Consider the following 72,089-nt stretch of genomic DNA (forward strand, 5'->3'; position numbering starts at 1 on the left):
ATTGGCCAAGCCATGTTGGTTTCTTAAGAGTAGATTAGAATATCTCAGTGTGTTCAGAAACACCATTAGGAAGGACCTGCCGCCTCACAGATATTCAAGAACACAGGGTTGGGTAGCCCATGGGACCAAGTGATCCATCACAGCTTCCCTGATGCTTTTTCCTCAGTTAGTTCTTCTATTTCCTTTCTGATATGAGTTTCAATTTAGAAGGAAAAGGTTAAATCTCCTAATCCCTCCCTATGCAGAACTAAAGGGATTGGACCCTCTGAACAGAAGGCCTGTAACCTTCTTTGGGTTTATTGAACTGCATGATTACAACCAGGAAAAAAATAAATGTATGGGGTACTTGGGATATGAGTAGTTTGAATGGAAAGTAAGACATGAATGATTAATGGGATTAAGAAAGGAGTACCTACATTTATTTTAAGGTGCCCCTGGCAGCTCACGCGGGCTTTAAAAATCCTCAAGACTTTAAGGATGCACCACCTCTGTGGAAAGTAACACCAGCTTTCCCCGTATTAGTTCAACTCCAAAAGTCCCTAAGTAACTGACAACATGTCTGACTTTTAGGGTGGAAAATATACAAGTGCTGAATCTTTGTCTGGCATTTTAGATACACTGCAAAAAAATATATATATATATATTAAAGTCATAGGATACTCCAGAGCAGCAGCCGTCGTGGAAGCGGCAAAAACCCAAAATGCTATTCCAGCCTTGCTCATAACCAGCAAATGACCATGGGCAAGTTGCTTCCTCTCTACAGTCTTTTCTTACCTGTGTCTATAGTAAGAAGACTGGGTCAGTGGAAAATGAGGTTCCTCTTAGCTCCAACCTCCATCTGACTCTGCTTAATTCATGATATGGTAGACTGAAGAATGATCCTCAGAAATCCTGGTTCTAATCCCAGAACCTGGGAATGTCTCCTTACATGGCAAAAAAAAAAAAAAAAAAAAAATGTCTATGAAGATATGATTATGGATGCCGAGATGTGGAGATTATTCTGAATGAGTGGGCCCTAACTATAATCACAAGGGTCCTCATAAAGGGGAAACTAAAGGGAAATACTGCACAGAAGACTAAAGGCCATGTGGCCACAGAGCCAGAGATGGAAGGGATGTGGCCTCATGCCAAGGAACATACCAGCAGCCACCAGAGGCTGGAAGACAAAAGGAAAAACTCTACCCTGGAGCTTCCAGAGGAAACTAGCCCTGATGTCACCACTATTTGAGGGTATCTGAGCTGGCCACCCCTGGGACTCCCCACTCAATGGGACCCTGATCCTATAGTCACACATTTATTTATTGACTCACCCATTTATTCAGCCAACATTGAGTCCCTGTAGGCCAGGGTCTCTGCAAGCACTGAGGGTGTAAGAATGGACAAAACACATCCCTTCCCTCCTCAGTCTTGGGTGACAAAAACAGACAATACTGCTGAGATAGTAGGAGGAGTGACAGAGATGTGATGAGGTAGAGAAAGGCCTTGCTATTGTTGGTCATCAAAGGGGTATTCTAGGAAGCAGGTGGAGGGTCCTTGGTGCCAAACAAGCAACAGAATGGGAGGTCAGGACATTTGCCCATAGCCATGGAAGGGCAACAAATCTGACCCCAGTCCAGAGACCTCCTCACTGAATCCAGCCTCCACCTACCTCCTATCCAAGGACAGAATTCAAGTTAGCCCACTGGCCAGTGCTTTCTCATAATCCTGCCTCTAGGTTTCAATTAGTGTTTCAAACTGAAGGCCATGACCCATTGGTAGGTTGTAAAATCAATTTAATAGTTCACAACCAGCAGTTTTAAAAGCACAGTGGAATTGAATAGAAAATAGTAGGGAGTGCCTGGGTGGCTAGTCGGTTAGCATCTGCCTTCAACTCAGGTCATGGTCTCAGGATCCTAGGATGGAGCTCTGTGTCGGGCTCCCTGCTCAGTGGGGAGTCTGCTTGTCCCTCTCCCTCTGCCCTTTCCCCTGCTCTTATATTCTTTCTTTCTCTCAAATAAATAAAATCTTTTAAAAAAAATTTTTAAAAAGAAAATATTAAAGTGTGTTGTACATTGCCAGTAGAGATGCTATTTTGGAAAAGTTTAGTTTCAGAAAAGAATATACATACACACACACACACACACATACACACAATCATGAGACCAAATGTATTTGTTACTATGGGTCTTAGATGAAAAGTTTGAGAGCCACTGATTTAACTACTTCAAAATAAGCTACCTTAACCCTTTCTACATCCTGTTATGTAGATGACATCACCCTGGCAGTCCAAAAGACAGAATAACAAATGGGACTGAGCACTTTCAGCTATCAGAAAAGGTAAGATAAGCCCACCAGGCAAAACCCAGTACAAATACTGAACAAGTGCCTTGAATACTCAGGGTCCAGAAATTGTAGATATCCCCATGGAGAAGATGGTATTTGAGCTCGCCTTACACTTGGGCTGGTTTCTAACCAAATGAGCCACAGGAAGAATATTGAGGAAGAGGGTACGGCATAGGTAAAGGCAGATAGGACAATATAGTGTCTTCAAGAGGCAGGAAGTAATTGGATTTGATGGAGCACATGATGAGTCAGGTTAGGTAGGGTTCCTGCAGAAATTAACACTGCAGAGATAGATTGGGACCTGCAGCTGGCCACTGACCCTCTTTGACCATTGGTCTGTTTTGTACCCAACGAAGTTAATGGTACTTAACCAACTCATCTCTCTGATGGCAGAGAACATAAAGAGAGAAGACATGGGAAGATGCATTGAAAAATACGGCCCAATTCACCCACTTACTCAACAGATGTTCCTGCGGCTAGGTGGCCAGGACCCATCTGGGATATGCTGGTGGGTTAGCAGTGCCAGCCCAGTGCTGCATGCAGAAACACAAAGAGCTGATCACCCCTTGTGCCTCAGAAACTCAGAAAGTGTCACAAGGGCAGGATACTTGGTCTGAGTTTGGAGAGGTGAGTTGGAATTTACAAAGAAGGAGACAGGAACTCCAGGTGGAAGGAATGGCACCCGTCAAAGTTATAGAAAGTATCTGATGTGTCCAAAGGGTCCATGTTAGAAGTGTAGACCGTGTTGCTCTGCACAAAGATGCCCGGCTGAAAGCAATGAAGAAATCTAAAATACAGTCAGTTTGGGGCCAACCAAGCTATCAGCCATGGCTTTTCCAATTCACACAGAGGCGCCATCTGCTGGCCAAACTGTGTGCCTGCAGGGCTGGGTCAGCCCAGAAGGAGAGGGTTTTTGTAACTTGCACCAAGGCTCTGTACGGGCTAAAGAAGGGTTGGGTCGGCAGGATTCATGGGGAAGGCAGATGAGTTCTGGAAGGCAAAGGAAATTCACTTGGGCGACACAGTGAATGTAGGCAGCTTCACCATCAATTCTCCTTGGTGTGGACTTTTGGACTCTTCTCCCCATCCCCAAACATGGGTCCCTACTAAGACTCCTAGCTCTAGCTCCAATACTTAACTTTCTCCCTTCTCAGACCACTCCTGACTATTCATTCTCTTTCAGCCACAGTGGGCACCTCCTCCAGACAGTCTTCTCAGGATCCTGTACACAACTAATCACTGCCTTCAATTCAGTCCCTCTATCCCCATGCAGTCTGCACTCACGCATGTCTCCTGCGTGAAAGTGGCATGTGCATCTCTGTATTTCAATCATTCATATTCTCATGTCTGCCCAGCCCATCAATCTCATGGATATAGACCTTCAGGTCTCAGAGCACACTGTCTTCCCCTTTATAGTTGGACAGAACTTATGCAAAAGTTTCTGACTCACCGATAAAGGAAACACATCTTTGGATAAGCAATAGTAGGCCAGGTGCCAAGAGCTGGATATGGAAGAGCTCTTTTCCATATCTTCCAATGCATTCAGACATGCATTGAATGTCTATGTTTCTCCCACCCCACAGTTCACGTGTTAAAACCCTAATCCCCAAGGTGATGCTGTTTGGAGGTGGGATCTTTGGGAGGTAATTAGGTCACAAGAGTGGAATCCTCATGAATGAGATTAGTGCCTCTAGAAGAAGAGACACAAGAGGGATGTATATGAGTACATGGCAAGAAGGCAGCCATATCTGCAAGAGAGTTCTCACCAGGAACCCAACTGTCCAGCACCTTGGTCTAGGACTTTCCAGCCTCCAGAGCTGTGAGAAATAAGTATCTTTTGCTGAAGCTGTCAGTGTGTAGTAATTTATTACAGCAACCCGAGCTGACTAAGGCAGCAGACAAAGCTGGACTTTCTCTACCACATGTTGCTGCCCTTCCCAGGAGAATGTCTAGGCAGAAAGACATGCTTGCTCTCTCTCTCTCTCTTTCTCATTCTCACAAACACACACACAGAAACACAAACACACAACACGGAGCACTGGTCAACACCGCACAAAATCTGGGGGAAGCCTGGCACTGTTGTGGACACAAGAGCTACAAAAATGAATGTGATTTGATCTACTGTGGAGAGCAGATTAAGTAATCATGGTCCTGGCCCTACAGAGCTCACCTAGGAGGCTGCTAGCATCCTCCGCCAATCACCATGCAGAGCAGATTATAAATTAGATGATAAAACTATAAATAACGTAATGTGAGAAGATGGAGAAGAGTTGGGTTACTTTGTGCCACATGATTTAGAAGCTTGAATGGCATGGTAAGGACTAGGGTCTGAGCAGGGACATAATGAGACCAATCCATGTTGACTGATCTACCATTTCAGCTACACTGGAGAGCACGGACTGGAGCTGGAGGACCAGCTAGAAAGACGTCATAATTAAAAATAATAGTTCCTAATCCTGAGGCCTTCTTTGTGTCAGGCCCTATTCTAAGTGCTTTATGTATATAACACATTTGAACCCAGTGGTATACAACAAACGTTAAGGATTGAACTGTATCCATCAAAAAGTCATTATGTTGAAGTCTAAACTCCCAGAACCAGATTCTTTCTCATGGTCCTCGGATGGAACCAACCCCACTGGAACCATGATCTCAGACTTCTGGCCTCTAGAACTGAGACATGATACACTTCTGTTGTTTAAGCCATCTGCTTCATGGTATTTTGTTCCCTAGCCAACAAATACAGTCTATTTGTTATCATCCCACTTTAAAGAAGAAGAAATGGAGACCCAGAGGTCAAAGAAACCCAAGGTCACACCAAACCAGTAAGTAGGAAGGCAGGGAGCCTCCCTCCAAACCCCATACACTCAAATTCCACATGAACCTAGCAGTCAAAAGAGGTTAGGGCCAGGCCAGCAATAGTGAGAGGTGAAAGCGGACAAATCATACAAGAGCCATTTTCAAGAAAGAAATTTCAGTACCTGGTCCCTACTCAGATGTGGCAGGTGAGAAGCAAGCACGTATTGAAAATGGCTCTTTAGTTACTAAGAGTGATTAAATCTAGATATTATTGTAGTTAAAGCATGATTTGGGTGATCATGTGTCTAATATGTCTTCCCAACAACTGAAAACTCCATGAGGTCAAAGGCAATGTTTTTTCCCACAGTGGGTACCTGGATCCTGGGTAAATGCTGGTAAAGATGAGTCATTACCACATGACTTTAGATCCCAGAACACAAAAGTAGAAGGGGTCGAAGGTACATATATGTCTTTCTTCTTGAAAGAATGACAGGCTGAGAGGATCATCCATCTCTGCAGTATACCAAGGCTCTCTTCCCTTCACACCATTCCCCTGGCATGAAAATGTGGCTGTGTAAATCACTGAAAGGTTTATGACTTTCTAGGAAACATGAACTAACCCAGGCAACTTATAAGCAAGAAATCTACCCATCAAATCTTCACCAGCTCCCTTGCAAGGAGGCAGTAAAAAGAATTTCTCCAGCAACAAATTCTTCACATGGTAAATTTAGAAAACAGTACCAGGAGTGGCATGTGCCTGTGGCAACCAGACTGAAATGAAAACCCACACTCATGCCGTTCTCAGCACATGCATGCAATGAACAAAAAGAGGGGAGGACCTACCATTTAGCCAAGGACAGCACTAAGAGTGTCATACACTGGGGCAGGGTTTGGTTGGCCCTCAAACTTTATTCTTCCCTTCTTTCCTCAAATAATCAATGTTTGGTAGGTCACAGGAACACCTGGATACAGACCACATTTCCCAGGCTCCCTTGCAGCTGGATGTAGCCATATGACTTCGTTCTGGCCAATGGGATGTAAGTGGGAGTATGTGAACGTGATAGATAGTTCATGCCCTTTGTCAGTTGTTTTTCAGACAACTGCTGAACATGGTCTCCAGTCTTTCTCCAGTCTTCTGCTGGAACATGGATATGGATGCAATCACACTGGATCATGAGGATAAGGACAAACTTTGCAAACAGTGGGGGAGTGACCAAAAGAAAGTAGATCCCTGAGAACTGTACAGAGAAGAGCTCCAACTGCTATCTGCTTAAGCACTGATATTTGGGATCTCTGTTACTCATAGCAAACTCTAGCACTGTCACATAGATATCAGCTTACTTTTCAAAGAAATGAAGTAGGACTCATATCCCAGTTTATGAATGAAGTAACTAAGGCTACCAGAGTATGAGAGTAACTCACCCGAAATCATGTTGCTTAGAACGTATGAATTCAGGTCTGTCTGGGTCCAAAGTCTTTGTCCTCTCTCCTATATTAATGCTGCCTCCACACCTGAGAATCCCTAGGACAGGGTGAGCATTGCGAATGCATACAGTTGTGTTGCTTTGGGCAATTTCCCAACGTGGTTCACACTTCAGATCAATAAGGCCTCAGGCTGGCTCCCTACAAAGGTCAGGTGCCTTAGCTTTAATCCAGGCAGCCAGGAGCCTCACAGATGTATGCTTGTGGTAACAAAGGGAAACCGGGCTTGGAGAGCATGGGTGCATCTGTAAGAGCCAGCAAAGTAGACCCAGGCCCTCTTCCTACTCCCATCAGCTTAGAAAGAGTGCTGCCCCTGTGCCTGAATATGCATTGACCAGGCATGACCATATGTCATATTCACCCTACTTTGTAAATGCTGCATGACTCGGGTGTTTTCTTTTCAAGGGACACACTGACTGAGTAGTTCCCTGTCAGGGGGAATGGAAAGCAACAGAGGCTCTGGCCAGAAAGCAGGGCTGGATCAGAGCTGGGGCCATAGGGAGTATAATACAAGGGGTTTCTAGATACAAACCCTATGAAATTTGGGACTCTTTAAAAATAACATATGAAATCCAGTGCTGAAAACTGGTGGGTTCAAGGGAAGAAAACCCTTCAAAGGCATGCATAGAGGGTACCTTAAACACAGCTACCCTTTAGACAGCCCAGGCCTATGGAGACATCAGGAATTCTTTAAGGGCGAAGAAAGGTTGTTTGTTTATTTGTTTGTTGAACTGGATGTTTTTTTATGTTTTGGGCTGGTCAGTTTGTGGAATTTTTTTTCTTATCTCTAGTACCAAATGGAGTCATTGCACTAACTAGTGAGTTAGAAATGTAAACATTTTCAAGACCCAGACCTTGTTTCTGGGGAAATAGGCATAGACCCTAGAGCAACCACTCTTCTCTTCTTGCATCCTCGACAGGCATTGCTAATCAATCATCGCATGCTTTCCCACAGGCTCCCAGTGGAGCCTCAGATCTCTCAGTACAGCTCTGGCTGCCACTGCCAATCATGTGGAGTCCCATTCTCAGTGAAATACCTTCTCCACCCCTGCTGTTTGAGAGATTGTGAGTCTCTCTCAGTCCTGTTTCCAACACTGAACAGGAGACCTTGCATGAAGTAGGCCCTGGGGACATATTTAAGGAGGCAAGGAAGAGAGGGAGGGGACAGAAGGAGCCATTTTAAGAGCCAGGGGATTCAGCTGACTGTGACAGAGGTTGGATGTCATCCTTGACCAGACTCAGAACCCAAGCCCCTTTTGTATGCATCCTATTATACCTGGCCTCACAATACAGCCAACCAGCAGCTAGTGAGCTCCTTGTATGCTGTGGCGTTTTATGCAGATGTGCTATTAGTTCAGGAGCCAAAGACTGGGTTCCTGACCCAGTACAACTGTTCTCCTGCTGAGTGATCAGAAGCAAGAATTGCCAGCCTCCACCCTCTGACCTGCTTCCTTTGTGCAGCATGAGAGCCTTGGGCCAAAGACTGTTGTTAATCCTTCTCTCTCCAAATCCATAGGGATCCACTGCTCTTGTCCTTCCAGTGGGCCCTTCTGCCCTGACACTCACATTCCTGTTTCAATAGCATCTCTCCTGAGAAGGCTTTCTTGGGTATCCTAGCCCACAGAGGGCACCTTCTGCAGAGCCCCTCAAAACTGATGGCCTCATCCCATGGAAGGGTCTGAAACCATATTTAGCTTCTGTTGTTGGCCATCCCTCTCCTGTGGGTATGTACTCTTTCTCCAACTAATTAGGAAATTTTTTTAAAGTTTTATTTATTTACTTAAGTGACCTCTACTCCCCACATGGGGCTCAAACCCACAGTCCTGAGATCAAGAGTCACCTCATGCTCCTCTGAGCCAGCCAGGCACCCCAAGCTAGGAAATTTCTTGAGAGTGGAGAATGTGTTTTGTATTTCTTCTGTATCTCTCAAAAGAATTAAAACAAAGTTAAGGATAATATGGTGATGATGATGATGATGATTGCTACTCTTTTTGAGCATTTCACACACATATGTTCATCTCCTGATAGCCACCCTGAGAAGTATTACCTTTCTCCCTTTGCAGTGTGGAAGCGGAGGCATAAAGAAGTTGTGGCACTTGCCCAAGGTAGGGAAGAGTTTGGCATCTGGGTGTCTCTGGCTCAGAACCCATGTGTTTAAGGATGCTACTATATGCCAAAGATTGGCAAGATGCTGAGCATTCCGTCCTTGCTGAACATACCACAGCCACACACAAGGTCATTCAAACACCTTCAGTCTGTGACACACATTTATACTTCTGTCTGGTTCATCTCTGTAGTCCCAATGCCTGAGGTCATATTCTGCACACAAACGTCTGAATGGAGTTTCTCTAAAAGAGAGGTCACATCCTCACCCAAGTCTTTCCAGCCACACACTGCTCCAATACCATTCATTCATCCATGGCCGCTGCTGCCCACTCCCAAGCACATTACACGCCATAAGGCTATTAGAACAAGCTAAGGAAGACCCCTCACTTTAAATTACCTACTTGAATGGTATTTATCTAGCACCCTCTCTGAACACAGCCCTGTGTAAGTAATTCATCTTTCACATTCTCTTTTAGCACATTTCAGGACTTCTTAATAAACTCTGGGCAGCTAACTCATTTACATATCTGATGGCACAAAATGCACATTTACACGGCAGCTTCTAGAGATACTTGCCAAAAAAATTCTTCAATTACTCTCTGCTAAGTCATTCCACTTTTCTGCGGAACCAGAGACTCAAGACGAAAATTCTTCCCCTTCTATCACCAATCCTGCTAGCCCATGCTATCTCAGTCCCCAGATTTTCAAGTCTTTCAACGCAGTGTGAATACCAATAGCCCTGGAACCGTGTTAAAATGTGGACCCTGACTCAGTTGGTCTAGAGATAAAGAATCTGTATTTGTCACAAGTTCCCAGGTGGTGCAGATGCTGGAGAAGCAATCCTCTGACCTCCCTGCTTCAGCACAATGCCTCTTCTACTCCCAGCGTACCTTCATATTCCCAGTACTCTAACACACTAAATAAACTGGTCCCGTTACTCCCCCTCTTGCAGCTCTTGGGATCCTATCCATATTTCCTGGCTTGACTCTGGTCTCTGTGATGGGTGATCAGTGATCATCTTGGAGCTCAGCCTGTCTCTCTGCCTCCACTCCCTTCTATACTCCCATCATCCTGCTTATTCTCCCCCCATATGGGAAGCACGTCTCCCTCCTCGGTGAAATTCCTCAGTCAGTTAGTTATCTCTGTTGCTCCAGAGCCTCCCCTGACATCCTTTTTCTCCCTCTAGCACTCCTCAAGCCTGATGAAAAGCCCTTCTCTCTGCCTCTCTCTGTCTACTGATCCAGGCTGGTCTCCCCACCAGACACAGAATTTTTGGGGGCAGGAACGAGCCATATCTTGCTCCTCTCCATATCCTGTGACTCAGCAAATATTTATGGAATGAACAGAGAAGAACCTCTTCAAAGTATTCTTGGACAATTAATAGTATACGACAATTAATAGAATTTCTAGAAGGAATAATAGCTACTAGGTTTTTAATAACAGAAATCATCATTACTACACGTATAAACTAACTTTTTAAGGCTAAGTAGCTGTGTGCTTTTATTAATACATTTCATTCTGTTGTTTGCTTTACAAAGTGCAGGTAAAAATCCTAAAATTGGGTGGCATTCAGCAATTTCTCTTAAGGGTGGAGTGAGCAAATGAAATGCGCTTAGTCCATAACTTGCGTGGGGGATAATGCCCCTTGAAGTGGCTGCAGTACTATTTTAATTCAGCCTTGGAGCCATTATTTCGTGAAGAATGGTTTCCTGAGAGATTATAATGAAAATCACCAGGAATATTTGACATGACAGATAGGTGACAAATAGGTAGATAAGTAGATAGATAGGTAGATCGATAGCTTTCACACATTAAGAATAAAAATACCAACCACTAATAGTAATAGCTATGGTATATTAGGCCATTACTCTATATAGGCATAGAGCTCACTCTTTACATCTGTGTTTTCATGTAATCTCCACACTAACCCTGAGAGATGCTCTCTATCGTCCCAATGGGACATCAGAAGCTCAGAGGGGCTGAGTGACTGATTTATCAACAGGCACGTACTTAGTGTCAGAGGCCTCTTTCCCTGCTCATAACCATGAAGCAAAACTGCCTCTATCACATGTTTACATTGGTCCTATGTGGTTCAAAGACAAGTGTGTCAAGTGGTCATATGGCATGGGACACAGAAAAAGTGGAGCAGAGCCTCCATTCTCTGCGAGTTGCGAGTTTAAATCCAATGTACACCCAACCTACCCATGTTGGTGGGAGAGATACAAAGCCAATTTATCCTGGATAGAAGCCCACTTGTAGTAGGGAGTAGGGGAAAAATCAATCAAAATGAAAACTGAATAATTCCAGCATAGAACCCACAACAGCTCCCTGGGGTTAAGTCACCCAACTTTGCACAGAAGCTGGCAAATGACACAGCTAGAAGGACTGGGGGGAAAGTGGTAAGCGTCTGGGGAGAGACCAATAAGGGCCAGCTCTTGTCCCACACCTTCACACATCATTTCATTCATTCTTCTAGCCATCCCTGTGAGGCACTTCCAGCAGTAAGGCTCAGAAAGACTGAGGAACTGCTGCCCAAGGGTCAGGGCAGCCTTCTGAACTCAGGTATCCATGGTGTTTCCCACAAACATGTGTGGAGTATGCTCTCCGCCCCCCCCCATCCCCCAGTTCCTACAATGCGGTCATTCCTAACGGATTTTTTTTTTAAGTTATCCCAAAACTCACTTGATAGTGACTCTGTCTGAGGTTGCAGCAAACCCCAACTCTGCACAGGAGAAACTTGAAATTTCAGGAAATCAGGGAAAAATTAGTAACTTGAGAGCACTGAGACTTATTGAAGGGGAAGACATTAAGAAAAAACCATCTCACTTTATTATTGGAAACCTGAAGGCATGAAAATATGACCTTTTTCTGCTTCCTCTGCTTTTAAAAAGTGACAAAAGTGTTTCATATTCCTGCAAGCTATATTAGCAGAAGTGCCTCCAAATGTGTGCTGCCTCCAGGGAGCTCAAAGTTTTAATCTCTTTTTTTTTGTTCTTTGGCAAGAAGAAAAGAGATGCTTTTCCAGTAGAAGAGTGTCCATGTGGTTTTGATGTGGGCCGAGCTCTAGCCAAACAAAGTTGTAACCCAGCCAGTTCCTTGAACCGCATCTGCCGTCCAACTCAGAGATGCCCCTTCCCACCTTACTGCTAGGCCTTTCCAAGACATCTGGCAGATACTAAAGAGAACCCTCAGCTGAGAGACCCCAGAGTGCGAGTCCCATCCCTAGGGAGACGAGATCAGAGTGCTGGAAAGTACCTCCTCCAACTCTTTCTTCTCTGAGCCTTCATTTCCATGCCTGTGAAATGGGGAGATTTCTACCTATTTCATGGAGCTTTGTGGGGAGCAAAAAAACACTGCACTAGTTTTAACTAGGATTGACTAACATTAACTAGGCACTTAATAAAAGAAGCTATACATATGAGTGCCATTCTCTATAGTCATATTAAAGGAAGGTCACCCAATGAGGGCCAACTTCAGGGTACTACTTCCTTCCCTGCCATGAAGGTGGCAGCCACTGTCAAGTGACTCCATGTCTACAGGGATTGACACAGCTTTGTCACCCTGGGAAGGAGCTACCCATGCCCCACTGCATCTCTGCGGGAAAGAGTGACGTGATCACGGAGCAGGCGAATGGTAGAGACTTATTCAACAAGAGAAGCCTGAGCCACTTCAACTGGCAATGTCAGACCAGTGCCCAGGCAGCCTACACTGTACCCTCGACTCCTTCTGCAGCAGAACTCACGTGCTGTACAGTGGGCCCTGCACTAGAGCCAAGCAAGGTCTGGAAACCTAGCCCACACTCCATTCAGCAGGCCAGTCCCCTGGCTGGAGGAAGGAAGCACTTCTTTTGAACTTGTATAAAGGTAGGTAGGAGCTAGTGATAGCTATGTGCATAAGTGTTCATAAGACTGACCATCTTGGGGTGTCTGGGTGGCTCAGTGGTCTGCCTTTGGTCGTGATCCCAGGGTCCTGGGATTGAGTCTCACATCAGGCTCCTCACAGGGAGCCTGCTTCTCCCTCTGCCTATGTCTCTGCCCACCCACCCCCCTGAGTCTCTCATGAATAAATAAACTTCAAAAAAAAAAAAAAAAAAAGACTGATCATTTTGGATCGTAAAAAAGAACCTGCCCTTCCTTCCTTCGTTCCTGAGAGAAGTTCTCTCTCTCCCTTCCTTCCTCCACCAATCCTCTTCAAATCTTCTCTATATTCTAGCTCACTAAGCCACAATCCTGACCCAAGGGGTTGGGGGTTCTGATGAGGGCACACGCATAGTTGACCCTGATAGGAAAGATGCTGCTGAAAAAGGGTAGGCACTTGCCCAAAGAGGTAAGAAACTGGTCTCAGACCCTATGACTCACTGTCACTGGGCAGAGCCCAAATGAGAACACTGCATAAGAAGGATAAGGACAAGCAGCTAAATGAAGCAGGGACATTAGAAAGGGGGAGGAAGAAGGAAGAAGAGATGAGAGGAGGGAGGAAACTAAAGGAACAACAGAAAAGGATGAGATGGAAGTAAAAGAATGAAGAGGGGCCCAGCTGGGATGAAACTGGCAACTGTGTTGTGTTGTGTGTGTGTATATACCAGAGGGAGAAACGAGGGGTAGATGCACTCTGCAAGACATTGAGAAGTCACTTTACAGACTGTCAGACCACTGAATCCTGTTGTCAATGTTGTGAGGTGATTTTTATTACTCCCATACAGATTGGGAACTTGGAACCCAGGAAGATGAAACCCAATAAGCCCCAGGTGATACATAATGGAGCGCATGGTGGCTGCAAAGCCCTACAGGAGAGCTAGAGCTGTCCTTTACTGCTGGTGACTCAGCCCTCCAACGTCCAATGTTTTCTCCCTGCAGCAGGCTACCGGTTCAAGGCAGTAACCTGGCGACCGCAAGTCTCGCCTTCAACAACACTGTTGCGGCTCAAGTGCCACAAGTGGGTGAGGTTAAGACCCTTGGCAAGGAGTCAAGCTGCCACTGGCACAGTGTCCAGAAAGCATCTGGGGAGCTGTCTGTCCCTCTCAGCCCAGGTACACTGGGCCACCTAGTTATGTTAATTAAGCCAATCCGATCATAGAAATGAATGGACTCAGGTGATGGGCACAGCACTGAGCCTCAAGTTCCTGGTGAAAATCCAATGAAGGCAGAGCTGAACTTGCCATACACCAGAAAGATCATTAGAAGCAGGAGTAAGGGCCAAGGGGAAGCTGAGAGAGAAAATCATACCTGAACATCCATTCAATGAGCCTCCTTCTTAAGCAATACCTCTTGTGCCAGGCAGGGCCCAGGAAGAATCTGGAAGAGAATTAAATAGAAGCTGGGCATCCACCTCTTCCCTCTTTTACCCTTTTCCTGAGATTTTGGTTGAGAACCATGTGGCAGGTGTAGGAGATGGGGACACCGGCCATCTACAGAGCTGGGGTGCAGAGCTGGGCTGGCGGACCGAGCCCCAGGGTCAAGTCTGGGCTGGGCTCCATCACTGAGCCGTTTGGCCTTTGGCATTGTGCTCGCTGAGCCTCAAGAGGATGAAGTGCCAGACCTGGACCAAAGCCAACTCGCAGGGTCGGCTTCCCTTCAGAAGCCCAAGGAGTTAACGGATCTACAGGAACTTAAAGCTTCTAGCAAGCTTGTCAAAATGAGATTGCGTTTTGCATAACGAAACAGCAAACAGAGAATATCCGTGAGGTTCCCCAAAAGGGTGGGAGGCGGCCCCACTCGTTCTCTCCTGTCTCCCCGGAGTGTGTGGAGCCTCCGTACGTTCCAGGTCACAAAAAGGAGGGCAGCAGGGCCTCTGACCCAGAGAGAATCTTTCACAGGGCCACAGGGGGAGCAGCTTAACAATGATTAGGAGTAGATGGCTTAAGGGAGCATGGAGTGCACTGCCCATTTCGCAGGCAGGAGAGGCAAGTAAAGATGCGTTTTCAATAAAGCGTGATGAAGCCGGGAGGGAGAACGGGCCCTGGAAGGAGCGCGCGGCGACGGCGCAGCAGCAGCAGCAGCAGCAGCAGGAAAGGCTCCCGGAGGCGGGAGGTGCGCGCCGGCGGGGAAGGGGGAAGCCGCCGCGGGGTAGAAGCCGCGGCCCGAGGCGCCCGGCCGGCCCGGCGGCCACGGCCCTCCCGGAGGCGCCGCCATCCTCCCTGGGGCAAGGGGAAGCCCGGGGGGAGCCAGGCGCAGCCTTACAGAGACACCGCAGGCGGCCAGCACGGAAGAGAGAAGCCGGGAGAAGGGGCAGCGGGAAACGCGACTTGGGCTCTAAGCCAACAACGGGCGGCGCCCGGGGCCCGAGCCCCGCGCGGGGAGGTCTGCGGGGCGGCGGCCAGGAGGCGCGCGGACCGGGGCACTGCGGGGCGCCGCCGCCGGGTGGGGCGGGGCTTCGGGCGGCGCGGCGGGCGCGCGCATGCGCCCGGGGGGGGGGGGCGTGCGTGCGCGCGAGTGCGTGTGCGCGTGTGTGCGTGCGCGTGCGCGCAGCGCCAGCCCCGGCCGGCGAGCCTGACAAAGGCGCGGGCGCCCGGCGGCCCCGGGGCGGCGGAGGGGGCGCCGCGAGGCGAGGGGCGGGGGGGGGGCGGGACGCCGCCGGGGCCGCGCGGAGCCCCACACCCGCGGAGACAAAGCGGCCTCTGAAACAAGTGAGAGCCGCGGCCGCGGGACGCTAGATTCGGCGAGCCGGGGTGAACGAAGGGGAGGGGCCAGCCGGGAGGCCCAGCGGCCGCTCTAGGGCGGCTCCTTTGCCCCCGCCCGCCCCCGAGGGACGGTGAGTCCCCGGGCGGATGAGACCTGGCGGCGTGAGCAGCGGCCCGCCCGCGGCGTCGGGCTGGCGCAGGCGGGGCCGCGCAGTGTCGCCCCCGAAACGGCCGCCGGCGCCCCGGGCGCAGACAGCGGGGCCCACTGCCCGCCGCGGAAGGCCCTGCCTTTCCCCCGCAGCTTCCTGCCCGGCCGGGATGGGACTCCTGGCCACTGCTGCCCGACGGTACCGCCCGGCGCACCCCGCACCCCGCCCCCCCCCCGCGGCTCCCGGCAGGCCGCCTCTCAGCGCCCCCCACCCCCACCCCCACCCGAGAAGCCGCAGCACCCCGCGGCCAGGCCCTCTTGCAGTCCCCCATGAATGCAAAGGCGAGAAGCCACCAATACCTGTTTGAGGAGATGGCATTTTAATTAGCACACTCCAGCTGCCATAAACCCCCGGCCCTGTCCCACCTCTCCTCCCCCTCCCACTGCCCTCTCCCAACCTCCCCGCTCACCCCCATCTATGTAAAAAAGCCATAAAGCCTTTCTCCAATCGCCTTCTTGGAGTTTATGCAACCCCCAGAACACAGGTTGATTGGAAAGGTCTCTCTCCTGGATAACAACAATTCAATGTGCCTTGACATTTTAATAGCCTGCCGTCCTGGTGAACACAATCGAGCAAGGCAGCGAAGCAAAAATCATTAGGTAAGCAAGATAATCTAAGCGGAATCTGCTGCCTGCACTCTCACATCTGGGGGCAGGGTGCACAGCTGGGGCGGCCCCACGAAGCTGGGCTCTTCCTGCCCTGCAGCGCCTTTGTATGTGTGCTCGGATATATACACTCGTTCAGTTGCAGATGCACAGCCTTGCGACAGGTTTTAGGAGATAAACACCCTGAGGCAAGGACACTCATTGAAGCCCCGGTATGAAATAGCTCGAGAGTATACGAATTTAAACGGAACCAAAACGCCTGCCATCCCATCTAACAACCACCAAATTAAACCTAACTGCTATCAGCTCAGGCTTCGGTATTGGTGGGGAGCCCTAACACCAACCATTTAGAAACCACTTAGAAACCTATATTTCCAAAATACATTTGTATTTGTTTATATGAAGATCCTGAATCTAATGCCTGCCATGGGTATATGGCTACATATGTTTAAGTTACATATTTATGTGTGTGTGTGTGTGTATATATATATACACACATGCACAATATATACATATACACACAACATAAAAACATTTATGCTTACTGTATGCCAGGTACCATTATAGATGTATCATGTCTGCTAACTCATTGAATCCTTAAAACATAACATAGTACATTATTCTCCCCACTTTATAGACAAGGTAACTGAGGCACAAAGAGTTCAAGCAACTTGTCCAAAGTCATCCTCCAGTAAGTGGTGGGGCCAGGACTTGAACGCAGGAAGTCTGCCTCTTGTATCCAGGCTGTCATCCACTCAGCCATGCTGTCTCGTAAAAAGAAGTCAAGTCACACAAATAATGTTACATGTCTTTAAAAGGTCAGTAATGCTTTCGTGAATGTGTATATTGACACACACAACACACATTTATGTGGATCCTCCAAAGGTGCAAAACAGTGTGACTTCCTTTGGTACAAGCACCTGCCATATTCACAAGTTGAGTATGTTGTGAGTCCCAAGATCAGGTGTTAGTAGTGAGGATATAACAATTAATTAGACACAAATGCCACCCTCAGGTAGCTCATAGCCTATGGGGAAGTCAGATCAGCAAACAGAGGTTGGATCTTGGAGGTGAGAAGCTAGAGACTGACAAAGGGCAGCAGAAGTCAAGAGGATCCCCCCTCTCACCCTGCCTCACACATCCCCTTCCCAAAATCTCCTTGGGAGGCCATATACCTATTCCTATGAGGTTGTTACGCTCAAAATATGTGGAGAGCTCCAACTGGGAATCGCCTTCAAGACCATTTTATAAGCTACCCAAGAAAATGAGTCTTGGTATTTGATAATTACACATAGCATGCACACACACACACACACACCTTTCTTAGGAGATAGGAGTGACATCACAGAGCCTCGAGGACCAACAGATGACAGAAAAGTCTCCTGTTGGATTCCAACCCGCCCCATTCGCCCATGCGCCTCCCTCTCTCCCTGCATGGAAGTCCAGCAGAGATCTGTTTCCCTGGGTGCTGACTTGGCAAGCTATTCGCTTTATGAATATGACCCTCAGAGGGGAGAGCCCCTCTCAGCAGCCCCCGAACTATGTTATCACCATTATTAAAGGAGCTTAAAGAGGAGCTGGGAGGACGAGACACCACTGGAATTGCAGCCTGATTGTGATTGATGTGTTCCTATTAGCGCCTCAGTGTTATCTCTCTGGATGGCAAGAACAGCCAGTGGCTTGTAACACAACAGATTACCTGAGTTCTCAGCCTTAGAAGGATGTTTAAATAAAATATAGTCCCTCTTAGCAAGAGGCTCATTTTCTCCACGAGGCTCCCAGACTATTTCATGTCAGCTCTGATTCGCTGCGGCTCTCCTCAGTAAACATGTCTTATCATTAATAATTCTTTACAAGCACAATCTCCAAGAGTCCTCTCTCTCTCTCTCTCTCTCTCTCTCTCTCTCTCTCTTTCTCTAGGTGGCTGGACTCAGACACATCACGCTCCAGTTTGGGTTCCAAGGTGCTTCTCTCTGGATTTTCACCTGCCTTGCCAAAAATGATTGATTACGCCGGGCCGACTGGGTGTCCGGCAATACCCAACAAATGACTTTGGCCCCTAACAGCAGGCCTTGGCCAGATAGAAATCAATATTTCACCATTAAAATCTATCAAAGAAGAGTTAAGGCACCATCTGTCCCTGCCGCCTCTCTATGGTGTGTGAACATTAAATCCGACACTTGTACTACATGGGTAATCAATATATAGTGGTTCACAGATCATTTGTGGTTCCCTTTTAGCAGTGATGGATGTCTGGAATCGTTGTGATTCATTTTGTCAGACCATTAAACAAGATTCTGTCCAGTTCCTTCCTGATTTCATTTAGAGGATCATTCTTCACAGTTCATAAGAGGGAAACGGTTTTACCAATCTGCTTCTATTTCAATAAGTCACTTTATAGAGATTTTGTGTCCTCCAGACTGTAAAAATTCTGGAGAGATAGTACAAACAGACCTCTAAAACTATTCACTGCATGACATATGCATAAAGTGTGAAGAGAGGAATGTAAATATGTTTACCTCTTTATCTGCAAATGTTGGTTTTAACCCCCTCCTGGCTGGAGTGCTGGCCTGTGGGGCACTCCCAGAACAGTGCCTGCCACAGCAGGAGGAGGGTGCACTGGTGACCAGGGACCGATTCTTAGAGGCAGGGGGAACCTCCTGATCCCTCAGTGCCATGGTTAAAAGCAAATGGGAATGGCTTTTCCAGAGGCTGCATTTCAGACCTCTGTTTCTACAGTCGAGATAATCTTGCTTCTCACCCAAAAGGTTGGCAAATGCCTCTCGGTACTCTGGTGCAGCATGCCAACCCAAGAGAAGAAACAGTGACTGTGCCCTTGAGGGCAGGGTATGGATGAGCGTAAGGACACGCATGATCATAACAGCTGCCATTTGTGGAGCATCAACGTGTGCCAGGCCCAAAATATGCCCCAGTCTCACCCTTGACAATTTTACAAGATAGGTACTCTTCTCCCCACTTTCCAGTGGGGAAACTGAGGCTCGGACAAGTTGAATAACCTGCCTAAGATTACCCTACCCAGGGAACTGGAGGGTCATGACCCAGACCCAGACCTGTCTGACACTCAAGAGCCCACGTGACTGTGGCCAGCTCTTGGGTGTTGGCCATCACTCCACAAATGGTTTTGTTTCAAGCCAAGTGAATTACTTTTAGTCCTCCTGGGCTATATACTTACTCCAACCAATCAGGGTACTGTTAGGAAATAGAACTTTTTTATTATTATTTTAAGTAATTCTGCAACAGGATCACTAACTAATGCACTCCAAAGCGAAACAATTTATTTTAAACCATTTTCCTGTTTTGGATTATTGGGTAATTATATCACTTTGGCTGATATAAGTACAGATAAGCAGATGTTGATTTAAATATTAGTACAAACACATACACATATGTATATATACAGATATGTACACATATATGCACATATATTTGATATAATGATTATAAATCATAATATATATATATATATATATATATTATTTGAAAGACTCTAGAGATGAAGTAGTTTTTCCTTCTTTCCTTTCCTTTTAAAATTTCCTTTAAAGTAACTGAGTCTCGGAAAGAATAAAATCTGACCTGGATTGAGAATCTTACTTCCTGATTTCCAAGTTACAACACTGTACTGAAAGACCGTAAGTGATAGAATGTTATTCAATTACAATTTGGGTGGGGGGTGATATATTTGTTGACGGGACAATTGGGAGAGAGTTGTACTGTGTTGCAGCCGAGCAAGCGGGAAAATCTCCAGGGCATTTTTACTTCCACATAAATTCACTAACCGCAATACCTGCCGCAAGGTAAGCATTCCTTCTGCTAACGGCACAAAGTAAGGCTGGTCGGGCCACTTCAGACCCAAGGCCATCAGGCCAGACCCATGCTAGACAACAACACCCGGGGAAATTCCAGACAGGCACTTTGAGGAGGTGTAGGGCATGACGGAAAGAGGAGCTTGGGGTCAGGCTTCAGAAAGACTAGGCAAGAATCCATCTGTGCTGCTAATTAACTGTGCCACCTCAGACAAGTACCTAACCTCTCCAAGTATCAGTTTCCTCATCTAAGAGTGAGGAAAGCGCTTCACTAGCACTTCACCTCGTGGGGCAATTGCAAGGACTCAGTGACACAATGCAAATTTTTGCACAAGGCTTAGCCCTTGTGAGCTGGCATCCTTTCATCCCTGTCTTCTTCCTTCTCTTCTTCCCCATCGTTACTCCATACATCTGTATTCCACTATATTTTAGCCTGCATAAAAACTTACAATGGCATCTGCCACATAAGAATTATCATCAAATTCTTCTCGATTTTAGAAACATAAGACCTCAGAATTTCAAAAGAGAATTGAGAGGTCTTTGGTACACCTGTTGACTCAGTGCAGGAGCCACTTTCACCACTTGCCTGACGGTTTATTTTCAAGGATGAGGAGCTCAAGATGTCGCAAGGAAGTCTGCCTCACTGCTGGACAGTCTTTTAACAATAAATGTCCTCCCTAACCTGCCTCCATCTAAATCCCATCCATTAGTCCCAGTAATAATTCCAATCCATAACCACCTCATGTTCCGTATAATAATTTAATAGAATGAAAAGAAATGTTCCTTTTAATTTGGGTTAAAACTACTTTTTGAAGTACTTTGATTATTAAACTAAAATCCAAGAGCTTTGTGACTGCCAAGGTGGGCTTTATGCATGTCTTTTGATGTTAGCTCTGAGCACATCCCAGCTCATATTGAGTGAAATGAAAAATTCTTTATTTTATTCATGTTCTTTTATGAATCCTCCTTGCTCCATGTCATTTTCTGGGTTTTCTCTGTCTCTGAAGTTCCATTCTTGAGTGTGTGAAACCCAGAACTGCACAGAACACTTCGGATTCAATGTTATACTTCAGGTTTTCCCATCCATTTCTTCCTTTCTTCTTCCTTCCTCCTAACCACTTTTCCCCCATCTACCTGTCTTTCCATCCACCCATCCTTCCATCACAAATATACTAGTCAAAAGCAGAATGCCAGGGTCTGAACAATGTCCCTTAACAATGGAATGCAATAAACCCTACCCCTAACAGCAACGCCGGCCCCAGAATTGGTTGAAGCTGCTGTTCCCTGCCACCGCCACCACCAATCCCAGATATCAGCATAAGCCCCAGGTGGGCAGGCTAAAATCCATGCCAAGGCCTCAGGGTACGTCATTGTCCTTCAGCTGTTCCTCAAGGTAGGTCATTGTCTCTCAACTCCAAAATCACATAATTAAATTCAATAATTCAATACTGAGCATTTGTAAGAAAGCCACACTGAGCTCTCACAGCCTGTCCAGGTCATTCAAGTCAGAACAGTCATCACGTAGGTCACCAATGCTTTGCTCTGCCCAGTGGCTCAGTCCTATGATTCCTCACGACATACTGAGGTTAATCCTATGGGCCCCACTCAGCTTCCACTCCTTGCTAATGTGTCATGTTCCAAATGTTCCTATCTTGGATGCCCATTTTTGCTGCTGGGTTCTCTCTAGGTGTGCACACCTCTGAATCCAGCATCTCCCACCAAACTTGAGCATATGCTAATTCCTTCTTTTAAGTGTGGCTGTCTTAGGAAGATGGATCTCTGCACTGGTTCTTTTAAAAAGTCAGATCTGGGGATCCCTGGGTGGCTCAGCGGTTTGACTCCTGCTTTCATGCCCAGGGCCTGATCCTGGAGACCCGGGATTGAGTCCCACATCGGGCTCCCTGCATGGAGCCTGCTTCTCCTTCTGCTTGTGTCTCTGCCTCTCTCTCTCTCTGTCTCTCATAAATAATAAATAAAATCTTTTAAAAAAAGAAATGTTAAAAAAGTAAAAAATAAAAAAATAAAAAGTCAGATCTGTACACATCCACTCAGGCAAAATTGCGCAAATGCATCCTTGACCGGGGGTGGGGGGTGAGGGGGTGAAGCCATACTCAGTGAGAGGCCAGCCAGACCCAAGCCCACCCGCCTGGCACATACCTGCACCCATCAGATGTGCAGTGGTAGGTGAGGATGCAGCCATCTGCACAGTCGGAGGTTTGAAAATCACTAACTCCCGCTCTGTGGGGTTAAGTGATAGCAGAACAAATTCTGCTGGAAAAGGTCATGTGTTCTTGAAGATTTCCAAGAATTCCAGATATTCTCCTATTCTTTGTCCAGGGGTAAAACAATATATACATTCAAGATTTTTTTCCCTGGAACTAACTTCAGCCCATCTTGCTCTAATTTAAACCCATTCTCTGGGCTTAAGATTTTTGCCTTTTCATGAGCTATTCTCCTTCCTAATCATGGAAAGATTACTAAATTGCAAACCTACCACATGCCTGGCATTGTATAGGTTGTTTTCAGACACAGTTTCATCGTGGCAACTTTCTGCAAGATAGGTTTCTTTTTCCCTGTTTTTAGAGGAGAAACTGAGTCTTTAGGGGATTTAGTAATTCACATGATATCATGCTGTTAATAAATGACAGACTGTCATTGAAACCCAAGCCGGACTTCCCAGCCAGGGCTACCAAACACCAGGCTATTCTTCTATCTAAAATATTCACCTTACAGCTATAATGAGTTTACAAAGAGTTCTGAAAGCAGAAGCTAGCCCCAATTAGCAACTTTTATAGCTATTAAATAATCTGTTTAACTTACCCTCCAAATAATGTCCTGTTGTCTAAATAAATATTAATGATATTTTTTCTAACTTCACTTTCAACTCCTCATCAAAGGAGCCAGCCCACCTTTAAGACCCTGTGCAGAGGCACCTGGGTGCCTCAGTAGTTGAGCATCTGCCTTCAGCTCAGGGCATGATTCTGGAGTCCAGGGATCGAGTCCCGCATTGGGCTTCCTGCATGGAGCCTGCTTCTCCCTCTGCCTACGTCTATGCTTCTCTGTGTGTGTGTGCCTCTCATGAATAGATAAATAAAATCTTTAAAAAAAAAAAAAGGATGGGGGATGGGGGTGCCAGCCAGCCTTTAAGACCATGTGCAGAAGGGACACAAGACTTAATTGCCTCTTTCAATTCACAGTATCACATGGAGGTCAGGACATTTCATTTGTGGTTCTTCCCAACCATAAGGTTCCTTGGGCAGGACATGCCAGGTGAGGATTTCAGAGCCAGGCTGGCATTTGCCTCCAGCAAGTGGGGAGGGAAGGTGGGTGGCCAGACCAGTCCTGGAAGCCTGCACCTGGGCAAGGGACTTCCAGCTCAAGCCCTCAATCATCGCCGATCTCAGACCATCAGAGGTTGTTTCCAGGAAGGCATGCCTGCTTCTGGGGCCCCCACACTTTGGAGAGGGCTCCAGGGAGCCACTGAGGAATTTTAGGATCTCAGGACCTCAGCCAGGGGGTCTCAGCTGGCATTGGGAAGCATAACAACTCCCAGGGAGTACTCAGAAGTGTGACAGTGAGTTGTTGCAAAGCTGAGGGTACTGTAGGCAGTTAGTGGTAGGGCAGGTTACGCTAAATGTGCTCTAATATGTGAGACAGACCCATGCAATGACAAACTGCCCATTCAAAATGTGACTGGCACTCTACTGACTGAACCCAACTTTCTCAGTGTACAGAGTAAAAGGATTTGAATGATTTCCCCTGAAGGGACTTAGCAAGAATTTTTTCTGCCCACTGGTGTCAGCATATATTCAGCTCCCCCAGGAAAAACGTGATAAAGTTTATTGCTTCTCCTTAAACATGTCAGTAAGGCCACAATCCCCAGAAATGAAAAGAAAAATGATATTCATCAAATGTGCCAAATCCTGCATTAAGTGCAATGCTTAGCATGCATTATCTCATTTCTCCTCTGAAAAAACAAACCAAACAAAACAACAAACCCTGGGAATCAGGTGGTCTAAGGAGGAAGGGAAAGGCTCAGAGCAGTTGAGTAAGCTAACCAGGATCACACAGCTCATCCGTGGCAGAAGCAAGATTGCAACCTAGCTCTCCTGGCGAGCACCTTCCATGGAGACACATGAGAGCAGCAAGTTGGGCACCCAAAATTATACCTCTCTCTAGGCACCCCAAATCACATTTCGGGTCTTGTAGAGACTCTACCAAACCTAAGCAAAATAGAGGTCAAGTTCATCTTGGAGCCTCCTCTCCTCCTCCTGGGGCTCCCTCCACCAAATACCACTGGAGTTAGCCGGAAGAAGCTAGTCACGGGTAATTGCTACCAGGAAGTTTTGCTTTTTGTAAGAGTACCTCTGCCATGTGAAAAACACGGATATATAAGGAAGCAAGCTCCCATTGGGGAAGGGAAATGGAGAGGGGGTTAATTGCTAAGGAGAAATAAGACCTATTTCTAGAACTATTACCATCCTTTCACTTTGCCTCACATAAACCAGTCTTTAAAACCTGTTGAAGAAATAAAAGGGCTTTGGCCTGGGTGCTTCTGATCACCTCTGAGAGTTCTGTTTTCTCTCTGTTTGGTCTTGAACCATGGCAATCCAAGAAGGAAGGGAAATAATAGTGAAGAGAGACACAGAGAAGAGAGGGGAGATGGTATTTCCATGTAGGCTCTAAGACTTTCATAGCAACAAGAAAATGGAAAAGCAGCAGGGCTGCTGATAATGGTCCTCCCTTGGCAATTTTTGAGATCTTTCTGCATTTAGTCAGAAAGTAACCAGACTGGAAATCCCCCATCCTATCACTTCCGGGGTGTGTGAAGCACGCACATGCCCTAACATGGAGGAAACACAAGTTTTTCATTTGTGTAAACAAGATAGTAATTTCCAACTCATGGCACTGCCCTTAAAAATATACACGGAAATAAAGTACCTAGCACTTAGTAGGCACTCAGTAAGAGGAAGCACCTAGGGCTGAGGCTGATTCTCTTAGATGGAGTGCATGGGTGCTTTAGGCTAGGTGGTGCAAAGGAGTTCATCACCTCCAAAGCTCTGACTTTGCATCGTCAATCTCTTTTTCTCCTAGAGAATGGGCGGGGGTTGGGGGGGGGAGAGCAAGAAGGGGAGTTTTCAGGGTAACAAGACTAATCAGGATTTCACCATCAAAGCAAATATATCCAATTAACAGCTATTAAAGAAGCATTTTCTGGCACTGTGCACAATGAAGGCCATTCTATCTAGTGGAAATTAATCTTAATTATTGGTACCTGCATACATACGTGAAAAGGGAAGCAACTCACATTAATCTACATTAAACTTAATAGCAGTCCGTGTATTATCTATTCTGAGTCAAAATTGACTGTTGGCCTCTGCATAGATACCTGCAGTGCTAACTCAAGTAATTACAGTGCAGTGGGTCTCAAAGACACAATTTTTTCCCTATATAATAAATCAGCAGCGAGAAGCTTTTTATAATTAAAAACCAAAAGGAAAAAATAGAACTGTATAGGCAAATGTCATTTCCTTCTAAAGGAAATTAGGAAAAAGGAAAATGTGTTTTCTTGTTGTCTCTCCTGAACAGAGGATGAAACACTCATCTCTGATGGAATCCCAAACAGAGAGATAAATACACGGTTAGGTTTATAGAACTATGGAAAAGAATGTTTTTGGAACCTCAAATTCAAGGTTTCTAAGAGCCTTTCACTTTATTTCCAAAGACACTAATAAGGCTGAGAGCAATGCCTTGTATGAATTGGAATTTCCAATAGTCTGGGGCAGGGTGGAAGGCCAAGTCGATTTTATTAAATTCCACTTCGATGGGATCCCCTTCCGTTCATCATGATAAAAAGAGGAAGGATGACCATGTTCTCACCCTCTCTGCTGCTCACACCCTTCACACCGGAGCATCATTCATTTATTCAGTAAATCAAATTGTAGCCATTGCCCTACCTGACCCAGATTGTGCTCACTCTTGCTGTCTCCATCTCCAGAAACCACAGGCCCTCCTTCACCTTGAATATTCCAGTTCCCTAGGGCTTTCCCTGGTTGCCTGAAATCATACATCTACTGGTGCTCTGTGATCTCCAGACCCTCCTGTCCCACCTTCACCCCAGCCAGTATTTCCTCAAGTGTGTCATGCCCACTACCACTGGAACAGGAAGGACTAAGTGATGCGCAGATTAACAGTGACCTCATTTGTCAGGTGCCGACCAGCAGGCACCCCATGCGTTCCACATTTTCCTGTGCTCATAGGGAAGACCACCCACACAACCTCCACAGTCAGGACACAAGCTCACTCAAGCCGGACTTCCCCAGACTGGCCGCCAGTCCTCATCATTATCTAAATCCCAGCTCACTCCAATGCAGGATGCTTCTTAAGCCCCTGCTACCTCCCTGCACATTCTCATCTTCATTTCTGGATTACCCTTAAGCCTTCCCTCACTCTGCCCAGCCCCCCTCCTTGAGTGCCAACCAGGGCCGCCGTGCCCAGCTATTGGGTTATGTGTATAACCGCAAATTGAAAGGTGGCACCAGGACTGTATACTCAGTGGCCCTGTCAACTTCTTGGCACCCTGTCACCACCACCTTGGCTCAGTTTTGACTCTTTGCCCTGCACCTTCTCCAGCCTCCGCATTCCCATCCCACTACTCTGCTCTCAGCCCCCAGACCCCTTCTTCATCCAAAGCCACTCACAACCCCACAACTGTTCACCATAGGACCTCGAAGTCAGTTTCTTTTCTTTTTTCTTTCTTTCTTTCTTTCTTTCTTTCTTTCTTTCTTTCTTTCTTTTTTTTTTTTTTTTACATTTTATTTATTCATGAGAGACACATAGAGAGAAGCAGAGACATAGGCAGAGGGAGAAGCAGGCTCCATCCGGGGAGTCCAATGCAAGACTCAATCCCAGAACCCCAGGATCACACCCTGAGCTGAAGGCAGACGCTCAACTGCTGAGCCACCCAGGCATCCCTGAAGTCGGTTTCCAATACCATGCTTGGAATCTTTTCACCCAGTGCCTGCTCCAACCTTTCCCATCAGGCTGAAAGTCTGTTGAATCACAACTATCTTCACAGCCATGGTTTTCTCACCCCTACTCTCTAAGTACATGGACTAGCTCTTGCTGCTTCCTCCTACCTCTGATACCTGTCCACATTGTTCTCCCTTATCCAGTAGGGTCATTTAGCACAGTTTTCAAATAAAAAACTGTGTATATGCTCTCTGGAGAAACTTTAGAAAATCTAGGAAAAGAAAGAAAGGTAGCCTCTTGGTGTTTACTACTCAGATCTTCTTTCTGTGGCTACATAGCCCACATTCATCAAAATGGCAACACAAGTGACATTGCTTTTTAAAATGATTCTTATTCATTTCTTTTCTTTTCTTTTTTTTAAGATTTATTTACTTATTTGAGAGAGAGTGAGGGTGGGGGGAGGAGCAAAGGGAGAATCTGAAGCAGACTCCATGCTGAGTGCAGAGCCTGACATGGGCTCAATCTCGGCATCCTGAGACCATGACCTGAGGCAAAACCAAAAGTCAGATGCTCAATCAACTATGTCACCTGGGCACTCATTCATTCATTTCTTTTCTTTGAATATGTAATGTGTGCTCTGGTCTGCAAGCATCCTTCTCCAGAGGTAATCAGCATTACCAGCTTATTTTATGCTTTCTAGTTTATGGGTGATACGTGTGTGTGTATGTGTGTGTGTGTATGTGTGTGTGTGTGTGTGTGTGTGTGATATTATATATATTTTCTTTTTACACAAGTGGTGGGTCCACCATGCTTTTACATCTTGCCACTTCTGCTTAATAAATGTGAGAGCAATTTATATTGTAAATGTAGATCTGTACTAGCTTCCTTTTAAATATATCTCTTTAATTAAAACAGTTACTATATAACAACAAAGTTGAGGTTGAAGTATAGCAAAAATCATGAGAAGCATTTGAACAGTTGAAATTCAGAGTACACTGGTCTCCCTTGTATATAATTTCTGTCACCTCCTCTGACCACCTAACCTTACCCATAAGTGGCCCTCTGGACCTGCTTGAATACCTCTACTGATATGGAACTCACTTCCTCAAGAGATAGCCTGAGGTGGTGATGCTGTCCTCCTGAGCCTTCTTCCCTTCATCACACTGAAATATCTTCCATTTCCCAGCTTGCAGAAATCCAATGATCTCACCTTACTGGAATTTAAAATCTATTTCATCCATTTGGACACTTAACAGCAACCACTCAACAGTGTTTCTTAACCATATCATAGGAGGCTGCTTTGCCCTTTGAACTTAATTTTAAGTTTCTGAAAGGCAGAAACTGACACTTGGGTCTCTCTTGAGTCCCCTTCCAATGCCTGCCATAGGGCTTCCCACACTGCACCTGGATAACGTCTTCTTATCTCCCAGATCTTAGCCAGGTCATTACTTCCCCCAGAGAGGCTTTCCTAACCCTCCACCCCCGGAATTCTTCCAGTCATTGTAATTGTTTGTGATCTGTATTTCCCAGTGGATCATGAAAAGCCTGCCATTGTTTTGAAAAAAAAAAAAAAAAAATATATATATATATATATATATAATGAGTAAATAAATGGACACATGAATATTAAGGAGAAAATCAATTGTAGCTTTTTCTTGAAATACAGTGATGACAGAGACATATTACGTTTCTTAGGGGATCTTGTGGAATCCAAATGCTGGAGATGTTCTCCTCCAGGGCCCCCTGGACACTGACTGGGCCACCATTTGCCTTGTACAAAAGTCCTAGGGCTCCAACACAGAGCACCTAACCATGACCGAAGCTTCAGAAACACAAAGTTGGAAGTTAAGTTTCTAGGCCATGCAAATTTCAGGAAAGCATGTCTTAGGAGGAGGGTTCTTAGAAGGATATTCATCAAAGTTCATGAGAGCCAGAGGGAAGACAACTAACCTTTATTATGCTCCCATTTTGTGCTGGCAACGGAATTGGAAATGAGAGATTTTTCCCTCTTGCAGGGATGAAGGATGGAGAACTGGCACCAGCCCTAAAGAACACTCCTCTTGCCTGTCCCTCTGCCCAGAACCTGCACGCAACTCTAAGTTGGAATTGTCAGCCAACAAGCACTTCCTGAGAACATACTGGTTATAAAAAGACCAGTTCAGTTTTCTTAACACTCAAGAGAGCAGTATACAATGAATTCTCATGAACAGCTAAACAGTATTGTAAATGAAACACCTAAAACAGCCATCCAAGATTACTGTGGTGGGAGGAGCACAGGGTGTGAAAGACAAAGCATGTGAACCCTGACTCTGACCCTCTCAGCAGTGTGACCTTTGGAAGTATACTTCATCCCTCTCAACTTTATCTCTGCAACGAAAGTAATAATGCTGCCTCACAATTGTCCTGAGGATTAAATGAAACGTGATAAGATCAAACAAACTTGAAAGTGGGCAGAGACCGCATGTGGACTTTAGAAGGAGATGGGTTGGAAATAGGGCAGGGAAGGGAGATGTGGAAAAGGAAGGAAAGTCACTGGCAGAGGCAGAGGTCACTCACATCGTACAAAGGAGGACCTTTGACATGTCCATTATGATTTGCTCATCCTGTATTCTTGTCACTCCATGAACATTCAATGAGCATCTACAAATGGTGAACTAGTCACTGCAAAGCCTACACTCATGGAGCTTACATTTCAATAGGGATACAGACACACAAAGAATTGACTTGGATTCTGTGGACTCAGGGCTCCAAGGTGAGGGGCGGAGCATATGGGAGTGACTCCTAATCCAGGCAGGTGTGTTAGAATCAGGTGGCAGTTTTCTGAGACAAGTAGAGTCATCTCGGATGGGGTGGGGTGGGGCAGAGGTGTTGGAGGTGGAAGTTTCTAGAAACCTCCTATAGGCTGAGACCTATACTTTCTCAGAGAGTATAAGGGAAGAAGTGACTAGAAGACAGAGCCTCATAAATCATGGTAATGAATTTGGACCATACCATATAAATCAACGTAGAATTTTAAGTAAGAAAGTGACACACACAATCAGATTTGCACTCTAGAAAGCAGAATGAGTTGGAGTAGGGCAAGATAGAGATGAGGAAACAAGCCAGGAAAGACTTCCGGGAAATTAACTAAAGGAGAGACTATAGGAGATGAGGGGAAGCAGAGAGAGGTATGGAGAATATGACTCACAGTATTCATGAATGGTTGGAGGACGGTGACAAAGGAAAGATATCAGCAGTGGTCCCCAGGTGTCTGCCTTAGGCAGTTAGGTAAAAGGTGGCACCAATGACTGATAGGAGGTTTCAAGATGAGATACTGAAATCAATTTTGGATATGTCAAGACTGAGGTTCTTGGGAGCTATCCAACGATAGTTGTCCAACCCCCTAAGAGGTGGGCAGAATAAGGGACTCAATTCAGGAGACTAACAGTGAGCTGGAGAGGCAGGAGACAGCCCTACAAAAAGTGCAGTGTGACAGAAGCCAGGAAGGGAGAGGGTGTTGCATGATGAGATAAGACTTTAGATATATTTATTGGAGAGGGGAAAGTGGAAGTCTTGGTGACTGGGCAAGTTCCAGAGGAATCCAGATTGCCAGTGCTGAGAGGCAGATGGGAGGTGGAAGAGGAGACAGCAAGTACAGGCAAAATACCAGGAACTTCCTATGACAGTTAAGATGAAAGATAAGGAAGTACCTAGACAGGAATAAGTACAGGGAGGGTTTTGAGAATGATTTTTTTTAAGGTGGGAGAGTCTCAAGCATGTCTTAGTAAGAAAAAAAAAAAAAACAATGGGAAGAAAAGTTTTAAATATATATATAGAAGAGAGGAAGAAAACAATGATAGAGGAGAGTCTTGAAGAGAATGGATGGAGATAGGATCCAGGAGGTATTTCACTAGAACAAAAATGAAAGATGTTCTATTGGTTAGAAATATCATTCAGGCTCAAATAACAGTAAATCCTCCAGGATTGTGATTTAAACTCAGATTTAATAAGTCAGGAGGTAGCTATTCACTATAATCAGTTAAGCACCTCAATGGTGCTGGGGCTCAGAACTAACAACCCTGTGATTTGCTTCACCTTTGCCTCATGGTTGCAAGATGGCTGCAGAAGCTCTAAGCATTACATCTGTAAATGACCAATTCATAGTCAGGAGGCAGGGGTTGGTGATGGGCAGAGTTTCTCCTCTCATAACCGCCCCCCTTAAAAGAAAGAAAAGTATATTCTAGAAGCCCTCCAGAAGACGGCTTCTTGATACATCATATTACCTAAAATTGGGACTTAAGAGTCATCCCCAGACCAAGGCTGGATCCACTTCCCAAAATGAAGGCATCTCCACCCAGGCAAAATCAAGACTCCAAAGGCAAAGAAGAAAGGGGTGGCTTTAGTTTGGAAATAGTAGTGTCTGCCTCAGAGGTACAGATAAGATAGGTCAGCAGGTTTGGGAGCAAGAAGTTGAATGAATTCTCATCCAGCAGACACAGTGCATGTGCTGCACACCCACCCACCCACCCGTACACACACACACACACACACACACACACCAGCTGTGACAACCAAGGAGGTCTCTCAACATTGCCGAATGTCCCCTGGGGAACAAGATGGTCCCAGTCAGGAAACACTAATGTACACTATTTTATTTAATCCTGTAGATCAAATATTGTGGTCTTGCTTTCAGGGATGAGATAAAATGCCCAAGGACGCCCAACTAAGAACAGATAGAGCCAAAATTCAAACCGAGTCTGCTGGAGACACATCTTCCCGCTGGCCTGAGTTCCACAGCCCACAATGCATCACCAGCACTGTCACCAAGCAGCACCCCTAGTTCTTGCCTAAGCCTTCCTGCTGGGGTTCTACACACCATAGACTTGCCTTTGGTAGTGATCCGTTTTCCGGAAAGAATTAGAACTCATAAAAATTAAATCTTTACAAGAGCTCTATATGTTCTTTTCCAGGAAGTCAATCATTTGGGTAAAAAAAAATGTGGCAACATTTTCCCAAGGACTTGGAGGAGGAAACCACCATCCAGAAAGGAAAATCTTTCAAGTTGGAATGTGCTCTAGGCTGCCTCTTTAAATGAAAAACGTTATATGCCTGGGAAATATTATATCTGCCAACGTCATATGAGGGGCTCACTGTAATAACGATAGCATCAACTCCATGCTGCTCTTCATCCCTGAGACTCCAGAAAGGGCCTTAAAATGAAATTTTATACAAGTGCACACAAACATACACGCCATTGGAAAAATTCACACATATATCACTTTGTCCACCTCTCTAATGAAGGTGGAATGCGGTGGCAGATGTTTCACAGCTGCCCAACACTCACCCTCCAGCAGTTTAGGACAGGAAGCCAAGGACACTCGATCCAAGAGGAATTGCAGGGAGAGTTGAGGGAGGTAAAATCCAATCCTGCAAACTGGGATTCAGCCAAATGCATGGAGCACCCCTCCATATCATTGCCTCATCCCTTACTCCAAGATACCGAATGAAGAAAAATGACAGGCATCTATCTGCATCTGAGAGGCCATGCTGGAACTAGGAAAGATTCCTAACACTTGAGGCATACGTGCTGTGTACACAGCCTGCAGCCCAGCACAGTGAGGTCAAGGTTATAGGTTTGGTCCCCAGTCCAGTTAAATATCTTAACTCTGTTGAATAGCCCTTGGCTTTATCCCTACTGTATAGACGGCTGCCAGCCCGTTACGGGATAAACCCTTTCATAAACAATGCCTCACTGATGCACCGTGGAGGGTAGGGGAGCACAGGGATTGGCCACGGCATCTTGTCCAACAAAGTCAGACACTGTATACAAAGGGAGGTAAGGGAACAACTAGCTGGGGAGCATCTCACTCAGGGCATAGCTTTTCCTTTGCTATTTTATGAATCCTTACTAGATCTTATTTATCTGAACTTTACAAATGAAGAAAACTGAGGCTTTGCAGTGTTTAAGCAATGTATTGGGGTTATACCTGCAATAAGTCAGATTCAAACTCAGGTCTACTGACCTCAAGATGACTACATCTGTGCTACCATCATATCAGGACTTGGGCTATTGCTAACACCTCAGAAATCTTTTTGCCTCGCCCAATTCATTACCCACCCTCCTCTCCAGGTAACTGCTGTTCTTCCTTCTGTTATATAGATTAATTTTTCCTTCTGAACTACATCTAAATGGAATCATGTAATATGTATTCTTTGATAATGTTGCTACGAACTTTCTTGGCATCTCTTTTGGTGCTCACATATTTACACATATATACCTAGGAATAAAATTACTGAATCAAAGGATATACATTTGTTCACTTTTAGCAGATAATGTCAAGTTGTTTCCCAAGGTGTTGTACTAATTAACACTCCCACTTACAGTATGTGAAGGCTCTCATTGCTTTACATTCTCCAAAATTGGTATTTTGAGTTTCTTTTTAATTTTTAAAAATATTTTATTTATTTATTTATTTATTTATTTATTTATTTATTTATTTATTTATTTATTTGAGACACAGAGAGAGGCAGAGACACAGGCAGAGGGAGAAGCAGGCTCCTTGCAAAAGCCTAACGTGGGACTGGATCCTGGGACCCAGGATCGCGCCCTGGGCCAAAGGCAGGCGCTAAACTGCTGAGCCACCCAGGGATCCCCTCTTTTTAATTTTAATCATTTTTGTTGGCTGTATAGTTGTATCACATTGTGGTTATAGGTTCCTTGGTAATTAATGAACTTGAGGGCCTTTCCATACACTTGTTGGTCGCTCAGACCATTCCCTATTTTGTGGCGGAGCAGTCTGTTTTTACATGTTGATTTGTAGGTCTTTATTCTATGTGCCAAAGTTCTTTGTTAGACATAGGTATTGCAAATATCTTCTCTCATGCTGTGGCTCCTCTGTTCAGTACCTTTGGTGTCTCTTAGTTCTTTTTATTCAAACCCCAAATCAGTGCAACTTTTACTGCATCTTGAAAATATCAGAAATAAGTCAGAAAAATCATAGGGCATCTTGCTGCTGCTGCTGTAGCTGGACAACTTAGATCTTATTCATTAGCCTACTAAACTGTTCATTTTGCAGAAACATAGCTACCATCCAAAAATTTTCTGATATCCTTGTTTTAATGGTTGTGGTTTGCTGAATCAAATGAGCTGAGCTTTTAATTTTAATGATTTTAGTGAAGTCCACTTTATTAGTTTTTTGTTATGATTTTTAAAATATTCGCCACCTAAGGGGAGAAAGATATTCTCCTCTGCTATTTTCTAGAATGTTTATTGTTTACCTCTCATATTTGGATTTGTAATACACATGAAAAAAATTTTCCATACAATGTAGGTTCATTTTTTTTCTCCAAATGGATATCCAATTAAACTAGAACCAATTATTGACAAAGACTAACCTCTTTACTACATTGAAGTAGTGCTTTTCTCACAGAAGTCAAGCAACCGTATATGTGTAGATCTGTTTCTGAATTCTTTACTCTGTTCTACTAGACTGTTTGTCTATTTTTGTAGCCATTCCACCTAACATAACTACTATAACTTTTAAAAAAGATTTGATGTATTCATGAGAGACACACACAGAGAGAGGGACAGACATAGGCAGAGGGAGAAGCAGGCTCCCTGCAGGGAGTCTGAGCAGCACTTGATCCCAGGACCCTACGATCATGACCTAAGCTGAAGGCAGACTCTCAATCACTGAGCCACTGAGGTGCCTCCTACTATAACTTTATAATAAGTCTTTATGCAGTGTAAGTTCTCTTTTTCTACTAGGCTGTCTTAGCTATTCTTGCCCCCATAGTATGTTATATAAGTTTTAGAATCAGCATGTCAATTTTTTAAATCCTTGGGATTTTGAATGGAATCACACTTACTCTATAGATCAATTTTGGGAAAGGGGACATTTCTACAAAATGAAGTCTTCTGATCCACAGTGTGTATCCTTCTATTTATTAGGTCTTCTTTAATTTTTCTCAATAAATGTCTTTTTTTTAATTTTTTTATTTATTTATGATAGTCACACAGAGAGAGAGAGGCAGAGACACAGGCAGAGGGAGGAGCAGGCTCCATGCACCGGGAGCCCGATGTGGGATTCGATCCCGGGTCTCCAGGATCGCGCCCTGGGCCAAAGACAGGCGCCAAACCACTGCGCCACCCAGGGATCTCTCAATAAAAGTTTTTTAATTTAAGTCTTACTGTCTCTGGAGACATAGTCTTGAATATTGAGCAATTTTAATCTATTATAATGTGTATCATTTTTAAAACTTTTTAAAAATTATTTGTGGATAGTATAAAGAAACACAATTTTTCTATTCACCTTGTATCCAGTGTCTTCACTGAATTGAGTTCTGAATTCTAATTATTTATCTATATATTCATTTTGAAATTTTAAAGACATGATCATGATGTGTCCAAATTTTAATAGTAAGCACACTTGTCTCATTTCTAGTATCAAGAGGAAAGCTTTCAAAATTTTAGCATTAACTAGATACCTTTTATCATACTAAGATCCCTGCTAGTCTTTCTTGGCTGAGAATTTTAATAATGAACAAAGTTTCAATTTTTATGAAGTATTTTTTCCACATCTCTTAAGATGATCACATGATATATTTCCTCCTTTATTTTGTTCATGTGGTTAATGATAATGATTGATTCTCTAATGTTAAGCTAACCTTGCATTCCTAGCATAAGCCCTATTTGGTCATAATATTCTCTTCATTGTATATGTCTGGACTTATTTTTCTTTAGGTCTTTTGAGTCTATGTTAATGAGAAAAACTGGCCTTTCTTGTTCTACACTTATCGAGTTTTGGTACAGGTTTAGGTTGATTTCAGAAAACAAGCTGAAAATTGTTCTCTTTTTTCCTGATCTCTGGAAGAGTTTGTGAATAATGCATCTTATCTGGTCTTTAAATGGTTGGGAGAGTTCACTGATAAAGCTATCTGGGCTTGGTGTTTTCTCTGTGGAAAGGTTTTTATTTGTCAGGACGAAAAACCAAGAGCAAGAGATAACACAGGCAGACCCATTGGTAATCCAGATAGTAAAGTTATTTGACACAGTTGTTGACTGGTTAACATGTAACCATTAGATCACATGGAAGAATAGAATTTCTATTTTTTAGTTTTGTCTTTTTGCACAGTACTGGCAAGTCGTGTTTTTCAAGAAATTTATCCACTTAAGTTTTCAAATTTACTGGCATAATATCTTCAAGATTTCACATTACTTCTTAATGTCTCTAGGATCTATAGAGATTTCATCTTCATTTCTTCATACTGATGCCATCTTCGTACTGGTACTCTGTGTTCTCTTTCTTCATGATTGCTTCTCCTGAGACTTCGTTAATTCTTTCAGTCAATTCAAAGAAACAGCTTCCAACATTATTGATTTTTTCTATAATGTGTGCATTTTGTTTCATTAATTTAATCTTATCATCTTAGTTCTACTATTTTGGGTTTAATTTGCCTTTCCTTGTCTAACTTCTTAATTAGATGTTAAAATAATATATTTTAATTCTTTTACTCTTTAATACATACATTTTAAGGATAGACATTTAAAGCACAGCATTAGCTGCCTCCCACAAGTGTTGATATAATTTTTTATCATTCCCTTCAAAATATACACTAATTTTTTATTTCTTCTTTGAGTATGGATTTAATTTACATATAATTAAGCTTCACTACCCAGAGAATCTATTTTGTATATAATATCAATTCTTTGAAATGTCTTGAAACTTGCTTTATTGCTCAATTGATAGTCTATTCTGGTAATTACTTTATAAAAACTTTAAAAGAAAATATATTCTGCAGTTACAGGGTTCAAGATCTATAAATGTCCAATAGAAGTTTTGTTAGTTATGTTTTTCAAGTTTTCTGTAATTCTGGTAATATTACATCTATTTACTTTATTCATTATTAAGAGGGTTCTGTTAAAATCTCCTACTAACTCTTGTTAGTAGACTTTTTAATTTTTTTCCTTAGTTCTGTCACATTTTTTCTCTATTTCAAGGCTATTTCAAATTTATAATTGCTATATCTTCCTTGTAAAGTTGACCTTTTTAACATTTTGAAATGTTCCTATTTATCTCTAGAATTGCTGCTTTTCTTTAAGTCTGCTTTGTTTGATACAAATATAGCTACATCTATTATTTTGGTTAATGTTTCCTGTATATTTTTTTCCTTCATTTTACTTTCAATCTCTCTTTAACTGTATTTAAGATGTGTCCTATAGGTAACATTTAGTTGAATTTTGCATTTATTTGATCATCTTCATCTTTTAACTTGAGTAGTGTACTTATATTTAAAATAAATACTGATATATTTGACTTTAAAATCTTCTACCTTATTATTTACTGTTGTCCGTTTGCCTCACTCATTCTTTGTTTTTCCTTTATTGTCTCCTTTTAAACTAACCAAGTATTTCTATTATTCCACCCTCCCCCTGTATTTGTATTAGCTTGTTAATTATAAATTATCTTATTATACTTGCAGTAGTTATTCTAAGGCAGTTCTCAAACTTTCACATGCATGAGAAACATCTGGAAGACTTCCCAAAATGTAGTTTTCTGGGCTTCACCTCAGATTTACTGCTTCTGCAGGCCTGAGAGGAACACAAGAAATTACATTTCTAACAAGTTTGCAAGTGATGCTGATGAGGCCAGTCCAGGATTCACATTTTGAGAAATATATATCCTTGATTTATTGCAGTCTGCTGTAGACTGATACATCTACTATTTCCCAGAAAATGCAACAACCTTAGAATTCTTCCACTCCACTTACTCAAATTTCTACTTTTATGCTACAATTTTCATGCATTTTAATTCTATGTATTTTTAAACCCCAAAGACATGACTTTATAGTTGTTATACACAATAAATATTCATCTAATTTTTATATTTATCTTTGCACTGCTCTTCATTTCTTCTTGCATTTCTGCACTTCCATCTGAGATCATTTATCATTTACTTAAAGAACTCCTTTCAGTATTTCCATTACTGTGTCAGTTGGTAGCAAATTCTCTCAACCTGGTTGTATAAAAAGTCTTCATTTTATTTTTATTTTTTAAAGGATATTTTTGCTGGGTATAGAATTTCAGAATGGGGAATATTTTCTTTCAGCATGATAAATATGCAACTCCATTGTTGTTTTCTTTGTTTTGTTTGTTTCCAGCATTTCTTTTGAATGTCGACTATAAGTCTTAGTGCTGTTCCCTTGAGGCTAAGACGTCCATTTTAAATGGCATCTTTTAAGGTTTTCTCTTTGTCTTTGATTTTAAGTAGTTTAACTATAATGTTCCTGAGTATGGCCTTATTTGTATTTACTCTATTTGGCATTTATTGTGCTTATTGAATTTGTAATTTGATGATTTTCATTAATTCTGGAAAATTCTCAGAGTATCTCTTCTGAGATGGCTTCTGCCTCAATTCTCTCTCTCTTCTCTTTCTGAATTTATACTTACAGATGATTAGAACTTTTCACCATATCCCAGGTGTCTCTTATGCACATTTTTATGTGTTTTCAGCCTTCTTCCTCTTTGTGATTTTTCTATCCTAACCTGACCTTTTCTAACCGACACTTAAGTTTTCTAATAATTTCTCTTGATATGTCTATTGTTTTGTTAAGTCTATCTATTGAGTTATTTATTTCAGTTATTATAGTTTTCATTCAAAAAATTCCTTTTCATTCTTATTGACAGATTCCAGCTGTCTGGTGAGATTTTCTATCTTGCCATCTACTTTTTTGCACATATTAATTACAATTAAAGACAGTGCCAAACAATTTTAATATCTGGAATTTCTGTGGGTCTGTTTCTATTGTTTGTTCTTTCTCTTGTTTTTACTCCTGGTGTGCCAAGTGATATTTAATTGAAAGCTGGACATTATGTACAATACATTTTAGAGGATTTAGGTTATGTTCTCTTCCTGCATAGGGGTTTTAGTAAGGGTTTAGACTGGCAGTTAAAGTAGAAAGAAAGTCACCTTGTCGGAGTAATAACTGGGATACTTCAAGACTTGATTTTTGGTTTTCATAAAGGCTGACCTATTTTAAGTGTGCCTTTAATGTCAGGGTATAGCCTTTATAAGTATTAATTTAAAGCCTCAATATTTACAAGGCCCTCTTGTTTGTTATGTCCTGAACTCCAATAATTATCTGCCCAGCACTGTGAGACTGCAGAAAGTTCCATGTTGCTTTATAATATTTCTATGCTGCCCCATGCAACTAGAAATATTAGTAAATGCCTCAAGTTAATAGCAATAGAGAATGTTGGGCTCACCTCCCTGAGGTTCTCTTTTCACCAGGATCTTGATTTTCCAAGTCCTAGATGCCTTAGTAGCACTGAACTCCAATTTTTGTCTTGCTAGTCCCATGAGACAACCAAAAGCTTTGATTAAATACTTTCTGCTCAGACTCTCAGCCCTATTCTGCTTATAAATCAACAAACACGTTAAGAATAAACCACCAGAAAATATTGAGCCTGACTTTTCTCTAGGATCCTGGCCCCACAAAGCCTGGATGCTTTGATTATTCTCCAACATCTTCAAGGAGTAGTTGCTTTTTTATTATATAACTGTTATATTTGTCAGGAAATAATATTCTCATGAAAGCTAGTCAATCATAGTCAGAAGTGGAAGTTGATTGGTTGTTGTTTTTTTTTAAGTCCTCCAGGTGGCTTTAATATGTGGTCATACTTAGGAACCACTGCCCTAACTTATTATACTTCCCTGCACATGTAGTTTCCTCTGCCAGGAACATTGTTTTACACCCTCTGCCTGGCTAACCTCTGGCAGAAGCCTTTACTTACCTAAAGACACATGGGGTTAGTTGCCATTCTACATAAGCCTCTAAAACACTATATCTATTTATTTTAACACTTATCCCACTATATTCTAGTCTGTGTGCTTTTGCATTTATCTTCTCCAACAGGCTCTGAGTTCCTCATTTTTCCCAAACAACAGTCCTCTCTCTCCCTCTCCAATCCTATGGAATAGCTTTTGGATTCATCCCAACACATCTGGACTTTTGATCCTTTGAGGCTAATTTAACTCCTCACCTTCCTTGGCTTAATCAGTATGAAGCATTTCTAATCCTGTTACCAACTGTGAATAACCTTCATGCTTCCTCTTTCATTTACGTATATATCTAGCATTATCTTTATGCTAAATATATATGTGTATGCTTTTGGGGGTGTATGAATTCAATCATTCAATAATCATATATTGAGCTACTAATATATGCACTGGCTAGGGTGGAAGGTGCAGCAGATTTCATTATTTAAAGCTCAGCTCAAAGGTTATTACCTTTGGGAAATTTCTTTCTAGGCATGCTATTTTGTGAGATGGCAGTGCTTCACTGTGCAGAGTTCATGGCCTTTTGGAAAAGTGAAATAACCCCATCCTTCCACTGGGAAAGGGATAGAGAATGCTTCCTGCATTACACCAGCTACTTAACTAACTGCTAAAATAGTGATATCACGTTGGAATTTTTCTAGATATATGCTGGGATAATGGGAAAGGGGATCAAACTTGTTGACAATCCAAAGAATAATGTCTTCCCACCAGAGCAGCTGTTGCTAAGTTAATGTGTGCCCTGTCAGGGAAAAAATAGGAGCCTTCCTTAAAATGTCTGTTATTTATTTGATTGCTTGCCTGTTCCAGCACTGATTTGCTTGTTTTACAAGTGCATATTTTGCAAGGTGTGTGTGTGTGTACACGTGCACACTACAGGTGCAGAGGGAATGAGAGAAAAAATGTCTTTCTCATCGTTGTGACTCCAGAGACGCTCCATCAGTGTCCTTACTACATTTTCTCCAATGCTATTGGAATAGTGCTGTAGACAGTAAAGAAATGGGTTATAGAAATCATCTAGCCTCTTGCTCTTTTTGTCTTTTATGTATCAAGCATCTTTTTGTCATCCCATAGGAAAGAAAATGGGAATCCTGGGACCACTCCATGACAGTCCTTCAAAGGTCAAACTTGGATTCAGTAAAGACATCCTGGCAGAGAGAGCTACATGATTTCAAAATAAAGGATCCAAGTAAGTTTGTATTTCTCTTTCCAGAAAGCAAGGAAGATATTTTATTTTCCTTTGTATTTCCCATGGTACCCATTGCAGTGGTTTCCACTCAAAAGAATTTGGGAAACAAATCCAGATAATAATGGAGAACAAGATAGACTCATCTGTCTAAGGTGGAGAAGGTCTGACTCTGGCCAGAAACAAGGGAATGTACAATATGAACTCTCTGCATTCCTTTCAGGCCTGAGAGTGATCAGTGAGTAACTCAAATTCCCTTTCAGAGTTCATCATCTTTCTCCTGCCTAACTCTCTGTATTTCCAGTTTTTTGTAAATGGACAGCAATAATCATATTTCAAGACTAATAGTTATCAATGACTGCAAGTGTAAGATACTTGTTTAATGGGAAAAAAAACCTTACTCAAACATGTGAGAAACTGTAACTTTTAGAATCTGCTGATTGAAAAAAATGTATAATAAAACCAACTATTAATTCAGTACCTTTTAAAAAGGATATCTGAATCAGTATAACATCTGTGCATATTTCAAACTCAGCATAAACATCTGTGTGTGTGACATTATACATAAACTACAGATAATATTTGATTGTATATGAATTTGAAGACCTTTTGAAATAATTCCAACCCTTTGTTCCCTGACCCTCTCCCTCCAACCCCCCTGCTCACACTTCCTTAAGGATCTCATCTCCATTGCATTTGCACTTGACTCCTTCTACCTCCTTTGCCTGGCCCACTTTGCCCTTGGTTAGCCATCAGATTATTTTCTATATGCTTCAAGACCTCTCAAACTCTACTGGCCTCATGTAAACCTGGCTCCACTCCTGGTCATCAGTATCTCTCACTCACCCTAAGTATAACAAATGGTCTTAAACTATCTTCCTTCTTTTGACTGTTTACCTGTTCTGCCCAAATTGGCTTTGTTTTACAAATATCAATTTTTCAAGAATTCATCAGTGAATATGTGAGACCTCCAGTTGTAACAATATCCATCCTTTGTAAAGAACTCAGGTCTGGGACATCTGGGTGCTTAGTGGTTGAGGGTCTGCCTTAAGCTCAGGTCATGATCCCAGGGTCCTGGGATTGAGTCCCACATTGGGCTCCCTGCTTCATGAGGAGCCTGCTTCTCTCTCTGTCTCTACCTCCCTCTCTCTGGCTCTCATGAATAAATAAATAAAATATTTTTTAAAAAATAAGAATTCAGATCCGGGCCTTGCAGCTTGGAGGAATCCATAAATATTTGTTAGGAAAAATGATGTTATGAAGTAGGTGCCACTTGTATTCTTAGGTATCCCCTATTTACAGATTCAAGATAATTTATGCAAATTAGATAACATTTTGTGACTTGTGAGGGGACTGCCCTGGCCTTACTGTCTAGGCCACCACTAGGCCAAGCCAGAAGAAAGAACCAGATAATGATGGACTGAGCTTTGCCATCCTGCCACCTTCAATCTTCATTTCTATAGTTTTTAACTTTGCCTTATAGGTCCACAGAAAAAGCCAGACCCTTCGTTCAGAAGATAGCCCTCTATCAATTAAATGACAGTTTTTGGTTCCCCCTCTGTCCTCTTCTTATAGGCTGAATAATCCCAGTTCTTCTGACTGTTCCCTTTTCTGGTTTGAGTGCTGACCTGGTCAAGGACAAACTCCCCTCTAAACATACCCTTGTTCATCCTCATTCTTAAAGTGTAGGGCTCAGAATGGAATATACTACTCAAGATACAAAGAGGCAATGTAGAGTGTGAGGAATCACTTCCTGTACTGTTCTTATCACTATGGCCTAAATCCACACCTCAGTCTGGAGACAGTGTTGACATAGAGCATCAGGAGACCTGTTGTTTATAATCACCTGCTAGTTGTATGTCTCCAAAGAGAACTTCTAGCTTCTTTGAGCTACAGATTTCCAATCAGAAAAGGTGCCCAACTTCATTTGTCAACCGGAAAATGAAAATTTATATTCACAATATAAATCTAGCACAATACACTAGACCCACCAGAAAGGTTAAAATGACAGAGACTATACCAAGTAATGGGGAAGATGTGGAGAAGCCAAAATTTGCATATATTACTGGGGAGAGTAAATTGGTACAACCACTTTAGAAAATTGATAGTATCTACTATAGCTGACCCAGTAACTCTGTTCTTAGGGGTATACTCAAGAGAAATGAGTGCACAGGTCCACCAAAAGACATGTCCAAGAATATCCAGAGAAATATTATTCATATTAACCCTAAATTGAAAATATCCCAAATGTTCACCAACAATAGGATGAATACAGGGTTATAATGCACAGAATGGAATACTAGAGGCATGTATTTGGAATGAATGAACTTAAAATGCAAGCTATGGTATGAATGGATCTCACAAACATGCTGAGAAAAGAAAAAGTGAGACATGAAAGAGCATGTAATATGTGATTATGTTTACATACAGTCAAATACAGATAAAACTGATCTCTAATATTAGAAATCAGAATAGTGGCTTAAGAGTTTTCTGTATGTCATCTATCAACAAAAGGAATAGTAGGGTAGGCTAGAAGGATGCAGGAAGGGTACTTTCAGGGTACTAAAATTGTTCTTTTTTTTTTTAAGATTTTCTTTATTTGTTCATGAGAGAGACACAGAGAGAGAGAGAGACACAGACACAGGCAGAGGGAGAAGCAGGCTCCATGCAGGGAGCCTGACGTGGGACTTGATCCTGGGTCTCCAGGATCACACCCTGGGCCGAAGGCAGGTGCCAAACCGCTGAGCAACCCGGGCTGTCCCTAAAATTATTCTGATCTTGATTTGGCTGCTGATTACATAAGCGTGCTCAAGTCGTTAAAATTTATCGAGTTGTCTGCTTATGATGATGCACCTTTCTTTAAGTATGGTACACTTTAATAAAAAATTAAATGGAATACACCATAATAACAACAATAGCAACAAAACAAGGGCAGCTAAAACTTCTTCAAAATGGTCAGCAATTGAGGAGGGGAAAAAATCAGCTGGCACAAGTCCACTCAATTTTTTACCATAAGAACATTGGCCCACTCAGGGCTTGCTTCCAAATGGACCATTTCTTTCTTACCATGTTCCACTGTCAGCCTGGTCACTTTTGCATATGCTCTGTGGGCTCAGGACCTCTCAAGCTCATATCTGCTCTGCCTTTGAGGGCGGTGCATTAGAAATGGGAAAGTGGAAATGCTACATGTTAAGCATTTTCTCTATGTCAGACAAGAGATTTAGCTAACATTATTTCAATGTATCTCTCCTACAACTCTGTAAGAAAGGTGATTAATCTCTGCTTTACAGATAAAGAAAGTGATATATAGAAAGATTAAGCCAGTTGCCAAAAGGTGTAGTAAGACTGACACCCATTCTCTTATTAATCAACAGGCTTTTTATATCTAAATCAGGTTACAACACAATGTTTGGATTGCTGTTATGTCGACCTCACTTATGTGGCTTCCTGGACTTCTGAACTCTGGTTTGCTTTTGCCCACACATCTGAGTGACCCTTAATGTGTGTGCTGCCTACCTGGTCACTGATATCCTACATGTTCTTGACCTCTAACAATAGCAAAACTTAGACTCCTGGCCAGACAACCAGGATATCTGTGTGCTTCCAGATAATTTACTGGATATTATCATCCTAGCATACATCTGGTGGCCTCTGTTTGTGGATATGCCATTAATACGATCCAAGATGCCAAGAAAGAACCAGATAAACAGAGGTCATTTTCTAAAAGAAGGTCTAGGGATCCTACAGGGAGCTCCAAGTTTAAAACTGCAAGTCTCTGTGGGGCTTTCATCCTTCATGGCTGAGTCCAGAGAGAAAGTTGACTGATAGTTGGAGGCCACCCCTTGACAAGATATTTTAAGAAGGGAGGGAGGAAGGAAGGAAGGAAAAGCAAAAGAAAGAAAAGAAAAAAGTCAAGTTCCCAAGTGTTCCTGTTTTTGGCTTTTAGCTGCATGGTATTTCAGAGATTTCTTGTTCTTCTTAAAATCTGTTAGCAATCCTCAAATCTACAAACAGGCTTTAGAAGACGTGGGTAGGGAGAGTAGTGAGAAAGATTGTTTCAGAAGCAATCCCTCTGTGAGGAAAAGCCGAAACCTAAATTGGATACAGCTGAAAATATCTCAATCCTGCAAGATTAGTCTTGACACCAGCCCCGCAGCAGAAGCATTCTGTGTTAAAGGAATTACTCCGAAGGTTTTTCCTTTCTTATTGCCCACTTAGTTTTCTGAAAAGCCCTCTTCTGAAGCCCTGTGCTTTACTCTAAAGCAAAGCCTTTTGGGTTATTGTCCTAAATGGATTCCAATAGGAGACATTTTGCTGGGGATCACGATTAAACAGGCTCCCTGGAATTTAGGCTAGCTCAAGCCAGGGAAAGTATCGATGCTCCAGGAATACCCAGTCCCAGCCAGAGACTTCTGGGTGACCACAGCAACACATACACACACACAACCACCCACATCAAAATGGAATGGGCTCAATGAAATCAGTGCTTTGCCCTCCAGGGAGCAGTCCTCAGTTCCTATTTCACCTCTTTGGGTTTTTAATGGTCTAATACTCAATCCCTCACCACTTCCTTTTTGAAGTTACTCCAGATTTCAGGGTTTTGCAGACAGTGATGATGTTTGCTGGGTCCTCATCCAAACCAATGGAATAATCCACCCATTCTCCCTCTCAAGTGTATCCGTTCTCACCTCTGTTTGTATGTCAGTTTTTCAGATTTATAAAATGGCAGTAAGCTATAATGAGTTTGAATGGAAAATGAGAGAAATGAAACTTCAGTGGATCAGGATGTTTGCTCTTACTTCAGAGAAATTCTGGGTCATACTGGATACCTTACAACCAGGCGGGCCATAGGACATCAACAAATGAAGGACTGTGTTTGGGGACCCAGTCAACTAAAACCCTTCCAGAGGGCTTAGTACCCCAAAATCTTGGTTCACTTCTTCCTTACATTAAAAAAAATCATTTAAATTTACAGAACTACCCAGAGCTAATCTGAACTCTATTTGTTCCAACCATCTACAGTTATTTACTCCACCAGGAGAGCTCTTCCTTGGGCACACTTTTCAGGAGAGTTGTATCATCTACTGGCATAATGGTCCTTTTTCAAGAGAAGTATTTCATTTTAATAAAAATGTGTACTACCATATTTAATCAATCAGGGTGATTGACAATGGCAATAGTTGAGTCTTGCAGCAGATGCTGCTGCTACCTCATTCTTATTCCAGTTTCATTTCTCAATCAAATCCATGTGTAAAAAACATAATGTGCTGCCAACACAATGTAATAAAACCTCAGCTGAAATGCACACCAGCACGACAGAAACTGATAACTCAAAGTATGGGAAAAGTTAACTTCAGAAAAATCACTTCTGACACCCACGTATTCAAGTTTTATGGACAAGAGATGTATGGCCTCCGTATAGCTAACATGAATGGGCCAAATTCATGGATTTGTCCTGAAACAGAAAATAATCATCTTTAAAGCAACATTTTCAAAAAGCTGGCAGAAGAATCCTTTTTAAACAGCCCAGAAATCATCCTTAAAATTGGCTGAGTTTGTTTGAGATGCACCATTTGTGTCATGGAGCAATAAATTAATACTTGAGCAGCTTCTTTTTTTTATGGTGGTGCAGACTGGTTAAAGATGATGTATCACTGGTTGTCACCGACTGAACCAGCAGTTTTCAAAGTTAATGATTCAGAGAGGAATAAAGGTAACCTAATTATAGCAGTACCAGGGACAGAACCTGTTTCCTGTACTCAAACTCTCAACTCCAAATTTCAGCCTGGGGGAATTGCATATACTTCTGCAGGACACTATTCTTACAAAAGCTCTAGTTAGGGAGCAGACACTGAGTCCCTGAAAAAGGGACTGGGTCTGTTGGCCAGAGACCCAGAAATATACCAGTTTGCCTAGCGCTCCCTCATCCCACCCCCACCACCAAATTCATGCCTACCCAGAACCTCAACATGTGCCCTTATTTGAATAGGGTCTTTGCAGATGTAATTAGTTAAGATGAGGTCAGAATGGATTAGGGTGGGCTTTACACCCAATGGCTGGTGCCCTTGAAGAAGGATAGGTGAAGGCACAGACATAGACACCCAAAGGAAAAACAGACATGTGAAGACAGGGGCAGCCCAGCCATTACAGTGATTCAGCTATAAGCCAAGAAATTCCAAGGATTCCCAGCAACCCCTAGAAGCTCTGAAGAAGCAAAGAATGCATTACAGGATACAACAGTGGCATCATTTGAATGATAATGTGGGCATAAATTCCTCCAAGAAGTTCACTTATAATTGGGCTCAATATGACCAAATAGTCCATGTCATAACAGAATTTGGCATCACAGAATGGTTATAGTCATAGGTAATATTTAGCAGTGAAATGCAGGAAGTTATCAGAAAGAAAAAAAAACACCTTTTTTTCTTTTCTTTTTTTGACTAATGGGAGATTTTCATGGTGGCACCCAACACAGGAATTATTCCTGCCTAGAGTTAGGGAAGTCTACAAAATCTTGCTGCAGCAGGCCCATGCACCAGAAGACTACTCTGGGCAGTTGCAGCAGGCAATGGCAGTTATGGAATTCACTCAGCACTGCACATGACTGATGAGAGCAATCACAGAGAGAGTTCTGGATCATGGCTGACTAATGCACTCTCAACACAGATCTCAAGCAATTGCAGCCAGGTGAGGAGCCTGTGCCGTAGCATATCAACCTTTACAGAAGGAGGTACCAGCCCCTTGTGAACTGCCCTGGATCTATGCTGAATAAGGAAGCAAATTCAGGAGGGGCACACCAGGAATTACACAGGATCCCATGAGGCACAGTAGGTAGTTCACCCAGGACTCTGCTGTCACACCTGAATCTAGTTACTGCATACGAGCGCCTGTCTCAGGGTCATCCTTCGTGACTGTCTCCAGGGTTCCTCCACAGTATGGGTCTGATTCCTCTCGACTCAATATTTCCCCTGACTTTACAAAGTCCTCCGAAAAGAAGCCTTTTGGGTGTACTGAAAGAAAAACATCTGGCACACAGTCCTAACGGGTAATGATAACCACAGTCAAGATATCCACAGCTCAAGGAAGATCTTTTATAGAAGAATTCAGCCTGAATGAGACCTTTTGTTGAGTTAGGGAGTAGGAATGTGATCCCTTGGAAAAGACGATGGATCCATAGTCCATCAGGAAAATCTACAAATCTACAACCGATCCAGTCCTTTTGTGCACTCTCTGATCACCCAGAAAATCCTAGATGTATTTTAATATTTATACAGATTTATATTCTCCTACCTCCAAAATACTTCTGCACAACACACTTTCATTCAGCTGGGCACGAATAGGGTACTCTGGACTTCCTCGGACATTTGGCAGTGCTCAGTGTCTTCAACCCCTTTCTGGGCTAGCACTGCACCAAGTGCTCAGAATCAGCATCCAGCCATCTGAAGAGTGTCTCAAATCTCTCCTAGAACCAATGGGAAACAAATAGATCATTGCATGAAGAGCTCTCAGTTCACAAACCGGCAGAATTTTCAAATACATTTTGGTTGTCCAGTGCCCAAGGGCTAAGACTCCGGGACCTCCACGGTAACATCAGGTGGTACCAAGGCCTTCTAGTTACGTCTGGATATAGGACAAAGTTTAGCATTCACTTGCCAGTCTCAGCCCTCAGGTTCTTGAATTATGGCAAGCATCAGCACAACCACACCCCCACATACACACTGCGTTCAGAAATTTCTGGAATCAGTTTGCTGCCCCTTTGTTCCCCTTCGAGATCAGATTTGCCCTTGGGTATCACTCTTCGCCCTACATTTCAGGAACTAGAGTAGTCTAAGCATAGCCTTTGACTGTCAAGGCAGAGCATGTCTCATTTGCCTAAACTTTTGGTAACCCCAAACAGATGTCCAAACCTCCAATGGAACAGCCCAAGAAATTTTGTTCTAGGTGAGGGTTGATAGGAAGGGAGAAGGTCTCATTCAGAGACCTATTCAGCCAAAGAGATAAAAGCTAGAGCCAGAGGCTTAACCAATATCTCAAGTTAGAACAGGACCAGGTTCATAACCACACAGAAAAAGGCCAGAACACTAGGCAAACCTTCTGAACAAGCACGACCAGGGGGCTCCCTACGTCTCACCTCCCTGCAAGAGGCTGGCATGTGAGCAGGGCAGATGTACACAGAAGACACATTCTGTGTCCTCATTCAAGGGCATACATGAGAGCTGTGCCCTGCCACACAGGCATTGGCTGGTGAGTCCACCATTGACCTAGGGGGATTTTATCAAACAAGGGTGAGGGAGAGAGAGCTATGGATAGACTGCTGGGCTGCGACTCCAGAACCGAATCACCTAGTCTATCACCCTGGGCAACTGGCTTAGCTTCCTCATACATGAAAGAGAAGTAATACTTGTCCAAGTCAAACTGACTTGGTGGACAAACTTGGGACTGGGGTCATTTCCTAGCTGAGTATCTTGGAATTAAACAAAATTTCTGAGTCATAGTTTCCTCATCTGTAAAAATGGGGGTCATAACCCAATGGAGTGAATCATGCGTATAAAGTCTCTGGCTTTACACAGTAGGCACATCTTAATGACAGCCATCATTATTATCAACCTCACAGTAATCATTATCAGGAACAGCAAAGAAGACAATGCATGGCAGGTGGTTATACAGCAGTGGTTTCATTTTGTACATCAGTGTGAGTGTCAACCTCTTTATATGGGGCACCTTGCAAAAGTGTATACTTCTTCAAAAACTTCTCCTATTGCTTCCAAAAAAAAAACCTCAAATAAACCAAAAGGACCTCCTTTTGGTGGTGGTGGGGGGGAGGTGTTATTCATAATCCATGTATAACCCCATTTGAGATCTATCTTATCGCATGGTTTTGACCACAAAAATAATGCATCAATCATTCTGATCTAAAAAATATATTCAGGGATCCCTGGGTGGCGCAGCGGTTTGGCGCCTGCCTTTGGCCAAGGGCGCGATCCTGGAGATCCGGGATCAAATCCCACATCGGGCTCCCAGTGCATGGAGCCTGCTTCTCCCTCTGCCTGTGTCTCTGCCTCTCTCTCTCTCTGTAACTATCATAAATAAATAAAAATTTTAAAAAAAATTAAAAAATTAAAAAAAAATAAAAAATATATTCAAAGGGATGCCTGGGTGGCTCAGCAATTGAGCATCTGCCTTTGGCTCAGGGCATGATCCTGGTCCTGGGATCAAGTCCCACATCTGGCTCCCCGAGGGGAATCTGCCTGGGTCTGTGCTCTCTCTATGTATCTCTCAATCTCTCATGAATAAATAAATAAAATATTTAATATATATGCACATATATATGCATATATATTTTTTTCAAAGTAGCATTTGGCTACATTTTCATTTTATTTATTTGTTTGTTTTATTTAAATTTAATTTGCCAACATAGAGTATAACACCCAGTGCTCATCTCGTCATGTGCCCCCCTTAATGCCCATCACCCAGTTATCCCATCCCCCCACCCACCACCTCTTATGCAACTCTTTGTTTCCCAGAGTTAGGAGTCTCTCATGGTTTGTCTTCCTCTCTAATTTTTATCATTTGGCTATATTTAAAAAAATAAAATTTGCCTTCAAAGACTAAAGATTTCCCCCACTGAAGGAGCAAAAAAAAAAAGAAGAAGAAGAGAGGAAAAAGGAAAGAAGGAAGGAAAGAAGGGAGGGAGGGAGGGAGGAAGGGAGGGAGAGGGAGGGAGGGAGAGAGAATGGATGGAAGGAAGGAGGATAGGATCCAAAGGGAAATTCAAACCAGAACCCCCAATGTTCACCAATAAGTATCCTCAGTAACTTTGAAGACAACTGTTTTAAAGGTCAACATTATTTAAATGTACATTTATTTGCATTCATTTAAAAAGTCAGTATGTTTGCATTAATATCTATACCTCTAAGAGAATGTATCAAAAAACAGAATGCACTTATGTATACATCATTCCACTTATTTTTTTACTGAACATACATATTATCCACTTCCTTACACTGTTTTTTAAAAATATTTTATCTATTTATCCATGAGAGACACAGAGAGAGATAGAGGCAGAGACACAGGCAGAGGGAGAAACAGGCTCCATGCAGGGATCCCAACGCAGGACTTGATCGCGGGGCCTCCAGGTTCATGCCCTGGGACGAAGGTGGGGCTAAACCGCTGAGCCACCCGGGCTGCTCTTTATACTGTTTTTTAATTAGTGGTTTATTTTATTCATTAATTCATTAATTCATTAATCCATTCATTCTTAAAGTAGACTACATGCCCACTGTGGGGCTTGAATGCAGGACCCTGAGATCAAGAGTTCCATGCTCTACCGACTGTTCATAAATGAATGAATGAACAAATGTATTACTGAGACTCTAAGGGACGTTTAATTAGAGGCTTAGTCATACATTTGTTCATTCATTTATTTATTTGTTCAACAGGTATTTATTGAAGACCTGTTACGTCACCTGCAACTCTACACTGCCAAGTAAAAGCTCAGATAAACAACTTCTGACTGGGAAGATTTCTTCATCAAAAATACCTCAATTGTTTTTTGTTTTCATAAAGTGATTCCAAGAGAAGTATTAAAGGCCTTTAGGTGACATTCTCCGAGCGCATGCTGTGGATTGCCTAAGTGATATTCCAGAGGCTTCTATTTCACGATGGTGAACTGAGGCCAAGAATTTGCCTTCCCTCCTTCCTGAGATACTTTCAAAATGATCGAAAGGAATTTCTTAATGATAAATCAATAATAATGAAGAGAACAGGAGGGGAGCCATCTCTGAAGAAGAAATTTTGACAGATTTTAGGAAGACAAAACGCATTTGGAAGAATGTCAGTACATCAACAGATAAACCAGAGAAAAGGTATATGCGGCCCAGAGTACATGAGGTGAGTGACAATGGAGGACAGTGGAGAAAGGAGTGCGTCTTATAGGCAGGACTCCAGGCTGAACCCCAGCCAAAAAAAATCAAGTCTTTCCCTCTGAAGACATTAATTATTTTGTTTGGTGTGAGTATTGACATCCTAAAGTAAGGTTTTCTTGTTCAGGAATACCCTAGAGAGAAGCTTGCCAGTTGATAGGACAAGCCCCCAGACACAGAAACTGACAGCATTGCTATTCTTCACTCCTAAAAATGAGTTGACACCTAAAGATGAACAAACATTTAAAGGGGAAAGATAAACAAACCCATCATAAAACAGCTTTCTTATTTACTTATTCTTAAAAATTAATGGACTAATAAGATACTTGAGGGAAAAATAGAAAAGCACATCATAAGAGATCGAATTCAAGAAAACAGAGACTTAAAAGGACATTATATCCAGAAGAGAAAACCAGGAAACCAGATTTCTTTTCCTTAAACAAAAATGAGAGTGAGCAGTGAATATTTCTGGGAAATTAAATTGTCAAAATTAAAAAATAATAATAGCTAAGAAAGATTCTTCTTTAAAGATGTTATTTTTAAGTCATCTCTACTTCCAAAATGGAGCTCCAAGTCACAACCCTGAGATCAAGAGTTTCATGTTTTACCAACTGAGCCATCCAGGCATCCCAAAAACTAAAAATTTATTAATAGAAAGATTAGAAGATGGAATTGAGGAAATTTCCTATAATATTGAGCAAAATGACAAAGGAAGGATAATAAGAGAATAAGAATGAGGTTTGGAGGACAAATGCAGCCCTTAATAGCCAATTAAGAGAAACTCAGAAAGCAATAAGAAAGTAGGGAAGAAAGTTATCAAAGATACAATAAAATAATTCCAAGAGCTGAAGGGAAACACAAATATTGATCAGAATTAATTAAAAAAAGACTTAGCCCTTGAAATATCAAATCCCCCAGGATAGTGTTTCTGAGCTCTCAGTGGGAGTGGGGAGGAATGTAAACCAGGAACTATAAGGGAATTTGAATCAAAATGGATCAGATTTCTCATCAGCAATGACGGATCTTGGAAGACACTGAAATAAAGGCTTCAGAATATGAAGGTAAAATTATTTTGGACCCAGACTTCTATGTCCCGTTTAAAAACAAGAAAAAGAACATCATCTTCAGACATTCATATGTTCCGAATATCTTGCCTCATGCATCCATTTTCTTCTAAAAATTTACCTAATGATGTGCTCCCAAAAAAGAGAGTTGGGAGGAGCGAGTGGGCAAAACTGAGAAAGGGGGAACTGTGGAATACAGAAAATTGTGGAGCAACCAGGATTCCAGTGAAAAGGAACCCAGGTTACAAAGTGAGCCACGGGTCTTGAAGGCAATTGGGAAAAGTCACTGAATTTCAAGAACACTGCCTTAAAGAGGAAAAATGAAAAGGATTCTAAGAAATTAATTAAATGACTACAGAGCCAAATGATATTCGGAATATAGAGTATGTGTTTTCCTCTTTATAAGGGAAAAAAAATCAAAGCTTGAGGGAATAAAATTTGTACAAAATAGTCATGGTCTAAATAGAAAAGTACTCAAATTAAAGCAAGTTTGAGAGGCAGGAAAAGTACATTTGTCCCTGATGCCATGAATGCTCCCTTTTGACTAACAAGGCACCATGACATTGGACCTGGAAGAGAGTAAATGCATGCTAATAGGAAAAAGTCTCTTCAACAAATGGTGCTGGGAAAACTGGTCAGCAACATGCAAAAGCATGAAACTGAACCCCTTTCTTACACTATACACAAAAATAAACTTAAAATGGATTAAAGATCTAAGTGTGAGACCTGAAAACAATAAAATCCTAGAAGACAGCACAGGCAACAATTTTTCTGACATTGGTCTTAGCAACATCTTTCTACATGTGTCTCCTGAGGTAAGGGAAATAAAAGCAAAAATTAACTATTGAGACTACATCAAAATAAAAAGCTTCTGCACGGTGAAGGAAACAATCAACAAAACTAAAAGGCAACCTACTGAATAGAAGATATATGCAAATGACATATCCAATAATCTTATCCAAAATCTATAAAGAACTTTACAACTCAGTACCCAAAAAAACCCAAATAATCTGATTAAAAATGGGCAGATAACATGAACAGACATTTCTCCAGAGAAAACATCCAGATGGTCAACAGACACATGAAAAGATGCTCAATATCACTCTTCATAGGGAAATGCAAATCAAAACCACAATGAGATATCAGCTCACACCTGTCAGAATGGCTAAAATCAACAACACAACGAACAACAGGTGCTGGCGAGGATGTGAAGAAAAAGGAAATCTCATGCGCTGTTAGTGAGAATGCAAACTGGTGCAGCCACTCTGGAAAACAGTATGGAGTTTCCTCAGAAAGTTTGAAATAGAACTACCCTATGATCTAGTAATTGCACTACTGGATATTTATCCCCAAAATACAAAAACTCTAATTCAAAAGGATACATGCATCCCCATGTCTATTGCAGCATATAATTTAGCCATAAAAAAGAATGAAATCTTGCCATTTGCAACAACACCAATGGAGCTAGACAGTATAATGCTAAGTGAAATAAGTCAATCAGAGAAAAATACTATACGGTTTCACTCATATGTGGAATTCAGGAAACAAAACAAATAAGCAAAAGAAAAAGAGAGAAACTAAGAAACAGAATCTTAAGTATAGAGAACAAACTGCTAGTTCCCAGAGGCGAGGTGGGGGCGGGGGTGGATGAAGTAGGTGATGGGGTTCAGAGTACACTTGCCATGATGAGCTCTGAGTAATGTATAGAAATGTTGAGTCACTATATCATACACCTGAAATTAACATAACCCTGTATGTTAACTATGTTGGAATGGGATTAAAAGAAAAAAAAAAAACTTAGAAAAAGAGAAAATGTATGCTTGCTTAGTTCTACTAAGTTCTATTCTTAGTAGACAATATTGACATAATGTAAATGCTGATTACTGGCTTTTAGTTTTCAGAAATGTTCATAGACAAAGCATAGAAAATTTACTTGTTACAAAGCAGAATGTAAATATTATCCACAAGGATAATGTAAAAAATGAAGATGTGACTGGACAGAAACATGGAGAGGAAAAGGGAGGAGGGAAAAAGAGGTAAGGATTGAAATGGTAATGCCTTCGTTTTGAAAAATGAAAGGTTAAGACACACAGTTGAAAGCAATGGAACAAGAACTAGAAATTTAAAAATATATTATTTAAAGCTATCGGGCAACCAATAGAGGAAGCTACTACTAAAATTACTAGTATAACAATCAAAAAATGGAAGGAGAGGGGAAGGGAAGGAAGGGGTGTCAGGATGTAACAGAAATTCTCATCCAACCCAGAAAAAGGTGCCAGTGATGTTGCAAGTCCGTGGAGCCCTAATAGTGGCCTTAGCGTATTATTTTGAGATATTGGAAGAAATCATTCAAAGCAAAGCCAGAAAGGGTTTTGAGGTTCTTGCCTCTGTGTATCAGGTGGAGGGGCAAGGAGTGTTTGGGGAAAGGATTTTTCATCCTTATCATGAATGTTTTCTGGCTCGTTCACTATTACTGCATGATACATATTTTTCAGAATTAAAAATCACCAGTTTTACATCAGTGCTCCAGGCAGGGTCCTGGCAGGAACCAGATGGCAACCTCAACCTGAGCAATTGAGCAGAACTTCACAGGACTGTTTGTAATTGTGTGGGCAGGGGCCGCAGAGCCCTACAAGGTTGGCACAGCAGCCTGCCAACCACGGGTTGCCTTTACCACTCCACAGCCCCAAAGGGTTGGAAGTGTCTGCTGAACCTGGTAGATGGTGGCTGTATGGAGAGGGCTGCCGATATTGGGATTTATTTGAGAGAAAGAGGGACAGAGGGAGAAAGTGTGCATGTGCACATCAGGGGTGGGGGTGGGGTGGCAGAGGAAGAGGAAGAGAGAGAATCCCAGGCTGACTTCTAGCCGACCAAGGAGTGCAACTTGGGGCGTGATCTCACCACCCTGAGATCATGACCTGAGCCGAAACCAAGAGTCTCATGCTTAACCAACTGAGCCATGCAAGCTCCCCAAGTACATTGCAATGTATAACAAGAAATAGATATTAGGTCTTTGTCCCCACTTCTGGCACAGAACCCCTAAAGCCCTGGGAATTTCCTAAGTGATAAGAGCAGTGAAAGTGTCCTGATAGTCACAACAACCCCCCCCATTTTTTTTAAAGATTTTATTTATTTATTCATGAGAGACACAGGGAGGGGGTGCGGCAGAGGGAGAAGCAGGCTCCATGCAGGGAGCCCCACGTGGGATTCGATCCCGGGTGTCCAGGATCACACCCTGGGCTGAAGGTGTGCTAAACCGCTGAGCCACCCGGGCTGCCCCACAACAAGCCCTTTTCAACCCTTTCAACCACACCTGAGTTATGCTATTGAGGTGACTTTTGGAAAGCATCTGAGGAGGAGGGGCTGGTTGCCAGTAGAACCAACCATGTGGTTAGAAGGTTAGAACTTTCATTCCCACCCTGCTGACCTTTGCTGGGGGAGGTCACTCAGAGGCTGGTTGCCAATGGCCAATTTTTTAAGCAATCATGCTTATATAACAAAGCCTCCATAAAACCCCAAGAGGACAGGTATGGAGAGCTTCCAGGCAGGTGAACTTGTGGGGATTGCCGGGAGAGCATGGAAACTTCACATCCCTCTCTCCTCGCCTCGCACTCTATGCATGTCTTCCATCTGGCTGTTCCTAATCCTATCATTTATAATAAACTATCATCTAGTAAGTAATGTGTCTCTTGGAGTTTCTCTGAGTGAGCAGCTCTAGGGAATTAATCAAATGCAAAGAGGAGGTTGTTGGAACCTCTCTGATCTATAGCAGGTAGGTAAGAAGCACAGGTCAGAGCTTGGACTTTCGTTAGCATCTGAAGCAAGGGGAGGGGACAGTCTTATAGGATTGAGCCCTTAACCTGTGGGATCCTATGCCATCTCCAGGAAATAGTCAGAATTCAGCTGAATTGTTGGAGAATTGCTTGGTGTGGGGGAAAAACACATTGCAATTGGCGTCAGAATCTAGGGCTGTCAGGTAGCTGAGGCCTTTGATGGAAGACACGGCCAACCCGCACCAGAAGTGGACCAGGGAAATCAAAAACTTTTTTATTCTCCTCCTACCACCTCATCTCCCAGATGGTGCTTCTTATTGGCCAAACCCAACCAAAATCTAGAATTGTGCTGTCCAGGACAGGAGCCACTAGGCACATGTAAGCTATTTAAACTAATTAAAATTTAAAATTCAGGTCCTCAGTCATATTAGCCATACTTTCAAGTGCTCATGAGCCATGAATGGCTAGTGGCTCTCCTACTGGACAGCACAGATACAGAGTATTTCCATCATCCCAAAGTCCTACTTGGACAAGCTTGATAAAGGGCAAGGGAAGGCCACCCTCCATGAAGGTCAGCCTCTTGGGCACAGAGCAGGGCAGGGAAGGTTGGGGAGTCGATCCAGAAGGACACACAAGAGATATACAACATGTGAGGCATTGCCAAAAATATATCACACAAGATACTCAAAAAATATAACCAAATTTGGGGGTGGAGGAGCGGTGGATGATCATATAAATTATATAAATTTGACAAACTCTACACACTGTTTTGTTCCCTTGAAGACTCAAGATATAGATCCGTTTGGTAACAGCTGTGAGAAATCCTGGAAATCTGTTTAACATTATTTAAAAACAGGTGTTTTCTGAACTTTTTTTGGTTAAGAAACCTTCTCCCCTCCCCTTTCTCTCTCTCTCTCTCTCTCTCTTTTTGTATGGGAAGAGTTACAACACCTCTCACGTAGTTCTTTTTATACTGAATATTTATCATTGTTGGACTTCCAAGATCCTATCAATCCTCCTTATTTGGGGTGGGGGATCCTGGAAGGGATAAGGTGGTTAAATCCATCTGCCCAACACAGAAAGCTGACCTTCTACAAGTGACCCCGGAGAGGTCATCGGAACATAGCAGGGCATTCATGCAGGCTCAATCCTGCAGACACGAGAGTCTAAAAACACCTCTCGCTTGAGGATTCCTCATCTGTCTGGTTGAGACTTTCTGAGGACTGCCCTGCAGCCCGATACTCCTACCCACCCTCCCTTCCTCCAACCTAATTTCAAAGCTGTCAGACCTGTATCTCTGTCTGCAGACTCTGGCTTGCTGCCCTTTTTTCTTTCACAGGCATTTCCCCCCCAATAAATCTCTTTCATGCATGTGTAATACGGTGTTGGTATCTGCTTCTTAGAGGACCTGAACCAACACAACTGAAGATCTGAATCTTAGGGAGTATCTCAAAGATGTGGGAACGTATCGAAATAATTCAAGGCAGAGCTCAGTAACATGGACAACTCTCGGACACATTTTGTTTGCCAGGCCAGTCAAGGTTCCAAAGGTTAATGAATAAACTTCCCAACCTGCTTAAAATCATCTGTCCTTGCACAGTGGTTAGCCCTGAAAACTGAACCCTTCACATCACTATCAACTGCTAACATGCTCCGACCATTTCAGAAAGAGCCGGTGCCCTGTTAGTGGTCCAAAGTCTTGCCACACATTATTCGCGTGATTGTATGGGGTGAGCTGCTCCTGAGTAAGGTCGATGAGACTCGTGCTCTGTGGAGGGCCAGACTCTGATGAGAAGAAACGGTATTTTGAATACGAGGCACTGTTCCTGCTTTCTATCAATACATACCACAGAGTTTGGGAGTATACACTTATCATGAAGGCTCAAAAAGTGGTTGGCAGCCTTTAGGAAGGGCAAAACAAGTTTTATTTTTTCTTTGTTCTCCCCTTTTGGAAAGCTGGGGGTGAAGTAATTGCACCTGCGGTCACTCCTGGCTTCCTACAGCTAAACTACCTTATGAGATGGGAGCCCTGGCCATCGTCCACCCACACAGCGCCCCTCTGCCCATGGTCCATGTCACCTGCCACTCCGTGAGCACATCACTCGCCAAAGGAACCACATTTTGCTCAGTTCTGGACTGGCACCTCAGGGCCGTGCTAGGCCTGGTGATGCAGAGATGAATCCCAAGTGGTCCGTGCCTTCGGAGAGCTCCCAGAGTAAAGGAGATACCCGGAAAAGGGAGAAAGACAGAGGAAAAACATCACCTGGTGGCACTGAGTGCAGAATCGAGGTGGCCCGGGAGTACCAGCAAGGCTCCTCGGGGGACAGTGACTTTGAAGCTGGGAGTTAAGTCCAAGCAGGAGTTTGCCAGACAAAATCTGGACAAGGAGAAGATGCTGACCCAATCTCAGTGACTGAAGTCCCCAAATTCCAAGCACATGCATAGGGCCGTCAGAGGGCTAGTGCGGAGGTGTGAACGTTGCCTGGGCTGTGTGCAGTGCCATCTCTACACACACCCATTGCTCCTGCCGTCAGTGTTAGTGCCATTATTACTATTCATGAATTCGGTGCCAGGGCCTCGGCTGGAAACCGAGAATTCACAGCTGAATAAGACAGAGCGCTGCCCTCAAAGTGATCAATAATAATAATTCACGCTCCCGCAGGGTTTGTATTTATTTATTTATTTATTTATTTATTTATTTATTTATTTTATTTTATTTTATTTTATTTTTTATTTTTTTCCCACAGGGCTTATTATGTGCCACCTGTGTCCCCAGTGCTCCATGTGTTTTACCCTCAGGACGCCCCGCAAAGCGGGCTCCTCGCCCCTTGCAGGTGGGGCCGGAGCGTCCAGATGTGGCCCTCCAGATGATCCGCTCTTCACTGCCGTCCCTACAGGGAGGTTCACCACCGAGAGGCAACCACACTACAACGTCCCTATGTGAGTGTAAGCTGAGTGGGGCCCAGGGGATCGTCGCTAAGGCTTCCTGGAGGAGACCATCCCTGAGCTGAGCAGAATGGAGACCTGGGGGCGGGGGGCAGAGTTTCTGCCCTTCAGTGGGGGGAGGGCAGGAATGGAGAGGTGGGCAGGGACAGGTCCGCCTGTGTCTCTGTCTCTGTCTCTCTCTCTTTTCCATGAGTAAATAAAAATAAAAAAAAAAAAACCAACAAACACACCATTGCCATCCCCAATGATGCTAGCAACTGTTCTCAGCTCCTGTTTATTGAGCACCTATTATGCACCCAAGCAGCATGTTTGCTTTTTATTTAACTCTGACCCACAATTCTGTGACACAGTGTTGCACTTCTCTGTAATTCACTTGAAGCTTGATTTTTCAAGAAGAACACAGTCCAAGGTCCCTGGCATAGAATACATTGGTACCTAAATAATAATATTTAACATTTACAGAGAGCTTTAATTTTTGAACAGGTAAAAGGATGACATGGTCCAAAAATTGAGTTTTACAAATGGAGTAGAAATGACATTTCCCTTTTACGGAGGGAGAAACTAAGGCTCAAAGTCACGTGAGCAGCTGAGGCTCACAAAGAAGCCAAGAAGTGGCAGTGGGACATCTGTGTACGACCGACCTAGACACCGCCTTTAGGCAGCCCTTTAAACCTATCCGTCTCTAGGGGCGCCCGGGGGGCTCAGGCAGTTAAGCATCTGCCTGCGGCTCAGGTGGGATCTCGGGCCCTGCATTGGGCTCCCCGCTAGCACGGAGCCTGCTTCTCCCTTGGCCTCTGCTCATGCTCTTTTGCTCTCTCTCAGTTGCTGCCAACACTGCCCGTTTAACCACTTTACAGTTTGTTTTTGAGGGAGACAGATCGGAGGCCCGAGCTCTGCCACGATGACTGGAGTGTATCACTTATGGTTTGGTTTTCCTCCCTTATCAAATGAAAGATTAGATCAGCATTGTGGGCTTGGGCGTGATAGACAACTCACAAAGTCTGTAAGTAGGGTTGTTTGCCGTGGAGCGAGGCCAGAGTTAGCCTACACCCTAGAGTCAGGATGGAGCAGAGGGAGCTCTTCTAGAAGGGAGGTAAGCAGCACGTTTGCTTTTTATTTAGCTCTGACCCACAATTCTGTGACATAGTGTTGCACTTCTCTGTAATTCACTTGAAGCTTAATTTTTCAAGAAGAACACAGTCCAAAGTCCCTGGCATAGAATACATTGGTAGCTAAATAATAATATTTAGCATTCATGGAGAACTTTAATTTTTGAACAGGTAAAAGGATGACATGGTCCAAAAATGAAAATGATATAAAAAGATGTACATTGAGAACCTTGTTCCCCACTCATGCTTGCATCTGCCCCATATTATACCCCTGTTCTCTGCCCCATAAGCCACCAATTTCCGATCTGTACTTTTTATTTTTAAGATTTTATTTATTTATTCATAAGAGAGGCAGAGACACAGGCAGAGGGAGAAGCAGGCTCCCCATAGGGAGCTCAATGCGGGACTCGATCTCAGGACCCCGGGATCATGACCTGAGCCAAAGGTGGACACTCAACCACTGAGCCACCCAGGTGTCCCTGATCTGTCCTTTCAATGTTTTTTTTACGTAAGTCTGGATTCTCAAATACATATCTTCAGCATCTATAAAATGATTATATGGTTTTTCTCCTTCAATCTATTTTGATGAACTGTCCTTGCATTTTTAGAATAAGCTGCACTTGGTCATGAAGAATTATTCTGTTTGTATGCTGCTGCATTCTGATTGCCAATATTTTATTTAGGATCTATGCATCAATATTCATGTATGAGATTCATTCATTGTTTCTTTTTTTCCACAGTCTTTGTCATCAACGTTATCCTAGCAGGGTTTTAAAAAAAAACGTTGTACTTCTTTAGTTGTGTTCTGGAACAGTTTTAAATAGTGTTGGAACTATCCATCTTTTAAAGGTTTGGCTAAATTTGCCCAGGAAACTGAACCGTGGTAATTTAAAAAGATTAACTCCCTTATAATACTATTTCGCTTTTCTTTTTTTAATGAAAATTGGCTTATTTAGATGTTCTGGAGTTGGTTTCTGTAAATTATATTCTCCTGGAAAGAACTTCTCCATTTCTTTGAAATTTGCAGATTTAGATGAAGTTGCATAATATTGTTTTTAAAATTTCCTTGCTTTCTGCATTTTTTCTCCTGGCCATTTGTTTTTTGGTTTTCTTTTGTATTTTTTTGCCTTTATTCCTTCGTCCTTGATTTCTTTTTTTTTTTTTTTAGATTTTATTTATTTATTCATGAGAGACACACAGAAACAGAGAGAGAGAGAGAGAGAGAGAGACATAGGCAGAGGGAGAAGTAGGCTCCATGCAGGGAGACTGATGTGGGACTCGATCCCAGGATCCTAGGATCACGACCTGAGCCTACAGCAGACGTTCAACCACTGAGCCACTCCGGTGCTTCTCTTCCTTGATTTCTGAGAAGACTTTTCTGTTTTATTGATTTTGTCCCAATGATCCAGGTATTCACTCATTCACTTTGTTCTCCCCTATTATCTACCTCATTAATTCTTTTTATTTCTTCGGCCTTCCTCTGATTTATTTTGTTGCCCTTTTTTCTAATTTCTTGAGTTGATTCTTATTCTTTCTATTTCATTCCTTTTAAGTAAATATTCCTTTCATAGGCTATGGCAATTCCCATCTGTGCTGCTTTAGTTCAATTCTTTAGATCCAAAATCTAATAAGCAGTAGAATTTTCATTATCACTGGTTTTTAGAAATTCTGCAGTTTGAATTTACTCTTTTCCTTTGTCCCAAAAGCAGAAATAACTTTCTTAAAATCCTGATTTTTAAAATTAAGCTATACTGCATTGTGAATAGAAAATGTCCACATTACCTCCACTTTTTGAAACTTACAGTGATTTCATTCGCGGTGACCAGTGGTATGGCCAATTATTGTGGGTGTCCCATGGACAGCAAAATATACTCTCTACCTTCGGGGCACATAGTTTGATATATATTCATCACATCTACTTTTATGATTCTGTTACTTAAATCTTTTGTAACCTTATTCATTTTTGGCCCAACTGATATGAGAGAATGTTGCTCTTCCTGAGATGTGGAAAGGCTGGGGAGGAGTCCATTCCAGGGGAAGAGTGGGTATAGAAAAATCACAAGGTCTGTTGGAGATGTTGGTGATCATCTCCAACCAAAAATCTATTCTTGCCAAACACTAATTTGAAAAGATATATGTACCCCTATGTTTACTGCAGAGTTATTTACAAAGGCCAAGATATGGAAGCAACCCAAATGTCCACTGAAGGGGAATGAATAAAAATATTATAGATGTATGTATGTGTGTGTACATATATCATACATATACCTAACATATAACACATCTGTAATAGAACATTACTCAGCTATAAAAAAATTGAGATCTTACCATTTGTAATAACATAGATGGAGCCAGAGAGTATTATACCAAGTGAAATAAGTCAGAGAAAGATAAATACCATATGACTGCACTTACATGTGGAATAGTAAAAACAAAACAAATGAACAAACAAACAAAAGCAGAAACAGACCCATAAATACAGAGAAGCTGATGATTGTCAGAGGGGAGAAGAAAAAATCACTCTTGCTGCAAAGAAAAAGGACCCCCCAAATTGACCAAGGTTTGTATTTTCTTTTATTGGTACTACTTGAAAGGAGAGTCAGTCTTTCACTTAATCAGATAATTGTATATTGTTTCCTAATTTTTAAAAATTTATTTATTTATTTATTTATTTATTTATTTATTTATTTAAGACACAGAGACAAAGGCAGAGGGAGAAGCTGGCTCCATGCAGGGAGCCCAATGTGGGACTGGATCCGGGGACTCCAGGATCACGCCCTGAGCTGAAGTCAGGCGCTCAACCACTGAACCACCCAGGTGTCCCTGTTTCCTAATTTTTTTTAAGTAGGTTTCACACCCAGCATGCAGCCCAATGAGGGGCTCGAACTCATGACTGTGAGATCAAGACCTGAGCCAAGATCAAGAGTCAAACACATGGGATTCTAGGGTGGCTCAGTAGGTTAAGCCTCCGACTCTTGAGTTCAGTGGTCGTGATCTTAGATCTTATTTAGAGATCTCTCTCTCTCCCCAAATAAATAAATAAAATCTTTAAAAAAAGAAAAAGACTCCAACACTTAACCAACTGAGCCCCCACCCAGGCACCCCTCCTAATTTTTTCATATATGGATTTTTTTCCCCCACATCAAGTTAAAAAATGGAGTCCTCTTTTACATTTATATGGTGAGTAGGACAAGGTGGGATTGGCTTGGAGGGATTTTCCATGGTGAGGTTGCTAATAATATCATTTGAGCACCAACTCTGAGCCAAGCTCTCCTCTAGGCACTCTGTATGTCTGGGGCTATTTAATAGCATCAACTCATGGTATCCCCATTTTACAGAGTCAACAAGAACAACAAGGTAAGAGGAGGTAAAATAACTTCAAGTTGAAACCATGAGTGACTTCAGAGCCTGGACCCCAACCTTAGTCACTCTGCACTGTTGCCTCTTCCAGAGACAACTCATCCAGTGGCTTCATTCTTGTGAGGAAACAGACTCAAAGTTGTTGAGTCAGCTGGCAAACTACTAGCAGAGCTAACACGAGATCCTGAGGTTTGGATCTTCATCCAAAGATGCAGAGATAACACCACAGCAGATGCAAAGAAAGACGTTTTCAATCAAATGTTACCCAAATGATGTATACTTTTGATTTTTGAACAAATAACTCAGTGTAAAATAAACTCACTTTTAATATGATTAGGATATATAAGATAACAAGAAACTAAGGTCCTACAAGGATAAGGCTCTAGGTGAGAGGACTTGGGTTGATAGGCATTTCCTGCACTCTGCAGATCCCACGCACATGACCTTTCTTCTTTGTTTATGGGTTGTGGGTGTGAGACTTAGAAACAAGCACTTTCCCAGGACAAGGAAGAACTGAAAACAGCCCATGGAAAAGACTAATCAATGCATGGGGGAGAGGAGGATCATTAAAGAACAACATATCAACGGTGGGTTTCTTGTATTATCTTCAAGTCCAGCTCTCAGAGCCTTTCTGTTGCCAAGAGTGACCTAACATTTCCACACATAGCTTGGCTTCAGAGGGCAAGCTTTGTTTGTTTTTGTTGTGCTCGATTTTTGTACTTATTCCAGTAATTATGAAGAAAGAAAGGAGTTTAGGACATGTGGGAAAGGGAGACTGACCCAGCGTATCAACCTTACTAAGAAAGAACATAATTGTTTGCCAAAATAAGACAGTTTCATTCTGAAAGTGTAAAGACATCCTATACTAGCAGAATTATTTGGCTGGCCAAAAATCAAAGTTGTTTAGCTGAATATGGCAGGGACCTAAGCCAAAAGACTACAGGTGGTACCCCTAAACAACTCCACAGAGGCTTCCAGAAACAGGCTGGGGAATCTGATTCTGATGCTGGAATTGGTGGTGTTCCACTTGGATTCATTCATGGTGAGCCAGCAAGATGAGATCGACAACAAGCCCTGGAAACCTGTCCTCTACTATAGCACAGAATCTCTGGGAAACTGTGATTTTTTTCTCTTGAATCATGACATCATGAAAAGATTTGTCCAAAGGTAGTCCCACAACCTGCCTGGTTTGGGGCTTGCAGCATAAACTGAATAAAGTGCATTCCTAACACCCTCTAGTGCAAACAGATCCCCCAAGCCTTGCAACCTTGCACTTGGTAGATGCCAAATGAAGGAAAGAGCGGCTAAAAATGTAGAATGGATTCCTCGGGAGAGGTTCTGGTCTCTGTTTTCTCAGTGTGCCTACTTTCCCTTTCAAATGAGAGACTGAAATGGTTGAGTTGTGGTCTGGCTCAGATTCTAGGGAATCGCTTTGGTGGGGTCTCCAGCCTCACTGACTGAAATGTTCTTGTTTGCAAAAAGAATATCCTATTTAAAAGGAAGTGTGGCCAATTCTTGCTTTACCACATAGATTATCAGGAGTCTGCTCTGTTGCAGCAAGTGAGAAAGTTGAGCTCGGAATGTTCCCTCTTGCTTCAAATTTAAGTCATAGAATGTATCTGGCAAAAGTGGGGAAAGGGTTGAAAAAAGGTGAGTTTTGCATGAAACTGAGCGTAGGTTTTTTCTGAGCACCTCAGAACTTCAGGTTTCACTTCATTTAGTTCAAATCATACATCTGATTGCTTCCAGTAATCTGGATGATCTGTTTGTGGGGCAGTCTTCTCTTGCCATGAAGGATACGAGTCTGCAGGGCATCTAGAGCTTATGTGCTACCTGGAATCCTTAATCAGTGAAGGGAACAGTAGCCAACTATCTTAGTCATGCTCAGTTAGTTACAAGGAACAGAAAACCACTTGATTTACTATTTTTTGAAGATTTTATTTATTTATTTATTCATGAAAGACACACAGAGAGAGGCAGAGACATAGGCAGAGGGAGAAGCAAGCTCCCTGCGGGGAGCCCAATGCTGGACTCGATCCCAGGACCACAGCATTACAACCTGAGCCGAAGGCAGAGGCTCAACCACTGAGCCACCCAGGCGTCCCAGAAAACCACTCAATTTAAATCCTTTTTAAAGAATTTATTGGAAGCAATGTGTAGATTTCACGAGGAGCAGCGAGATAGCAGATGGTTCCTCTCTGTTCTCATTTCCTATTGTGTTTCTCTCAGCAATTAGCTCTTTTCTCGCTTCTGCTTCATTAAGACTTTTTGGCTCTGATACAGGGCACCTGTTTTTGTTTTTTGGTTGTTGTTGTTGTTTTACATTTACCTTATTTTTATCACCATGATCCATTTTATTCTGTGGAGAACCAGCCATGGGAATTGGTTTGGCAGTGGACGCTTGACTTGATCTGAGACTTTTGCTGAGGTTTCTGAGATGGTTTGTGAGTGGGAGAGGACACGAGGCTGGCGCTCCAACACCAAGGCGAGCTGCTTCTCGCCTCTGGGAAGCCCAAGACTAATGGCAACACAGCAGTAGAAGAAAGGGACAGAAGCAGCTACGTCCTGATGGCAGTTTGGGAAACCTGAACCCCAGTTCTATGTGAAGCCAGTTGCGTGAGCCAGTAACTTCCTTGCTTGCTTAAGTCATTATGGATCAGAAATTCTGTCAAGCATAACCCCCCAAAGTCCCAACTGATATCGCCATCAGCCCTGGATTCCAGCCCAGCCAATTCCAGCCGTCACCATGACCTTGCACTTCCAGTTTCCCCATTGGCTTAGTTGGGAAGCGCATGATCGGAAAGGAGCAGTTTAACGTGGTCTGTAGGCCTATCCTTTGCAGAGCTAAAGGTGGGGCAGAGGGAGAAGTAATTAACTTCTTACGTTTATGGTCATTAGCTAGAGTCCTTGATCTGACCATTAGCCTCATCACATTTTTTCCCTGTCTTCATTAAGGTCATGAACGTCAAAATATAGGGGATAATATGCAAAAATCACTTCCAACTTCACAAATAATGCTTGTGATGCTTTTTCATATGCAAGTCTAATGGAAATTTAGAAAATGATGGGTTTGTTTTGTCATTCTTTTCTTGTGGATATGCCAACAACTTCGACAATTTTTTCAATATGCCAACTTTAATTTTAAAATTGAAGACAATGGAGTGGCTTGGAAGCTAAGTCATAAATGAAAATGTATCTGGTAAGAAGTGCATTACATCCTATTTCTTCATTAGGAGAATATTTAACTTAATTCTTTGATTTAAAAATATCTCCACTTTAATACGTCACGATGCAGATCATCTTTTCCCACACCTCTTCTTTCAAGACATCTTATTTCATCAAAAAATAATAAATCTCAGGCTCAGAAACTGTTTCTTAGCCAAGAATTGTACCAGTGAGGTTGTTCATTGTTGCAATTAAAATTTAAATTTGTTTAGGGAGAGCAAGGACATGACTTTCGTGTACATGTTAAATCCCACATCTAACATTTCATTTTCCACCAACATACATACGCCAGTGTTGCCATCACAAGCAACACAGATGTAGCCTGAGAAGAATGAGCGCTTGAGCTCCATCTGCAACTATGGAGTCTACTTGTGTGACATTGGCAGATTATGACTTCTGTAAGCTTCTGTCGTTTCACATATAAAGGACTGATCTTGTATCTTTATAGATAATAAAACCGACCTCATAGCTTTAATGGGGTAAATGAGGTGGTATATGTACAGCATATCATTGATACTCGGTCTTATTTACTAGCTATTACTTAAGGCAACAAATACTTGCCCTTCACAATGAAAACATTCACAATTCATGATTGCCCATTTTCTACCAGTTTTCAACACTGCCATAAATCTTCCAGAGTTATAAAATCAAATATACACTTTTCTGAATGGTTACTACCCTCTTAACGCTACTGAAACGTCTCATTCATTACTTCTAGCTGGCTATGTGACCTGGGACAAGCTCTAAGCACCGTGAGTTGTGCTTCTGCATTTGCAAAATGCCCAAACCGGACTGTCCTAATCGTATTTGTCCTAGATGCATGTTAGAGTCCCCTCCAGCTCTACCATTCTTCCCTGTGCATCTTAGAATTCAGTTCGGTGGCCACATGATGCACATGAATCATCGTGGGATAAATACATCCTGATTTCAAATGAATCCATATTCTACTCAGAGGAAAAACTGCTGCCATTTAAATCTAGTCTCCCAAATATCAGCCTCAGGATAAAAGGAAAGAGAGAGTGAGGTGATAATAACGGAAGGACAATTCACAGGATCAGGGTTTGTAATAGTGGAACTTTCTAAGAGTTATCTCAAAATTTGAGGATGAATTTTGTGACATAGGGGTAGTCAAAGAAAAGTGTGCCAAAGGACATGATGGATGCTTCTCCACTGGGCTTACGGTCTACTGTTCCACATATAAGGCTCCAAACCTGTGCTTGGCCTTATTGGAAATGCTAATGATTGGTATACTTCCATTTTTTCTGAAACTGCAGAACAGAACTGTCTAATTAACCATTCCTTTGGTATTTACTTTGAAACCAACTGTGCATTTCTTGGCCTCTTCACATACAATCGGTGCCAACTCCCACGCAATTCCACAGAATTCTTGTACAATTTGCACTTACTCTGCCCAATTTTGTTTCTTAGCCTCCCCTCTATTACCTCACAAATGGTGAACATTTCAGAACTTACAATGCCCTTAGAAGGTCTCTACACATTTGTCTATAAGACATTTGGGGGGAAAAGCAAAAGATGCCTTCTCACAGAAGTGGGGAAAATTGCATAAATTAAATTTCTAATGGACATAGCAAGAGAAGAAAGTGCTACGTGTGAAGAGCCCAGATTCTCTCTGACAGATGGCATGCAGTGCATGCTGTTAGCTGGGCAGTGCTCAAGGGCTTGCTCCATTGCAAATACAGAAACAATAAAACTGCTTATTGATTTTAAAGAGATCTGTAATTAAGTATGACATTCTAACAGATAAAGGTTTACCAAGGCAGAACAGCCAGGATTTAAGGGGTCTTAAAATGAGATACTATTTAATTGATTCAAATGTCATTCCTGGGATGGCAAAGCCTCAAGAACTCCAGTTTGTGTGTGTGTGTGTGTGTGTGTGTGTGTGTCTGTATTTATGTCTGAGTGCAAAGGCAGGTGCACAATTCATCTAAAGTTTTAAGCGGTGGGTGCCCAGTTGAAATTTTCTTGAGGTTAGGAAAGCAAAGGTTGCAACCCTTACATGCAGTTGCCTTGGGCAAGCAAAAAAAAAAAAAAAAAAAAAAAATCTGTCAAGACCCAGGTCTTACTGTTGAGGCTAGAGTTGAGAAATGCCCTCCAAATGCCTTCAAGTCAACATTAGCTATGACAGAAGCAAGACTATTATTTAACAGTAGCAGCAAATGTCAAAAACAAACTGTGCCTGGCGTTTTGACAAGACACTGTTGAAAGAGAACCACTTTTTCAGCACTTGTGTAACCGTGGGGGAGAACTCGACAATTAATATCCTGAAGTCTGGTAATAGGATTTCCAGAGGCTGCTTGGTGGTTTCCTTCTGATACACATAAAAGGAGTAGCAAGTAGCGGATGTGGGCAAAAAGAACCCAAAACGAGGAAGCCTGGAGAAAACGATGGATACATCAGAAATCAGGTACCTATAGCTAATTAAAATGTAACTCCTTCTTGGGGAAACTGCAGTCTCACAGTGGTGACAGTGTAAAGCATGAGGACAGAGCCATCATCCCTAGGCAAAAATAAGGGGCTGACAAAACCTATCTCCTATTTCCCACATCCTTCCTTCCTTCTGGTGTCCTCATGCAGTCCTGTGACACCTTGTTGGAGCTTCTCTCCGTGGATGACACTCCCAGCCTAACCTGGCCAAACCTCCAGCCCAACAATCAATTACTCAGTATAATAACAAGTAGCCACTTTTCTGGCTATTTTCTCCTACTTCCTTAGGAGTCTGGTCCCTGAAAGTCATGATGAGTGAAGTTGCAGGTGGTGGTCGGTTGGCATAGTGGATCTGTGCATTATGGGTCCTTGCATTTTGACAGAAACATTAGGAAAGTATCTTAATGCAAAGGAAATGCTAATGTGCTGGCTCAGTACCCATACTCTGAAGTGGAAAACAAGAGGAAAAATGAAAGGAACAAATATTCAACTGGATGCCTGTTTACGTTACATAATATTGGATTTGATGTTACCAGGCCTCCGAAGATGGCAGTGTATCGCCACTTCATAGATGAGAAAGCTGACGTTTAGAAAGCTAGAGGGACTTGCCTAGGGGCCCAGTCTATAAGGAACTCACGCGGTGTACAAGCCTGGGTTTTGTCGGATTCCTAAGGCCGGCTCTTGCCCCGATTGACTCTGCCAAACCTCAGGATCACACCAGGCTCAGCCTCAGAACATTCTTTTTCAAGAAAAAGCCTGATAATGATGGTGATTGATAAATAATGAAGATGCTATGAATTGTGGCAGATGGTGCTGTGGACCCTTCCCAAGAAGAAGCATGCCCTGCCTGCAGCCTTTACAGGAGTCATTTAAACCCTCAAAGGGAAGTCAGTCTCCACGTTTGATGTCCTACCCCTCCCACCACTTCCTCTATCTTCACTGCTTCCGGACTGGACTTTGGATTCTCCAGAGTACATTCGCCTGTTTGTCCATGTTGTTATCCTATCCATCCCACGCCACCGAGAATGCCCTCCCTCCCTCAAGCTGACCTAATCAGTAATGGTGTCCCCACCTTTCACGGGCCTTTCCTGGCCAGAGGGTTAACACCATGTTCTCACTCTTACAGAACATATCATCTATACAATCCATTTGCACGGAGGCCTCAAGGCCAATATTCATGTATTATGGGGCCACCAAAAACAGTACCACCCAGCGTTAATAATTCACACAGACTTCTTCTCCCAGACAACTTTTTAAAAGGTCAGAAGTCAAAATCCATTAACAATTTTTATCACCTATTTTGTCAGATTTTCTATAGGACTGTGCCTGTGGAGGCTACAGCAAAACATCTATTTTCAAGAGAGGCTCAAAGTCCCCATCGCACTCATGGAGGGCTGAAGCCATTAGGCTACGAATGTTTATATTAGCTTTCTAAAATAACTCAAGTTCCAGAGCGGAGTAGTGTATTCAATGTAAGCTGTGTCTGTGGAGGCGGCACCCGAGTCAGAAATGCCCACGGTGCCAAGTCACTCACTCTAAGGGATGGCCTGAGAAATCTGTTGGAAATACTCATGGAAAACCACTTGCAGGGACTGGCAGGAACAGTGCCGTGTGGTGAGGAGGAGGATCCTTGGTCGCTAGAGTCAAGTCAGACCAGAGTTTGAAACCCTGCTTTTAGGAAAACATGGACATTAAAACAGTCCGTATCTGGAGGGATGTGGTAGGGATGTTCATAGGAGGCACAAAGCATATGCCTGACTCATTTCCTTACCTTCACTTTTTTTTTTTTTTTTTTAGGTATTTTTTTATTTGAGAGAGAGCACAAGAGAGAATAGAGAGCACAAGTGGGAGATGGGGGAAGAGGAGCAGAGGGAGAGGGTGAAACTGACTTCCCACTGAGCAGGGAGCCCCAATTCAGGGCTCGATCCCAGGGCCCTGAGATCATGAGGCGAAGGCAGAGGATAAACTGACTCAGCATCCCAGGCACACCCCTCCCCAAAAAACTTCTTTTACATGATAGAAAAAGGTAAAGGTAAGCCCCTTCCTTCTTTCCCATCATTCTAGAATTTGGGCACTAAGCTTATATGTTATATATTTTAAAGAAAGTAATTTTCATTTTACCACCAAAAAAAGTATTTTATTTTCTCATACTTGTGTTCATTATGAATCACTTAGGACAGAAAACACTAGTGGGCAGAGTGCCACAAAACACCCTATGCCAACTGTGGCAGACACTACTGGTGATCATCTCTATGTGGTTCTTCTGTCCTCTGGGGGAGAGATGACACATCCCAGCCCCTTTACAGTTA

At 42.8% G+C, this 72,089-nt stretch overlaps 1 long non-coding RNA gene across 12 annotated transcripts; it reads left to right on the top strand.

The window, feature by feature from the left end:
* Positions 1 to 15,240: 15,240 nt before the first annotated feature.
* LOC140611875 (uncharacterized) lies at positions 15,241 to 59,744 on the top strand. 12 transcript variants are annotated; one of them, XR_012013125.1, is made up of 8 exons: positions 15,315 to 15,456; positions 16,081 to 16,133; positions 16,777 to 16,957; positions 18,060 to 18,295; positions 19,703 to 19,789; positions 31,885 to 33,044; positions 40,825 to 40,939; positions 59,443 to 59,744. It is a non-coding gene; the product is annotated as an uncharacterized lncRNA (long non-coding RNA). The 12 variants fall into 12 exon arrangements; XR_012013119.1 differs by lacking the exon at positions 31,885 to 33,044 and adding an exon at positions 51,376 to 51,826 and having other exon boundaries at positions 59,443 to 59,739; XR_012013124.1 differs by lacking the exon at positions 31,885 to 33,044 and adding an exon at positions 23,161 to 23,233 and having other exon boundaries at positions 59,443 to 59,735.
* Positions 59,745 to 72,089: the final 12,345 nt, after the last annotated feature.

Source organism: Canis lupus, chromosome 20 (genome assembly GCF_048164855.1).
Source record: "Canis lupus baileyi chromosome 20, mCanLup2.hap1, whole genome shotgun sequence".
Classification (NCBI taxonomy): Eukaryota; Metazoa; Chordata; class Mammalia; order Carnivora; family Canidae; genus Canis; species Canis lupus.